At 47.7% G+C, this 71,525-nt stretch overlaps 1 protein-coding gene across 1 annotated transcript; it reads left to right on the forward strand.

The window, feature by feature from the left end:
* Positions 1–11,297: 11,297 nt before the first annotated feature.
* VGLL1 (vestigial like family member 1) lies at positions 11,298–25,443 on the forward strand. Its single transcript, XM_043569747.1, has 3 exons — positions 11,298–11,512; positions 16,206–16,428; positions 24,295–25,443. Exons 2-3 carry the CDS (start codon positions 16,227–16,229, stop codon positions 24,783–24,785), a joined length of 693 nt encoding a protein of 230 aa, XP_043425682.1. The 5' UTR covers positions 11,298–11,512; positions 16,206–16,226; the 3' UTR covers positions 24,786–25,443.
* Positions 25,444–71,525: the final 46,082 nt, after the last annotated feature.

A 71,525-nucleotide genomic window follows, 5' to 3' on the forward strand; every position in this document is an offset into this window, starting at 1 on the left:
AGCCCCCACATTAGGTATAGAGATTACTTGAAAAGAAAATCTTTTTTTTTAATGTTTTTTAACGTTTATTTATTTTTGAGACAGAGAGAGAGACAGCATGAACGGGGGAGGGTCAGAGAGAGGGAGACACAGAATCCGAAACAGGCTCCAGGCTCCGAGCTGTCAGCACAGAGCCCGACGTGGGGCTCGAACGCATGGACCGCAAAATCATGACCTGAGCTGAAGTCCGTTGCTTAACCGACTGAGCCACCCAGGTGCCCCGAAAAGAAAATCTTAATGGGGGTCACCTGGGTGGCTTAGTGGGTTGAGCCTCCAACTTCCACTCAGGTCATGACCTCACGGTTCGTGAGTTCGAGCCCCGCGTCGGGTTCTGCGCTGATGGCTTGGAGCCTGGAGCCTGCTTCAGATTCTGTGTCTCCCTCTCTCTCTGCCTTTCCCCCACTCATGCTCTGTCTCTCAAGAATAAATAAACATTAAAAAAATTTTTTTTTAAATCTTAATGGTAATTTCATGTTTGTGTGGATTCCCTGTATGTATCCCTATTAAATTTTATTTTTCTCCTGTGAAACAAATCTAAAAAAAAAAAGAAAAACTTTCTGAAGCAATAGTTCATCTGCTCATTCATTCAGTGAATCCAAACTATGGGTCAGACAGGTTTTTAGGTCTGGAAATACAGGGATTAACAAGAAGAAATTGAGGGAGAAAGAGACAATACTCATATATTTTTATTTTATTTTTTAATGTTTATTTTTGAGAAAGAGCACATTCATGTGTGAGCAGACGGAGGGGCAGAGAGAGAGAGGGACAGAAAGAGGGGGACAGAGGATCCAAAGCAGGCTCTGTGCTGACAGCAGAGAGCCTGATGCGGGGCTCAAACCCATGAACCATGAGATCGTGACTTGAGGTGAAGTCAGATGCTTAACTGACTGAGCCACCCCAATGTCTCTCATATATTTTTAAAAGATAAATTCAGATAGTGCTGGAAATAAATAAAATCAGGGTGATTTCCTAAAGACAATTAAAATTTTTTTTAATGTTTTTATTTTTGAGAGAGAGAGAGAGAGAGAGTGCGAGCAGGGGAGGGGCAGAGAGACAGGGAGACACGACATCTGAAGCAGGCTCCAGGCTCTGAGCCATCAGCACAGAGCCCGACGTGGGGCTCGAACTCACAAACCTTGAGATCATGACCTGAGCCGAAGTCGGATGCTTAACCGACTGAGCCACCCAGGCGCCCTGACAATATTTTTAAATTTAATTTTATTTACTTTTTTAGGTGTACTTATTTACTTATTTTGAGAGGGAGAGAGCACCAGTGCACACGAGTGAAGGAGGGGCGGGGTGGGGTGGGGTGGAGAGAGAATCTCAAGCAGGCTCCACGCTGTCAGCATGGAGCCCGACTCAGGGCTCAGTCCCACGACCCTGGGATCATGACCTGACCCGAAACCAAGAGTTGGATGCTCAACCGACTGAGCCACCCAGGTGCCCTGAAAGTTGACTTGTGAACAGAGTGCTGATGCAATCTGATTTCTTTTTCAAAGGGATATTTCTTTTTTTTTATTTTCAATTTTATTTTTTTATTTTTGAGAGAGAGAGAGTGAAAGTTGGGGAGGGGCAGAGAGAGAGGGAGAGACACAGAATCCGAAGCAGGCTCCAGGCTCTGAGCTGTCAGCACAGAGCCCGATGCGGGGCTCAAACCCACACACTGTGAGATCATGACCTGAGCCAAAGTCGGACGCTTAACCGACTGAGCCACCCAGGCGCCCCTCAAAGGGATATTTCTAACTGCTGCGTAGAGAATGAACTAGAAGGAAGAGCAGAAAGGAGGCTATCTTGGTCGTCCAAGCAAGCAAAGATGGTGGCTTGGACTAAGGTCGTAGCTGCAGGAGTGGTGACAAATGATCGGGTTCAGGACATATTTTGAAGGTGGGGGAACAACCGAAGGCTTCTGTCTCAGCCACCTGGTTTGAGATGTCTATCTGACATGTGCACGAGATGTCAAACGGGCAATTTGATATGTCTTTAAAGCTCAGGATTGGAGTCAGAGCTGGAGGTTTCGATTTGGTGACATCAGAATAGAGACGATATTTAAAGCCAGGAGACTGGATGAAGCGACTTCCAACATTCCCGCCACGTCTGACTCCGGTTCTGTTTGCTGTGTCTCTTCAAACTGGTTTTTGCCATTGAATGTCTCATCATTTTTTTCTTTTCTGTTGTCTTTTTAAACAATGTTTGTTTATTTTTGAAAGAGAGAGGGAGTGAGAGAGAGAAAGTATGCAAGAGTCAGGGAGGGGCAGAGAGGGGGGGGACAGAGGATCTGAGGCAGACTCCAAGCTTTTTCTTCTTTTAAAGATTTTATTTTTAAGTGATCTCCACACCCAATGTGGGGCTCAACCCCACAACCCCGAGATCAAGGGTCTGATGCTCCATCAACTGAGCCAGCCAGGATCCCCTGGTGTCCCCAAAACTTAACTACTTACTAATTGCCTCCTGTTGACTGGAAACCTTGCCGATAAAATAGTCAATTAATGCACATTTTGTATGGCATATATTTTATAAACTGTATTCTTACAATAAAGTAAAGCTAGAGAGAAGAAAATGTTATTAAGAAACTCACAAGGAAGAGAAAATGCATTACATTCCAGGAATGTACTGTATTTATTGCAAAGAATCTATGTATTAGTGGCCCCGTGCTGTTCAAACCCGTGTTCAAGAGTGAAGTTTCCTTCCTCCAGGTCAGTTAGGCTCTGATAAAAACCGGGCTAGCTCATTTCTCTTGAAGGCAGACCTTGTTAAGAAAAACAGAATGCTCTGGTGTGTTCCCAGTGGTTCGTTTCCCCCATTCGCCCTGCCAGAAACACGAGGGGGCATTTTTCTCGGATATTCAGTGTGAGAATCTGGCCAAGCTCCTAGAGCTAAAACCCACAAAGCTGTGGGGAGCCACCAGTGATCGGGTCCCCCTGAAGTCTTCGGTGTCTCAGACGTGTCCACGCTGAGCCTCCAGCAATGCGTCAATTACACGTCCGGTGTTGCGGCCCAGCCCTGCTTCTCTCTCTCTCTGTCTCAAAATATTCAAAAGACTCTGGGGCCAGTTCACCCGGACGGATGCAATCAGGTGGCCTTTGGCTGCGTAATTTGATGGATCGCTGCGAGTTGTCTGGCACAATATTGTGTCCGGCAGTTTCCACAACCTCATCTTACCGGGACCAAACACATTCCGCACTCGTGCTCGCTTTGGGAAATGGGCTAGCTTTTAAGTGCATTGCGCAGAACTGTCTGCTTAAAAGTCGCCTATTCAGTAGCAGCGGAAATCAGGCACACTGCAGAGGCGAGCGGCAGCCCTGATCGGTTCTGGAGCACGTGTGAACACGCCCTCGGGACTCCCAGAAATACTCGGGGGCGGGGGCGGGGCAGGAAGCGGACCCGAAAAGGACTTAGGAGTCCTGCGAATGTAGGTGATCAACGGAGCTCGGATCATTTGAGCACTAAATGTCAATGTGATCTCATTCGTACGCAGGGACCCAAGAGGCTCTGGTGACGTGCTCCTAGGGTGGTGCTTCTTAAACATTAGCAGGTCTGGGCCTCAGATTCAGTAGGTCTGGGGTAGAGTCTGAGATTCTGCCATTGCTAACAAGCTCCCAGGTGGCTACTGTCGCTGCTGGTCTCCATAGGAGTCTGGCCTCGGAGAAGTGGGGCACAGAGAGGCTGATTCCTTCTCAGTGGAGGAGGTCAGGAAAGGCTTCATAGGAAGGGTATGTGAGCTACAAAGATGCATGGATGTAAAGATGTGTTGGGCCTGCCAACAGGAGTCGTCGAAGGGCACTTGTTTTTCATGGTGGTGACAGCTCCAGCTAACTTGATCATGTGGCAATTGACATTGTTAACACAACTGTAACGAACACATCTGCTGTGCTGAGGACCATTCCAAGGAAATACCGACCTCAGGTAATGCAATCCTAATGGATGTGTTAATTTCAGTAAATAAATATGATGGGGAAAGATTTGAATGACCCTTGGCTATTTCTGTACTGCAAATTTAGATTATGGGAATCCTAATTCCTTTATAACACTTTAAAAAAAAAAGTTTAGTTATTTATTTTTTTTAGTAATCTTTACACCCAATGTGGGGCTCGAACTTAATGACCCTGAGATCAAAACCACATGTTCTTCCGACTGAGCCAGCCAGGCACCCCTAATTCACTTATAAAAGAGGAGAGGAAGGGACATGAGTGTTTCGTTTCCTGCCATAAAATATAATAAAGTTTTAATAAATACTTGAGATAAATATCCACCTTACCTCCTCCAGACATCCTTTGCTTATTTAATAGCTGCAGCCTCTACCCATGTGATGAAGAGAGAATTTTACTGTACTTCCTTATAGACTGACATGCTTTAGTTCTGTTTTTGTTCTGTTTTTCTTTTGTTGTTGTTGTTGTTGTTCTGTTTTTGAACTAAGCAAAACCCAAGAGCATTACCAGTCCCTCTGGAGGCTTGTGCAGATGAACAGTCTTCATGTTGAAGCCTCACAGTTGCCTTGTAATGATCTTGTTAAAAATCAGAAATCTGCTGGGGCGCCTGGGTGGCGCAGTCGGTTAAGCGTCCGACTTCAGCCAGGTCACGATCTCGCGGTCTGTGAGTTCGAGCCCCGCGTCGGGCTCTGGGCTGATGGCTCAGAGCCTGGAGCCTGTTTCCGATTCTGTGTCTCCCTCTCTCTCTGCCCCTCCCCCGTTCATGCTCTGTCTCTCTCTGTCCCAAAAATAAATAAACATTGAAAAAAAAAAATCAGAAATCTGCTTTTGGAGCACCTGGCTGACTCCGTCAGTAGAGCATGTGACTCTTGATCTCAAGATCGTCAGTTCAAGCCCCACGTTAGCTATGGTGGCTACTTAACAACAACAACAACAACAACAACAACAACAACAAAAATATATATATATGAAACAATAAAATAAAAAATCTGTTTTGTTAAATGCAGGTTTATTTTTACATATCTTTTAGTATTTCTTTAAGATAGACTTTATAGGGGCGCCTGGGTGGCTCAGTCAGTTAGGCATCCAACTTTGGCTCAGGTCATGATCTCGAGGTTCTTGAGTTTGAGCCCCACATGGGGCTCTGTGCTGACAGCTCAGAGCCTGGAGCCTGCTTCGGATTCTGGGTCTCCCTCTCTCTCTGCCCCTCCCCACTCACGCTCTGTCTCTCTCTGTCTCTCAAAAAATGAATAAATGTTAAAAAAATTTTTTTGAAAAGATAGACTTCATAAAGGGGCACCTGGGTGGCTCAGTTGGTTAAGCGTCCAACTTTGGCTCAGGTCATGATCTCGCAGTTCGTGAGTTCTAACCCCGCATCGGGCTTTATGCTGACAACTCAGAACCCACTTCGTTTCTCCCCCTTGCACGCGCACACACACGTGCACTCTCTCTCTGTTTCTCAAAAATAAACATTAAAAAAATAGATGTCATAAAGTAGGTTTCCTGCATCATAAATCATATGTATTTGACATTTTGATTGATGTTGCCAAACGAGCCGGTAGATATGGAGAAATTGAAGTGGAGGGAAAGGGGTAACCGCTTAAGATGAGCCCCTCATTTGACTCATTGCCAAATGAATAGGCAATTGTCTCAATACCATCAATTGATGAATCCTGCTGTTCCCTATTGATTTGAAATCTTAAAAAGAGGACATTTTCCCCCATGTGCTTTACAGATTGTTCCCAGTTTGCAAGTTATAGTCATTGCTATTTACCCGTCTTTTTTTTTTTTTAAGTTTATTTATTTATTTTGAGAGACAGAGAGAGAGAGAGGGAGGGAAAGAGAGAATCCCAAGCAGGCTCTGCGGTGTCAGCACAGAGCCCAACGCGGGGCTCGAATCCACGTGAGGTCATGACCCGAGCCGAGATCGAGAGTCAGACGCTTCACTGAGCCAGCCAAGCACCCCTGTTATTTACCTGTCTTATTTCAGCAATTACGTTATCATTTTGAGAAAACTCTTCTTCTCCGATCACCTTTTTTTTCATAGCAGACTGATTTTGTTCTATGGATGCAAGATTCTCTTGGACATGTCTCAAAATGCTGATTCGAAGTTTTGAAACGTTTTCCACATTAACTTTCCCCTCCAAAGTCAGTTCGTTTGCTTGTTCATGTTAGTGTTTCTCTGTCACGCTGTTGGTTTTGCTTCAACGTCTGGTGATGGGCCATTCATCTGAAGGACTAGATGACTACAGGTTGGCGCCGGGTTTGGGGTCCTCTGCAGTTGTGAAAGGCACTGTTCACCTGATGGGTTTTCTCTCTGAAAGCGACAGAGCTGCTCAAGTGAACATTTGAGGGGGGGGGGGGACGGGTGTGCCCGCAGCAGGGTTCCCATTTGTGAAGCGTGCATAGGAAAGAGGTTGCCATCAGTGTCGGACCGGACGTATCGAGTTTCAGGGGATGTTCTGCCAAGATGCCTTTTGTCTCTACATTCTCATGGCTGACCCCCCAATTACCTGGGCACTCCCTACTGTCTCCGACCACAAAAGTCCAAGCGGGGCTCCGTCTCTGGGCACAAGAAGTGCTTTATTTATAAAGCTGTTCTCACTGGCTGTAGCCAGGGGTGAACACTACAGGAAGACACTGTGCACAGAGTTGGAGAACAGCCCATCTGCCTTGGCAGACTTATAACTAACTTCTCTGCTTTCTGCTCCATGACTCACTCTAGCCTCTACTAATTCAGAGCTTTTCCTGGGGCTCTGTTTGAAAGATTCTCAATCGTTTCTCCCATATTCCTTCTCTCATCCCTGTGTTAGCAGGGTGTGGGTTCCACATTATAACTTCCAGAAGTTGCTTTATTGTTCCTGAAAGGTCACACAACCGTGGTTTAGCGCACCGGCTCTAGAGTCAGACGGCTTGGCTGGGACAAGCTCTTAACCTCTCTGTGGCTCTGTTTGCTAGTTGTTTTTCCAGTGTTAAAGTCTAGTTTATTGATATTGCCTTATTGGGCTAGCCCAAGAATCAGCAAACAGTTTTTCTTTTTCTTTTTAAATTGTTTTTGATGTTTATTTATTTTTGAGAGAGAGAGAGAGAGAGAGAGAGAGAGAGAGCAGGGGAGGGGCAGAGAGAGAGAGGGAGACACAGAATCCGAAGCCGACTCCAGGCTCCGAGCTGTCAGCACAGAGACCGATGCAGGGCTCGAACTCATGAACTGTGAGATCATGACCTGAGCCAAAGTTGGATGTTCAACTGATTGAGCCACCCAGGCACCCGCAAAAGAAACCCATCTTTTTTTTTTTTAATTTTTTTAATGTTTTTATTAAAAAAAATTTTTTTTCAACGTTTTTTATTTATTTTTGGGACAGAGAGAGACAGAGCATGAACGGGGGAGGGGCAGAGAGAGAGGGAGACACAGAATCGGAAACAGGCTCCGAGCCATCAGCCCAGAGCCCGACGCGGGGCTCGAACTCCCGGACCGCGAGATCGTGACCTGAGCTGAAGTCGGACGCTTAACCGACTGCGCCACCCAGGCGCCCCTTAATGTTTTTATTTTTGAGACAGAGAGAGGCAGAGCATGAGCAGGGGAGGGGCAGAGAGAGAAGGAGACACAGAATCCGAAGCCGGCTCCAGGCTCCGAGCTGTCAGCACAGAGCCCCAGGCGGGGCTCGAACTCACAAGCCATGAGATCATGACCTGAGCCGAAGTGAGACGCTCAACCGACTGCGCTCAACCGACTGAGCCACCCAGACGCCCCTTCTTTTTCTTTTTTATTGAAATGTAGTTGACATAAGAATGTATTCGTTTCAGGTGGACAACATAGTGATTCATTTATATACATTATGAAGTGATCGCTGGGATAAATCTAGCTGCCATCTGTCACCATCCGGTGTTGTTACAATATTATTAACTATATTCCCTATGCCGTACTTTACAGCCCCGCGACTTACTTATTTTGTAACTGGAAGTGTGTACCTTTTAAAGCCCTTGCCCTTTTCACCCATCCCCCCTCTGTTTACTCATCTTTCAATTTAGATAATAATTGTAACTTTTCTGGTTTTTTGTCCTTCTTTTTATATTTCTTCTGGCATTTTCTCAGGACTTTGGAAGGACGACGAGATTAAATATGTGAACTCTGTCCATCACCTTGAACTGGAAGGGAGCACTTGCATTTGAAAACAATAAAAATGGACGTTCTAGGTGGCTACTTTTCTACCATTTTGAATTTCACAATATCTTAGTTTACTTAGAATAGCACAGCCATAGGAAATCCTAGAGACCCTCTAAGAGAGTACTCAGTCTTTAAAAATGAGCAAAGACTGGGGCGCCTGGGTGGCTCAGTTGGTTGAGTGTCTCACGATCTCATCAGGCTCTGTGCTGTCGGCACAGAACCTGCTTTGGATCCTCCGTCCCCCTCTCTCTCTGCCCCTCCCCTGCTGGTTCTCTCTCTCTCTCTCTCTCTCTCTCTCTCTCTCAAAAATAAACAAACATTAAAAAATAAAATAAAATGACATCTTTTCACTTCCAAATTCCTGCCAAATACCGTCCTTGTTGCCAGTCTTTTCCTCTTGTCCCACCCCACTCGCATCTGCCTCTGGCCACATCCCTCCTTAAGATCACATATGATCTCCATGCCACAAAATCCAGCAGAAAATTCTCGGGCCCCAGACTCTTGCAGTTCTCAGCAGCATTGGCCCCAGGTGACCAGCTCTGTCATCTTGAAACATGTCCTTTGGGCTTTAGGACGCTAACACCCTCCTGTGTTTTATCCCGCTTCCTTGCCCGCTCCTTCTGGGGGTAATGTTTGCTGGCTCATGGCGACTACCCCGCCTCGGACCTCTCTCCTCACTGACCAGTGTCGTGTCTTCTCGGACGGCTCAAAGACTCCTCCAAATCAACACGTTCAAACAGCAATCTTTCTTTTCTCTCCCAAAGAAGACACTCTTGCAATGTTTCATAGCTCAGTGAGAGGCACACCAATCGATCAAGTGATGCACTAGCCAGACCCAGCAGTTATCTTTGGTCCCCTTCCCCCTCTGGATCCAATTCAGCACCAAATCTATTTTATTTGCTCAATACGTTCACTTCTCTCTACATCCACCTCCTTCCCCCCAGCCCCCAGATGCAGCTATCACCATACCTCCCCCAGACTACTTGAGCAGCGCTCTGACCGGTCGGTCCGTCCGTGTCGCCTTGATGCTGCAAGGCTTTCTCTACATCACAGCCAGACGGATGGCTTCAGCACACATCTGATTGGGTCACTTCCCCCCCCCCACCCCCCTCCACACAGACCTCCGCCAAATCCTTTAATAGCTTCTTTTTATTCCTAGGAAAAAATGCAAACTATCTCAACGCGGCCTGCAAAGCGCAGCTTGGCCCGGACCCCTGCTCAGCTTTCCACTTCATCTGGCACCTGGTGCTCCCCCTACTGGCTCCATTGCGAACGCTGCTGCCCTTTCCCCTTTCCCTGTATTTGCCAGGCCGCTCCCACCACAGGGCCTTTGCACTAGCTATGACCACCCCCCAACTCCCCTCAGCCCCGCTTTGGGTGGTTTGCCGTCTCTCAGCCTATCAGATCTCAGGTCCGGTGTTAGTTCCCCAGGGAAGACAGTGTTCCCTGATGAAGTCAGAGCTGCTTATCAGTGGCGCTTCTGTGCCCCGACATTGGCTTATTACCATTGCAGATGTGCGTTCATTTGGTGCATACTTGAATCATTTGTCTCTCCCCTGCCACTCATTCCTTCATCCGGCAGATATTCACCGAGCCCCTACTGTATACCGGGCATTATTTTAGAAGGGGAGGCAAACTGTAAACAAATAAATATGCAACATGACGTCCAGCAGCAAAAAGTGCTGTGAAGAACTGAGAAATGGGCTAACGGGACAGAGAATATGGGACGTTGCTGATGTGGGATAGGGCACTTCCAGAAGCCTTCTCAAAGTGACCGAGTGGGGGCGCCTGGGTGGCTCAGTTGGTCAAACCCCAGACTCTTGATTTTGGCTGGGGTCCTGATCTCACGGTGTGTGACAGTGCTGAGCCTGCTTAAGATTCTCTCTCCCTCTCTCTCCGCCCCTCCCATACTTGTGCTCTCTCTGTCTCTCTCAACGTAAAAAAAATAAAAATAAAAATAAAAAGTAACAAAGTGACTGAGCGGAGAGGTAACAAGACGCAAGTCCTGAGGGCGTGTGGGGGATGGGCTTCCCAGGGAGAGGATGTTGACCCCATTCAAGGAAAGGCCGGGAACCCTGCAGGGCTGGAGCTTAAGGGAGGGGAGGGTGGGGAGAGCGGCCGAGAACAGGGGGTGGGGGCAGTTCCTTCCCTTGGGCCCTTGTCACCGGGACGTGGGAAGAGGAGCCAGTAGAAGCTTCCAAACAAGGAGTGACTCGATTCTACGCATGTTCTAAAATGATCCCTGGTGCTGTCTTGAGGTGTTTGGACCAAGAAGGGCCACGGGTGGAAGGAAGGAGCCCCGTTAGGCTCTGGGGCGGTGCTGAGGATAAAGGGTGGGCGCTCAGACCTGGGCGAGCCTGGGGGAGGTGGTGGGAAAGCGATGCATTTTGAAGGTAGAACCTGCGGGAGTCGTTGATGTGTTTTTCTCCAAAGCCTCCGGTGGGTTTCCTTTTCACCTGGCGCAAAAGTCAAAACCTAAGCGTGGCCCGTGGGGCCCTCTGATCTGGCCCCGTCTCCCTCGCCTCCCTCCTCTCCAGCCCCGCTGGCCTCCTCGCCCTTCTGCGAACAGACCAAGCACGAGTCCCCCCTTCCGCCTTTGGTTTCCCTCGGATATCAGGGAAAGCGGAGATGCACACGGTGTGCCCCCTCAGGGTTCTGCTCCAATGTCACTTTGTCGGAGAATCCTGTCTCCGTGGTCCCGTACGTCCCCCTTCCCTGCTTCCTTTTCCCGGCTCACTGCTCTTTGCGGCACTGGCTGCCGTCTGACATACACACGCCGCACACGTGTCTGTGAACACCCCGGCACGTAGGCTGGGTGTGTATTCCTTCCGTGACGGCGGAGATGTGGTCTCCCTCTGGGGCCCACGGAAGCCCGTGACACGTCCGGAATTCTCGGGGTGTGGGCTCCCCTCTTCTTCCCTCGGGGAGAGAGAGGGAGAACGCTGGGTTGGGCCGAACACACTTTCCCTGTCCCTGAGAGTGAAGGTGACTGATGTTCTAGACGCCGGTGACTCTGTGTGTGGTTTCCGGCAAACAACTGGCCGCCTCCTTTAAGAGACAATATCACTAAGCGCTTTTTTTTAATGCAAAAAGAAAGAAATAAGAAAGAGCTCCCTCTGTTCCTCATTCCTGCAGGTGCCCAACCCGAAGGACTTGTCGGAGTGCATTTTCTGCATTCTTAATAGATAGCCAGCAGGAAATGCCTCTTATAGCCCGGGCTGGAGGGGTAGAAAGTAGCGAGGAGAGGGTACAAAATCCCCGGCCCCTGCTTCCGCAAGCCCTGAGCTGCTCCAAAGTGGGCCAGGCGACTCTGACCACCCCTACGCACCTTTTTGCCCAGCCCTGGGATCTTGCTGTCTCAGTTTGATGGTCAGGAGTTAAGGTAAGAGAAGCTGGTGACTTTGGGGGGGCGGGGGGGGGGTGGCAAGGAGTGATGGAAACTCAACCGTGAAGGAATCGGGGCGGGGAAGCGGTGAGCATCCCACGCTTTGCTCCCTGATAGACGATCTGGTCCCTTTGGGGCTTTCGTGCGAAGTGGCGACCTCTCTGACACGACACCCCACCCCCCCACCCGAGGTGCCTGGTACCATTCTGCAGACGGGTGGGAACCGCGTCCCTGCAGGCAGACTGCTGGCATTGGAGTCCGTGTTGGAGTATTTGTGCAGAAGTTTGGCCGTTATTTTGAGGTCGAGTTGGAGCGCTTGGCGCCTTGGTCGTTTCCGTGCTGGGGACATCGCAAGCGACCAGGGTACTTTTGTGATTATGCTATTCTAGCCGCACAGCTGGCAAAGCTTGACCTTAGGGTTTTGTCTGCAAGAGGCTTTTGCTACAAGCCGGGGACTGGGACCGGGCCGTCTCCCGGAAGGTCCCACCCTCTCTCCGCCTCGCTGCTCTTCCCTGGGTTCCAGCTTTGCAGTATCCCCTTCTCTTCAGCCAGACCCCAGTTCACTCCTGGAGTCATTTGGGGACGGAACTGCCCGTGTTCCTCCCGAGGTGCTGTGAGATGCAGCTTTGCAAAGGCTGTAGATGGTAACATTTCTCTGAATTTCATAGCCCTCCGAGGGGGCTACGAACCTTCCCACCGAGGTATGGGTGCCGGCCGGACGCTGGCCCTTGAGCTAGATGCAGAGACGTAACCCATGGTTTCCCTTGGGGACGTGCGTCCGTGTGTTTGGGGAGGACGAGATAGGGCAGAGGTAGCAGTTGTGGCTTGTTCAAGATCCCACTTGCGTAAGGTCTGATCCTTCCAAGGTGATGGGGATGAGGCGTTGCCTCTGGCTCTCTCTCTAACCTTTCCTGGCTGTGGCCAGCGGCCTGTGGTCTCTGTGCTCTTTACCTGAGGAGACGAGGGCCGTGCTCCAGGGCCCTGATGTCCCCAAGGGTCCAGCCGGCTGTGGCTTCAGGGAGGCTCCGCAAAGACAGATTTGCAAGCTGTGTCAAGCCTGAGCTGAGATCAGTGGCCACTGGCATTTCCAGGGGTAAAGCCGTGAGTCCTGCAAAGGTGCGAAGCAGCCCTCGCACAGGAGGCACAGATGTTCTGCCTGTATCCCCCAAAGGAAACCAGGTGGCTGCTTTAGGGCCTGGCTCCAGGTTCCCTAGATATCAGAAGCCAAGCCTTTACGTTTGGTAGACTGGGGCGGACGGAGGCTCATAGAAGGGGACTGTTAGTCCCACCAGGTAAGGGACGGTGGGGAAAGGACAGACACTGAAGCTAGAGAGAGTTCAAATCCCAGCTCTGCCTGCCACACGCCTAGCTGGGCCGCCCGGGTAGTTCATTTCCCCTTCTGGGCCCCCATATTGCTCATCTGCAAAATGGGGTAATAGTACCTGCGCCGAGGGCTGTAAAGACTGGAGAGAATATCCATATAGCTTCAGGCACCGAGGAGGCATTTCGTAATCCGTGGCTTTAGAAAAAGTGCTGCCTCCCAACATTTATCATGACCTTATCCTTCGTAACAGCTTTGCTTTCCTTTTTTCTTTGCTTTTGCTGTGTTTTCATACAACTGTGTCCATTTAAGGTGTTCCGTGTTAATTTGATAAACGTATACGTTGTCATAGGATGGCCCCTCTAGTGATCATGCGTAACCTCACATAGTTACTTTCTATTTGGCAGCTGGGATAGTTTAGTTCTAGTCTCTGCAAATCGGAGGATTATACTGCGATAGGGTTGTGTGTGGGTTCTCTGTACGGTCTTAGGTCTTTGGGGTTTATTTACTCCTTATAACTTTGTATCCTAAACAAGACTTGCCCGGTTCCCTCCCGCCCCCCCGCCGCTTGTAATCATCACTTTAATCTCTGTTTCTATGAGTTTGGCTTTTTAAAATTATGCACACTAGTGATATTATACAGTACACTTGACTTTTGAACTACAAGGGTTTGAACTGCGCGGGTCCACTTATGCAGTCTTTTTTTTTTTTTTTTTTTTTTTTTTTTTTTTTTTTTTACAGTGCAGCACTTTAAATGTATTTTCTCTTCCTTACGATTTTCTTTACGTTTCTTTTCTCTGACTTTACTGTAAGAATGCAGCTCATAATACATATACAAAATATGCGTTAAGTGACTGTTTACGTTACCAGTAAGACTTCCGGTCAACAGTGGGCTATTCGTAGTCAGCATCCCAAACTCATAATGTGCTCAAGGATAACGCCTTTGTTTTATTTCTGCAATGCTGAGTATCTGGATATAGCACGTGCTTTAAAAAAAAAGTTTTTTTTTTAATGTTTATTTATTTTTCAGACAGAGAGAGACAGAGCATGAGCGGGGGAGGGGCAGAGAGAGAGGGAGACACAGAACCCGAAGCAGGCTCCGGGCTCTGAGCTGTCGGCACAGAGCCCGCCGCGGGGCTCGAACTCATGGACCGTGAGATCGTGACCTGAGCTGAAAAGTCAGGACGCTTAACCGACTGAGCCACCCAGGCCCCCCGCATGTGCTTTTTTTTTTTTATCGAGGAATAATTTACCTTTAGTGAAATGCGCAGATCTTAAGCGTACCATCTGATGGATTTTGACAAACGTGTACACCCACATAGGACGTTCACCCTCAAGATGTAGGACCTTTCGAACACCCGTGAGAGTTCCTCATGCCCCTTCCCGACTTCCACCCTACAGCCAGCCACTATTCTGATTTCTTACCCCCACAGGTTATTTCTGCCAGTCTCGTGTAAGTGGAATCATACAATATGTGGTCTTTTGTGTCTGGGGTTTTTTGTGATTTTTTTCACCCAACATAGTATTTTTGTGATTCTCCATGCTGTTGTGTGGATGGGTAGTTCTTTCCTTTTTCATTGTTGAATGACATTCCGTTATACGATAGTGTCACAGCTAGTTTATTTATAATCCTGGTGATGGGCATTTGGCTCATTTCCACTTTTTGGCTATTATAAATAAAGCCGCTATGAATATCCTATACAAGTCTTTGTACAGACATATGTTTTCATTTCTCCTGGCTCTATGTATCTAGAAGTAAGATTGCTGGGTCATATATATAGCAAGCATATGTTCAACTTTATAAGAAACTGCCGAACACTGTTTCAGAGTGGTTGTTGGCGTGGTTTTTTTTTTTTTTTTTTTGGAATAAGGATACAAAGGATTCCTTTTTCAGGTCGGGCCTGGTGATGCTTACTTAGCGTGGCTGTCCACCAGGGCGAAACAGAACGGTGTGCTCAATTGAAAGCTGTGTTGTTATGAAGGCTTCATGACGGCAGAGCCCGGTTATGACTGGGGCCAGAATGAGTCGGAAAGGAGAACTTTTTGGAAGGGTCCCCTGCTCATCACAGTCGATTGACACTAGGAACCTAAAAGAATGGGCTGCAAAATTCATCGTCTCCAGCCTCTTAATTTTACCCAAGAGGAATCTGCATCCCAGAGAGGCTATGTGCCTGCCCCCAAATCACACAGCTGAGGAAAACCCCAGGTCTTCTGACTCCTAATTGGTATGATTGCCTTGCGTTGTGCTTTCTCTGCATGACATGGCATTCGGGCACTCGGCCATTGTTTAGTGACTAGAGAAGAACACAGAACATAGCTATTGAACTGTAATCATTTCCATCATATTCACAAGAATGAATAAAAGTGCTTTTAGCCAGAGCACCTTGGCAAGTGGGGTTGGGGGGGCCAAAGGTTAAGAAGCACAGGCTACTTCTCTAGTAAAGCAAGGCCACGCAGGAGGTCTTGAGTGCCCACTGTATGCCCAGTCCTGGCTTTGGTACGAGAGGACAGTCTCTGCTCCAAAGGAGCTCACGGTTAGGATACAATGATGGAAGCCAAGTTTAAGGCAATTCAGCAAAGGGCTATCGAGCTTCTACGGCATCCCGGGCATTGTTCTAGGTGTGGAGCATCTGGCGGCCAACGGGGTTGACATCCTGGCAATCTTTCAAAAGCTTTTCACCAGCGTTGCCATATATATTAGTGTAAAGCATGTTCGTTCTTGAGATGTGTATTTGGTTCAGAATTTATGTGTCCGGAGGCCTTAGGACCGGTGCTGTTTTTAGGTGCTCATGTCTAGCACGGGGTGGGGGGTGGGTGCAAGGATCAACAGCATCAGGGGGTGGGGAGAATTTGATGTGTCTCATTCCCTTGCACGAAAGCGGTCAAGGCGGAAAGCAATGCTTGTTACGAAAAGTGGAATCTTCGAATACCCACTGGATTGCTTAGTCAAGCTGTCCGGGGAGGGGGATCCACATGCAGTTCCGGGTCAGTGTTGGCTCCTTTGTTTTGCAGGAGGAAGGCACTAACCCAGGAGGCAAGTTACGGTTTGGGCCTCAGTGGCCTTTTTTTTTTTTTTTTTTTTTTTAACTCCCTGCTGTTCTTGTAGTGGAGTTGCCAGATCCTTCTCATCTGAGGCTCTTGAGGACCCCTTCGGGGCTTTGTAGACCCTGTCTTGGTCCCTGAACGTTGATCACACAGGGCTCCTCGCCTGGTGCTCAGACCAGCGCAGCGGGGTGGACTAGCTCCCGGGCGCCGCTCAGGGGCATCGTGAGAGCTTTTGGGGTGCTTGCCCCCAGGGGCCCCTCATCCAAACGATAGCCAAGCCGCTCGGAAAAATGGTGCCAGTAACGTTTTGTGTTCGATCTGCAGCTGTCATCTGCGTCCCTCACGATGGAAGAAACGGGGAAGACCGCTATCCAGCTGCAGAGACCCATAAAGACTGAGTGGAATTCTCAGTGCGTCCTTTTCACCTATTTCCAAGGGGACATCGGCAGCGTAGTGGACGAACACTTCTCCAGGGCTCTGAGCAGTGTCAAGAGGCCCCAGCGACTGAGCCCCTCGAGCCAGAGTGCAGATGTGATCCTGAGGAACGGTGAGCAGGCTGGGTGGGAGGAAGCTGGAAGTTTCTATCGAGGCTGTCACGGAAAGACCGGTTCTGCGATGCCTTTGTGCTCACACGCGTGTATTTGCTGCAGGCGAGTCACACTGTAAATGAGAAGCCGCACCCGTTTCTTAGAAGTTTCTTGTCAAAATCGGGACACCTGGGTGGCTCAGTCGGTTGAGCGTCCGACCTCGGCTCGGGTCGTGATCTCGCGGTTCGTGAGTTCGAGCCGACTGAGCCACAGCAGGCGCCCCTGCTGTCTGTTTCTTTTTGAGAGAGAGAGAGACAGACCCAGTGTGAGTGGGGGAGGGGAGGTGGGCAGAGAAAGGGGGAGCACGGAGCCCGATGTGGGGCTCGATTGAACCCATGAACTGCGAGATCGTGACCTGAGCCGAAGTCAGACGCTTAACCGACCGAGGCACCCAGGCGCCCCCCTCCAAACACCATTCTGAAATGTGCAGTGGACCAGGGCCTGGTTGATTTTAAAAACTCTCTATTGGGGGAGGGGGAGGAACTCTCTACTGTACTTGCCCAGCACCCACATCGAATGCCCGGCCCCCCCTTGGGCCTTGGTTGCTTGTTTTGTGCAAAGCTGCCAAGTGGGGCCTCTGCCTGCGGGGGAAGATGTCCCCTTTCATCACTCTGGCTTTGCTCTTTGGGCCTGGACGCTGACGTGGTGTATATCTGATGTGTTCACCTTTGCAGCATTTAGTGCTTCCCCCGCTCGAGCTCTCTCTCAAAATAAATAAACTTCTAAAAAAAAAAAAAAGATTCCCTCCCTCTGCCCCTTCCCCCACTCGAGCTCTCTAAAATAAAAAATAATTAGAAAAAAACCTCCTTCATTTGGATTCCTTAACATCACACTCTCTTGGTGTTCCTCCTTCCTCTCTGGTTACTACTCCTTTAAAAAAAAAAAAAAGAGGTTTATTTATTTTTGAGAGAGAGAGAGAGTGTGTACCAGTAGGGGAGGGGCAGAGAGAGAGGGAGAGACACAGAATCGGAAGCAGGCTCCAGGCTCCGAGCTGTCAGCACAGAGCCCGACGCGGGGCTCGAACCCACAAACGGCGAGATCATGACCTGAGCTAAAGTCACATGCTTATTTTACTGAGCCACCAGGTGCCCCCAAATTCTGTCAGTTTTACCTTCAAAATATATCCAAGTTCTGGGGCGCCTGGGTGGCTCAGTCAGTTGAGTGTCAGACTCTTGATTTCGGCTCACGTCACGATCTCACAGTTCCGTGGGATCGAGCCCCATGTTGGGTTCTGAACTGGGGGCGCAGAGCCTCCTTGGGATCCTCTCTCCCTCTCTCTCTCTCTCTCTCTCTGCCCGTCTCCCGCTCACGTGCACATATGTACGTGCTCTTTCTCCCAAAATAGATAAACATGAAAAACAGTATATATCCAAGTTCTGACCACTTCTCCCCACCTCTGCTGCTTCCACCATTGCTCCCCTTCAGTCTGTTCTCAAAGTAGCCATCAGAATGGTATCACTAAAACGACAATCTCTCTTCTCTTCAGAAGCTTCTAGTAGCTTCCTGTGTCTCGGAATCAAACCCAAAGTCTTGAATGGGGCCCCACTCTCTTTCTGATTTCATCTCCTCCCACCTCCTACTTCACTCAACCCAATCTAGCCTCCTCGCTATTTGTAGGATGTGCCAAGTACAATCCCGCCTCGGGCCCTTTGCACTTCCTTTCCCCTCTCCCTGAAATGCTCTTTCCCCAGATAACTGCCTGACTTCCCCTTTTCTTCATTCAGGTCTCCCCTGGAACGTCACCTCTTCGTCCAGGCCTTCTCTGCACAATCTCTTTTAAAAATAGAAGCCCCCCCCCAACCCGTCAACCTCTGTCATCTTACACTATCTTATTTTATTTTTTATATTTTATTTTTATTATATGTTTTCTATCTTGTCTCCTCCCATCCTCTAGACTCTGAATTCCGTGGCAGCAAGGACTCTGTGTTAATTGCTGCTTCCCAAGTAGCTGGCCCAATGCCTGACACAATATCTCTTGAATGAATGAAATTGTGATTTGGATCATAGGCTACTGATGTCCGCCATAGAAGGCGCCACTCAAGAGAGTGAACACCATGTGATGTGTGGCTTTAGAACCGGATAGCCTGGGGCCCAGGCCAGCTCCACCATTGATTAACGTGATCTCCGGTCACATCACTTCCTCTATCTGTGCCTCGGTTTCCTCATCTCTACAATTGAGTATTATTGAACCATAGAAGGAGTCAGTGACATAATGCATATCCACTGGCACATAGTGCCATGTAGGTGTTATTTTGTGTGGGTACGAGGGCCTGTGTCCAAAGCATTAAGACCACAGAGCAGCAGGCCCCACCCGGAAGCCTGCACGTTTTCTAGGGACTTCTGGGCCCTCTGTGGCGGCTGTACGGTTTCCTATGCCTTCTGACTTCATTCTATTCTGTGACACCCCTGTGCGTGAAGGGAACTTGGACGTGGCCCTGTTCCTTGTCCAAACCAACCTTCCCAGGTCAGCCAGAGAGGCAGCCATCTTCCCCACTACCTTCCCGGTTGCGTTTTCCCTGTGAGAATCTCCCAGAGCCCTCGCCTGTCAAGATGTCTTCCACACAGACCGTGGGGTGGGCTAGGCAAATGTTGGCCCAGCTGACTGAGCAAAGGAGGGCCCGTCCTCCTCAAGGCCTCTCCTTGCTGTGAGGAGTCAAGTGTTTCACCAGCTTTGCTGCCTCGGGGGAGGCCCCGTGGAAAAAGGGCGGCCCCCCAGTGGTTCTCACAAGAGGTGTTGTGTGAGAGACAGGCAGCTTCGGAAGTGGTGGCAAATCCATAAAGTGGCCTTTCATGACTGACCGTTAGCAGTGTCTCAGCCCCTGCGGGCCAGGCCCAGGCTGCCCGGCCCTGGCTGAACCATGGCCGACAGAACAGGCGCCCATTCACAGGCTCTCGCTACCAACCCGGCCGCTTTCTAAGGGTGCTCTGTCAAGCCAAGTATGCAAAGCCCAAACACGGAGACCCACGTGGCTAGGAAATGCCATCGAATTTCCTGGCTGCTTTTCCCAAATCAAACTTGTTTTAATTTACCTATGTATATTTTTATACTGGCCGTACTTCAGAAAAGAAAACGCAGGGTGAAGTTGTATTTGAATGATCTCCCTTTTAAAAGGACTCCTGGGCTTCAGAGTCGGTAACCGGAGAAGCTTCAGTAGTTAACCACTTCCGGGGCAGGAGACATGGTCCCGGGGCACGTCCCGCTCCGTATTCTTCCCGTCCCAGTCCCGGCCCCAGGCCAGGCGATGTTGCTCAGGGGCTGCTGAGAGGTGAGTGGATGTATACCTGAGCACCCAAAGGCCTTGGGAGCCAGACCCAAAAGATCCCACCTTCTTCTCTCTCCCCTCAACCATAATCCACTGGGAAGGAAACTGAGGCTCAGAGAGCCACGTGATCACTTAGTGTCTATTTGAAACCAGGCTGATCTGACACAGATCCTGAGCTCTTAGCCACTTGCAAATACTGCCCACGTTCTGTGTTTCATTTTCATTTTCACCAGGGAAAAGGTTCTGGATAACCCGCCAAAGACTAGGTACCCCAGGGAGGCGACCGTAAGGCGGAGAGTGGGACTGAGCAGGTCGCCTCAGAGGCCTGGAGCAGAATCGTGTCCTGTAAGCTGTCCCTGGTGTTGTTTCAACCTCGGCTAATACAAACAATATCCTCTTTGTTTCTGGGGAGAATGAATAAGAGACCAGCGCCGCTAGCCAAGAAGGCAGAGAAGGGAGCGTCCATGCGTACAGATCGGACAGGGCCAGAGGTTGGGCTTTTCGTGGTGCAAGACGTGTGTGCTGGGAGGGTGCTTCGTTTTAACTTCTTCAGAAAGCAGGAGTTGTATTAAAGGTGGAGACAGAGGGGCGCCTGGGGGCTCGGTCGGTTAAGCGTCCGACTTCGGCTCGGGTCACGATCTCGCGGTCCGTGAGTTTGAGCCCCGCGTCGGGCTCTGTGCTGACAGCTCGGAGCCCGGAGCCGGCTTCGGATTCTGTGTCTCCCTCTCTCTCTGCCCCTCCCCTGCTCCTGCTGTCTCTGTCTCTCAAAAATAAAGGCGGAGACAGAAAGGGGAAGAGGAAGAGAAGAAAGGATGGACAGAAGGAAATCTTGCAGTTATGGATCAATCTTTTACAACGGTGACTCGAATTCTTTGAGTCACGTGGTTTCCCCAGTTTTTACTTAAAAGAACTTTTTCTAATCACAAAAGGACTGCTATCTTTTCAAAATGAGCATCTATGCACCCTGCTACGTTTTATAGCATCTCATCATTTTGGACATAAATCGCCTATCTCTGTCTCCCATGCCGTTACATTTTAAGGGCTCAAGCGTATGCATTTTAGGGCGCCTGGGTGACTCAGTCATTAATCATCTGACTTTGGCTCAGGTCATGATCTCACAGTTGGTGAGTTCGAGCCCTGCTCCGGGTGAACACAAGCCCCGGGTGAGCCCCACTTCTCTCTCTCTCTCTCTCTCTCTCTCCCCGCCCCTTTCTCTCTTTCTGCCCCTCTCTCACTTGCGTCCTCTCTCTTTCTCTCAAAAACAAAGGAGTGTGCTTTGTAAAGATCTATGGAATCTTATAATTTTTGGACACTGGATTGTTGTCAATTTTCCACCGTATTCTAAATATCACTTTGCATATCTTTGTAGCTAAATTTTTGCACCCATCATTGATTTCATCCCCAAATCGCCCTAAGGGCAATGACTGGATCAAAGGGTGCATACAAATCCCACAGAGATATTATGCCCGCCTGCCACCCTTCCAACGCCAGCAGTTCGTGAAAACGCCCAGCTCCCTCTGTTCTTTGGCAGATTGTGGAGACATAGCTGCTTAGGGCACGAGTTTGGCAATCGGACCGCTTAGCGCCATCGTGGCATCTGGCTTGCTGTGCGGGTCACATGAGATCACGCACACAGAGTGCTAAGCAAGGTGCCTGGCCCATAATAAGTGCTCAATAAACAAAACTGTTCCAGGGCTGCCCGGGCGGCTCTGTCAGTCGAGCGTCCGACTGTTGATCTTAGCTCAGGTCATGACCCCGGGGTCGTGGGATCGAGCCCCGGGCCGGGCTCTGCGCTGAGCACGGAGCCTACTTACGACTGTCTCTCTCCCTCTGCCCCTCCCCTGCTTCTCTCACCCTACTAAGAAAAAATTGCTTTAAAACCGTTCTGGATTCACAGTTGCTCCTGCCCACCCCTGATGTAGTATTCCTTGGAAATGGATACACAACGAGCAATGGCTTCTGAAAATTCTCTCCACAGCCACTGTCTACGCCATCCTCCACATTGAACATGCACCTGCTTCTGCTTCCCTGGCACCAGGTGGCCAACGGCAGGGGGCGGGGGGGGACCCTCCGGCCTCAGGCCGTTACCGGTGTGCTTTCCCCTGGGTGGATCTACGTGGAGGGTTCCAAACCAGGAAAGAAGCGTGTGACTGTGAGCCCCCAATAACAGTTGGTAATAATCAACAACAGCCACAGCCAGGTGCTATGCAAGTCCTTGAGGGTGTGATGGTGAACAAAAGAGAAATGGTTTCCGTGTTGCTTTTTTTTTAGATGTTTATTTATTCTTGAGAGAGAGAGAGAGAGACAGAGAGAGAGAGAGAGACAGAGACAGAGCATGAGTGGGGGAGAGGCAGAGAGACAAGGAGACACACAGAATCCAAAGCAGGCTCCAGGCTCCAAGCTGTCAGCACAGAGTCCGACGCGGGGCTCGAACTCATGAACTGTGAGATCATGACCTGAGCTGGAGTTCAAGGCTTAACCAACTGAGCCACCCAAGTGCTCCTGTGTTCTTTTTTTTTTTTATGTTTATTTATTTATTTTGAGGGACAGAGACAATGAGTGGGGTGGGGTGGGGGCAGAGAGAGAGGGAGAGAGACTCTCAAGCAGGCTTGGGGCTCCATCCCGGGAACTGTGAGATCATGACCTACGCCAAAATCAAAAGTCAGATGTTTAACCGACCGAGCCCCCCGGGCGCCCTGATCTCTGTGTTCTCCAAGCTTCCTGGCTAGTGGGGAAGACCAAGTGTGAGTGAGTGAGTGAGTGAGTGGAGACATTGCAGATGAGGGTTACTGCTAAAAAGTGTTCCAGAACCAACATGTCCCTTGACTGGTCTCTGCTTGTGAATGTAGTTTGGGGTTACATAAAACTGCAGTCTTCCTTGGCACTTCCTCTCTCATCTCTAGAGGTAACTGGTGGGGGGACCTTGGGGAAGAAACTGTCACCAGGGTCACTTCTAGCAGCAGCAGCAGCAACCTTGAGTCAGTCAGGACTGTGGCTCAGGATGCCTTCCCGGTTCACAGGGTAGGGGGCTGTGGCTGCTGGAAAGAGTGGCTCATTAAAATTCAGGGTCTCAACTCCGTGGGACACAAGCACCCATGCCTGCTCTAGAAAGGCGGCTTTCCCCGGGCTCCCAAGGCCCACTGTGGGGCTGCTGTGAATGTGGGATTTGGGACACTGTGCCTCCCCACACGCTGCCATCCAAACTGAGCACAGTGACCAAGCGGACCTGCTCCTGGGTAGCTCCCTTGGTTGAGCGTCCAACTCTTTACTTTCAGCTCGGGTCATGATCTCAGTCGTGGGATCGAGCCCCTCATTGGGCTCCATGCTGGGCGTGGGGACTGCTTGAGATTCTCTCCCTTTCTCTCTCTCTCTCTCTCTCTCTCTCTCTCTCTCTCTCTCTCAAAATATTCCAAAGACCCTGGGGCCCTGCCTTGCACATTTCAAGCATTCAGTGCCTAGGTCAGATGCTACACATTGTTTCTAACTTGTACTCAGGACACGCGATACCTTATTCCACACCGAGCACACACAGCGATTATACTAAGTCAGCTTAATCTTTCTCTGTTTGTGCCACGCGGGATCCTGAATCGCTGCTGGTCTGCAGATATCAATTTTCAAAAGTGGCGTTCATCCCCAAGAACAAATCTTAATACGTTCCCTTGCCCTTGGTTTCGCTGAAAGGCCAACCATCGGGCCGTTGCTCACGGTGAGTGGTGCGAAACGTTGGGTAGAATGTCTGTGCCGCGTTAAGTTAGGGCTTATTTGGCTCTTATCTATATTACATGAAAAGCTAGGACGGGAGGAGGGGGGAGGCTCCAGTGTCACTGCACAGACCACTCAGCTGTTTTTGTCTTGTACACAATCCAGGCAAGTGGAACATTCAGGAGAGCTGGGAGAGGCACATGTGCAGGGGGGCGGGGAGGAGGAGAGAAGGGGACCAGACAGTCTCCCCAGCCCTCCGATCTTCCTTTGTCTCACGCCCACGCCCCCCTTCATTATCTTGGCTAGATGAGTGCCAGACCTCTCTCCCTCCTCCCCTCTTGCCTGAGTGGGTGTTGCGAATAGAGAGAACATCCATCCGTGTCATGAGCCGTCCTAGACTTTTTGAACACTCAGATTCAGCTGCTACCATAGGAACAGTTAGAACAGTGTCTATGAGACCGAAGGAGGCTCCGGCCTCGTTAGCTGGTCCGCAAGAACTTTGCAAGAAGACACCGACTCACCCCTTGACCTTGAGCATTTTGCTTCTGCGGGAAGAGGTGCAAACAACCATTTCTGTACCCATCACTTACGGCTCCAGCTCGGATCCCTGCTTGGCTAATCTGCTCCGCTCACTTGGTCCAGTCTTAACATCCCCATGCCCCAGATCCCTCTAGAAAAAGGGGTTTCAACACCTCGACTTCTTTGAGTGACTTACACAGGCAAATGTTAAACCCTTCATAAAGTTCTGTGGGGTCCTTCTGTTTGGTGTATTCAAACCACCAGCTGTAAAATAAAGCCAGCCGGCAACAACCAAACCGAACAATGAACGCCTAACATGTCTTACGAATCTTTCCTTCCCAGATGGTGACATGCCTCCGAATCGGTGGCGTTTCTCTTCTCAGTGGACGAAGCCAGAGCCCGGAGCATCTTTTGCATACGGCGCCACCGACTGCAGCTTCCACGGGCCCGGTCTCATGACTATGGATCACTACCCGGTGCCCCTGGCGGGGAGCCCCTCCGTTCCGTCTGGCGAGCCGTGGCCTTACCCCTCCCCGGCCAGCCCCAGCTCCTCGGAGCCTGGCTACTCTCACGCCTACTCCGGCGGGCACGTGCCGTCCGAGCCCCAGCCTGACGGGAAGTATGAGCCTTTCCTGAGCCTCCTCCAGCAGGACCGATACCTAGCCCCTCCTCAGGAAGCTGCGGTGTGGGAGGATTGCAGCTCTGCTCCGACAGCCGGAAGCACGGGATTGACCTTCAACTTGCCTGCCGGCTCAGCCCACTGTAAGGAAGCGCCTCCGGACGCTCGGGGGGATGGCTTCCGATTGGTCGCAGTTGAGAGGGAGTGGGCATGAGATGGGGGGCTAAGACTCATTGCTCCCACTCCAGACGTGGGGCTTCTGAGGGATGGGACGTTGTGCTCGAACGTTCCGTAGACCTAAGTCTAAGTGAACTTGCTAAGCTTCACTGAGGGTCACAGCTTAATGATTCAGGGTTACCCAGGGAGCCAGCCAGATGGGCTTGGCCCCGAATCTTGACCCCAGTCTGTTGACTCGGGACTTATCCTAGAAAAATGATTTCGGCGGCGCCCTAAAAAAATCACAGGGTCCTGCATTCACCTCGCTGTAAGCCGCCAAAGAATCCGGCTGTAAAACGGAGCTCTGTGGCATACCTACGGGCTCCAACTCCATCCTCCAAACAGGCTGGCGACTCGCAGTGACGCCCGGTTCCCGGGCAAAACCAAGGGCCATCTATACCAACCATCTGCTCCAAACATTAAAATTCAAAGCCACTGTAGAGCCCGGCGGTCCGTGGCTTGTGCTTTGCACGCTGGGCCCCAACCTGACCGGTTTCCCTTGGGTTCCCGCTCCCTGGCCACCACCCCTCCCCCTGAACTAAAACCCCCTTAAGGCTCCTTCGCTTCTTCGGTCACTCTTTCTCCCGACAAATATTTCATTAGTGCCTACGAGATGTAAAGTACCTACCCCAGAACCAAGACTCCCTTCTTTTTTTTTTTTTTAATTTTTTTTTTAATGTTTATTTATTTTTGAGACAGAGAGACAAAGCATGAATGGGGGAGGGGCAGACAGAGAGGGAGACACAGAATCGGAAGCAGGCTTCAGGCTCTGAGCCATCAGCCCAGAGCCTGACGCGGGGCTCGAACTCACGAACCTCGAGATCGTGACCTGAGCTGAAGTCGGATGCTCGACCGACTGAGCCACCCAGGCGCCCCAAGACTCCCTTCTTTGTAAAAGGCTGAGGGAGAATTGGCCCGAAGTATACTTTCAGCCACAAGACAACCCAACCTGCTACAAAATTTGCCTTTCAGGGTAAATACTGGTAACAACATATATTTGATAGTTTCATGGGGCCAAGTCTGCATCCTCTGGCCTTCTGTACTCTGGACGAATTTTCTTTTACAGCCCCCTAGTCCATACCTATCTGTAGTTCCAGTGTCCCACGCCCGAGAGGAATTGCTAGAAGCCGCCTTTACCCTGAACTACACATACAGGGCACAAAGGGCCTGTTCAGCGTAGCCAACCTAAGTCAGGCCCTGGGTTCCAGCCTAACGTCAAAAACACATTTCCCGTTAAAATAACCACTCTGTCGCTTCTAGAGTTTGAGTAGGAAGGTACCGGATTCAGAGGAAGAATTAGGCCGACTGCGTTTGTACCTATGCCTGTGCGTACACACAGCAGAGCCCTGTTTCAGCAGTTAGTGAGAGCGCGGCTCGCGCAAATCCTCGCCTCCCAAACATAACAACTAGCTATTGTCAGGTCTGACGATAACTGCAAACTCCACACTCTCCTCCGAACGTTGACGTCAGTGGTATTACTTGGCCTGATGGTCTAGGATCTGCTGGGGAAGTCAGGAATGCTCCCTGTAAGATGGGAGCAAGGCCCAAGGTCCCTTCAAAACAGAAGCTTCTCTGTTTGTTTTTTCGTAACTTCTGATAAAAGGGAAAATATGCCCCGTGTCTGTACACTGAGGGGCAGACCATCTGGGGTCCCTGGAGCTTTGTTGGCTAATCAATGCGCTCGTTGCAAGTGAAAGTATGTCTCTGGTTCGGCCTTTGTTTGAAACACACTATCAAACCCAAGTTTGTTCTTTGTATCTTGAGAACAAACTTGAGAGGGCTGGAGTGTGCAAACCAGGCTCTTCAGCTGAAAAGATCTTCATTTCTATTATTGAGTATTTTCAGAGCCGGGATTTGTTTCGTCTTTGTCTCAAGGAACCCATGCTCTGGTTGCCTCGTGAACTGTCTTGACCGTTTTCTTTTTTTTTTTCTTTTTGAGAGAGAAAGGGAGACACAGAATCTGAAGGAGGCTCCGGGCTCTGAGCTGTCTTGACCATTTTCTTATGCCGCTATCCTCCCAGCTCGGTTGAGTTCTTTTACCTGAGCTAGATTCAACCCAAGTGACTCAGCAAAATGAAGAAATTCATGAGGATTAGTTTGCTTTGTACCAGATGTTCAGTGTTCAGGCTAGAACATCGGGCCACCCCAGGACTCTGCAGACCAAGAAAATGCCACCTGGAGCCAAAGGCCAAGACTCTGGGCTCCACACTCAGTGTTTTTTAAGCGCCATTTAAGTTTATTTATTTATTTTGAGAGACACAGAGAAAGCACGAGCAGGGGAGGGGCAGAGGGGGGCGGGATCCCAAGGAGGCTCTCTGCCCTATCAGCTCAGAGCCCGATGCAGGGCTCCGAAGCAGGGCTCCGAACCCACGAGCCGCGAGATCGTGACCCGAGCCCAAGTCAGATGTTTAGCCGACGGAGCCACCCAGGCTGCCTTCCATGCTCAAGTTGAAAGTGGTGCCAGGGGCATCTGGCTGGCTCAGTCCGTAGAACATGTGACTCTTGATTGCAGGGTTGTAAGTTTGAGCCCCATGTTGGGTGTAGGGATGATGTGGAAATAAAAAATCTTAAAAAAAAAAAAAATGCTGTCAGTAGGAACATCCAAATGGGCACAGTCTGGGTGGAAAAGCATGAGGCTCTTTATGGCCTGGGTTCCCGTTACTTACTAGCTTCAGAAACTTGGTCACATTTCTTAACCCCTCCATTCTTCGGCTCATTTGCAAAGTGAGGATTAAAATAGCGTGAGCCCCATTGAGTTTCTGTGAGGATTAAAGGAAATAATATATGTAAATGCTTAGGATTTACATTCCAATGTAAATTAGCCACAGTGAAGGGGGCGGTGGGGGGAAAGCAAGCCACCAAACCCACAGCAGGCCATCAAAGAGTGACTTCTGGGAAGAGTGCCTCAGGCTGTGCTCCGGGCTGTGTGTGTGTGTGTGTGTGTGTGTGTGTGTGTGGAAAGGCTCCCACAGTCCCAGTTGTCAAGTTCTTTACAATCTAGCGAGGAGTGGGGTGAGGGCAGTAGTAAACCGTGCTAGAATGTTCGCTCCTTGAGGGCCAAGACTTTGAAATGTGTCCCCCCACATCCTAGCACCTGCAACAGAGCTGGTCCAGAGGTCAATAGGTATTTGTTGAATGAGTGACTGAATGCTAGAAACCACAGAACATTAATTAATGAACGTCAGGATTATAAAGTCTCCGAAGTACTTGTTAATAGTGTATATCTGTATTGAGGGCACCTGTTGGGGTGAGCACTGGGTGTTGTATGGAAACCAATTTGACAATAAATTTCATATTAAAAATAGTGTGTATATATATATATATATATATATTTAATGTCAAGCCTTAGAATTACTGAAAACTTGATGCTTTAAATTGCTCATAGGCCAAAACTAACAGCAGCATGTACAGTTGGGGACTACGAGCCAGATCTTAAACACATCATCCTGCTCCGGCCCCACAGTGACCTTGTGAATTGTGTATGTGCCTTACGCAACAAGTATTCGGTAAACAGGGATTGACTGAATGAGTAAACAGTCTTATTTTATGGATGAGGAGAGTGAGTCTCAAACAGGTGAAAGGGCTTGCCTTAAGATCACACAGCGGAAGGGGCACCGGGTGGCTCCGTCGGTTAAGCGTCCGACTTTGGCTCAGGGCATGATCTCGCAGTTCGTGAGTTCTAACCCCGCATCGGGCTCTGTGCTATTAGCTCTGGGCGGGGGGGGGGGGGGCAGCAAGGCATGGGGACTGGGAAGGAGGTAACTCCCAGGAACCCCAGCAAAGCCCCTGCTCTCAAGCACGCCGCCCGGCTCCCAGTCTTGGCTGATGCTGAGTAGCACAGGAGAGCTGGTGAAATGTGCAGATTCTACGCCCTCGCTTCCTGTTTTGTAAGATTTGGCACGGAACCCAGTCGCCTGTATACATTTGATTCTTTGTATATTTTATATTAACCTGGTTTCAAAGTGAACTGGATGAATCTTTCAGTAGGAATTTCAGTAGTTCTGAAAGATTTCCTGTGTGAAGGCCCACATAAATATTTATCAAAGGAAGGAAGGCGGGGTCTCTTCCTGGCCCTCCAATACGGGCCCAGTCCCCTTGGGCTGCCCAGTCCCCTTGGGCTGCCCGTCACACACCTGTGGGGGTGAGTCCCAAAGCACTTTGGTGCCAAAATTTTTAGGGAATTTGATGGGAGGAGGGGCGTTGTAGAAACACTGTGCGTTCCTTCAATGTCTACCGGATAACGATACATTGATCTCGTTCATTGATATTGCAATTTGTCAGACACGGTGCTATGATACACATGTATGATATAATAGTGAATGAAACTATCTCTGTCCCTGCCCCCATAGAGTTAATAATCTAGCGGGGAAGGCAGGACCTCACGTCCCGAAAAAGGGAAAAAACATTTGCAACTTATAAGTGCCATGGAGGAAATATGTAGGGTGTTGAAATAGGGGTAAAGTGGGGACCAACTTTGGACAAGGCAGTCAGAGGGGGGCTTCTCTGAAGCAGTGATATGTGAGCAGGGGCCTGAATAAAGGGGGGTGAGCCAGCTTTAGGAAGAGTTGGCATGGAAATGGAGGGGGTGGGGGAGGCCTGTGAGGAACGGAGAAAGATCGGTGTGGCCAGAGCGCAGGGGGCAACGGAGCGTGTGGCACGAGACCACGCTGGAGAGGTAGACAGGAGCCACGTGACATGGGGTCTTATGGGTCGTGTTGGGAGTTTGGATTTTATGTTGTGAGTGACTTGGTAGGCCATGGCAGGATTTTAAAGGTGATCCACTTTGTACTTAACTAAGGTCACCTCAGCCGTCATGGACAGGATACCCTGGAGGAAGGCAAGAAGGAAAACAGATCAGTAAGGAGACAGGAAGCGTGAAAAGATGGCGGCTTGCTTTAGGTGGTTGCAGTGGAGACGGATAGAAGCTGATGCATTTGGGGTGCCTGGGTGGCTCAGTCAGTTAAGCGTCTGACTCTTGATCTCAGCTCACGGTTTGACCTCAGGATCATGAGTTCAGGATCGCTCTCGCTCTCTCTTTTTTTTTTTCGTTTTCTAAAATTTATTTATTTATTTATTTTTTATAAATTTCAACGTTTATTTATTTTTGGGACAGAGAGAGACAGCATGAACGGGGGAGGGGCAGAGAGAGAGGGAGACACAGAATCGGAAACAGGCTCCAGGCTCCGAGCCATCAGCCCAGAGCCCGACGCGGGGCTCGAACTCAAGGACCGCGAGATCGTGACCTGGCTGAAGTCGGACGCTTAACCGACGGCGCCACCCAGGCGCCCCTAAAATTTATTTATTTAAATTCAAGGTAGTTAACATACCTTGTGTGATGTCGGTTTCAGGAGTAGAACTCAGCGATTCGTCACTTACAGATGACACCCAGGGCTCATCCCAACAAGTGCCCTCCTTAAGGCCCCTCAACCATTTACCCCATCCCCCCCCCCCAGCAGCCCTCAGTTTGTTCTCTGTATTCAAGAGTCTCTTATGGTTTGCTTCCCTCTCTGTGTTTATATCGTTTTTCCGTCCCTTCCCTCAGTTCATCTGTTTAGTTTCTGCAATTCCACATATGAGTGAAATCAGATGATACGTCTCTTTCTCTGACTGACTTATTTCACTTAGGATACTACGCTCTAGTTCCCAAGTGGATAGATGTCGGAAACAGTTGTGTATGTAAGCGAGGAGTTCAGAAGGGAGCCCCGAGGAAAACTTTGAGGTGGATCAGTGTGTAAATGACAGTATTTAGATGCTCGAGGCAGAGGGTGTAGATAGAAGGGTGGAGGACAGTGTCCAGGAGCGTGCCGATGTTCAGAGGTTGGGGCCAAGGGGAAGCAGCAGAGGAGGGGGGCGGTCAGTGTGGTGGGAGGAGAACCGAGAGAAACTAGTAGGAGCGAATGTGTCAAAACGGGGAGTGATCCGCTGGGTCAGAGGCTTCCGGGAGATCCAAGAAAAGCGGGAAATTTCTATCGGATGCGGCATCAAATTTTGGTGACCTTGTTAAGAGCGGTTTTCCCTGAGACACCTGGGTGGCTCAGTCAGTTGAGCGTCCAACTTCGGCTCAGGTCGTGATCTCATGATTCTTGAAAGTTTCACGGGGGAGCTCATTGAGCCCATAGAAGGGACACGTGGACACAAGGACACGTGCTAGGAGGAGGGACGTCGTAACATGGAAAGTGCACAGAAGGAGAAGAGGGGACACAGATGCGAACCGATCGGCTGGGTTGTTTGTTGGGGAGTCAGAAGAGTATGGATCAAACGATCTCTGTTTCCTCCGTCGACTCTGGGGCGAGAGCGCGAAGGCCGGTGTCGAAAAGTGGGAAGGTGTGAAAGTCGTCAGTCAGCCTCCTGAACGCCCAGCGGAAGTCCGAGGTCAGGAGTCGCAGGTTGAACCAGCCGGGTTGTGTGATTTTCCTGAGTGCCGTTTGGCTAGTGCGATGCACAGAGGGCGAATGGTAACGTTCATCTGGAGGGAGGCTTTGGCGGGCGAGCGAGAAGGATGGGGAGTGAGGAAAAGGGGCCGAGGTATCTGCAGATGGAGTGGCTGTAACAGCGGGGCCTGGTCTCTGACCTGCACAAAGCAGGAAATGGAGGCCGATGGAGGGGGACGGGGTAGAGGTGGAGGTTGACGGACCGGAGGATTAGGTTATGGAAACATGTGGTGATAAGAGTACTTCCGCCAACGACACGGGAGGTGGTGGGTGGAGAGTCGGTGTTTGAAGTTGAAATGGCAAGGGTGCTACCTGTGTAGGTGACGACGGAGTCTAGCGCATGACCACGGGAATGGCTGGCTGAGGCAGAAGGAAGTGAAAGGTCATTAGAGATGAGAAGAACGATAAGGTTCACGGAGGCGAAGCAGAATAAGAACTAGTAGCGACCTACAGGGTAGGCGCTATTTTTATCCTCACTCACAGGATGGGAAAATTGCAGTTTAGGGAGGTTCAATCATTTGCCCAAAGTCAAGGTGAGTGAGTGCCAGAGTCTGCTCGCTCTGACTCCAAAGTCCTGTGCTTCCCTACGAGGCTAATTCTACTCTGCGACATATGATGACCCTGCCTCTTTAACAAGATAGTAGTTAATATTTACGGAGCAGATAGATATGTGCCAGGCACTGTGAGAAGGAGCTTTATGTGGGTTTAACTCACTTAATCCTTTCCAGGATCTTAAGAGGTAGGTTTCGCCTGTAGCCCCAGTCAACAGATGAGACAGTGGGGCTCAGATAGGCTAGGTAACTCGCCCAAGGTCACGCAACTAGGCAGTGATGGAGGCAGGATTCAAACCTGGGCTCCTCTGACCCCAGAGCCAGCTTCTTCCTCATCGTGCTTATCTTGTTTTTCAGAAAGCCAGTCTCCAGAGAGAAGAAATGTGGTTGTTGGTTTTTTTTTTTATTGAATTTCAGTCGGAAGAAGAGTATTCCTTTTTCCAAACCTGCCCGTGATTTTCTACTGTGAATCCTGAGGGTCTAGAGACTGCACCGTCCTTTTTCCCTTTCCGTCACGACAGAGCATTGCGCCAGGAGCAAGTTTCTGTTCTCCCTAAAATTCTACACTTCCCTTCGTTGGCACCTATGTCCTGTGGCAGGAGTTCTCAAACTTCAGGGACTCCCCAGCATATGAAATGTTTAAAAGAGCAGTTCAGGGACGGGGACCATAGAGGCTCATCCCGCCCTCCCTGCCCCCAACTGCTCTCCTCCTTAGAAATCATAGCGCCCTCACCCTCTACCAGCAGGGTCTTTGGTATCTTATGGGGTCGCCCCTTTTGCCAACCGAATGGAGGAGATCCGAGGAACAGCCTGAAGCTTTCCAGCCTCCCCCAGACTGTGGGCCACTGCACTCCGGCCTCTGCCAAAAGCAAAATGAACGCGCTCTCCTGAATGCAGTACTTTCTTTCTAATGTTTTCTTTACTTTTGAGAGAGCGTGTGAGCGAGAGAAGGGGGCAGGATCCGAAGCGAGCCCTGCAGTGAGAGCCGTAGGCCCCATGCGAGTCTCGAACGCACAAACTGTGACATCGCGACCCGAGCCGAAGTCAGACAATCAACTGACTGAGCCCCATCCCAAGCGGAACCCGAAGTTCTGTGCCAAGAGCGTTTGTCAGTTGCAGTTTCCGGAGTTTCTTCCTGCCCTCACTCCGAGGATGAGGATTCTGGCATCTGACGCCCCACAGGTGTCCCCCTGGACCTTGGTGACACCTTACAGCCTGCCACGGGGCCCACCTGGCTTCCCCAAACAATGAAACCTTCCCTTCGGCTCTTCCACTGTTAGGGACATCTGGGAAGTATGATCCGTCTTTTCAGTACAGAGCCGCTGGGGCCACCCATGGGGAAACCCACGGCGTCTTAGACACACTGGGGGGGAAAGACAAGGCTTGGGCCAAGCCATGGCAGCAGGACCTCCCTGCAGATTGTTCCAGATAAAGTGACACATTTCTCCAAACTCATTCATCTCATCTCTCTAATCTACCAGACGCTGTCCATGTTCCCCGTCCACACAGCCCCCACTTGCTCCTGTGTAATAGCTCAGGGGGTGAATAATAAAACTACTTTTTCGGATCACGCTGTTCTCCGTTCCACGTTCTTTCACATCCGTGGTCTCAGGCCGACTTCCCGGCAACCCTGGGTACTGAGGCTTAGGGCTGCCAAATGACCTGCCCACGGTGTCCCCACCGCACTACATCGGGGTGGCTCTTCCATACTTTCCCTCCCATCTGCTATGTGAAGAAAGACCACAGCTCTCGCATGAGTGAATTACACTCATTCTCCTGTCTCAAGAACAGTTTTTTTTTTTCTCCAGTGTGTTACATGTGTTTCCTACATCTGGGGAGAGAAAGGAAACTTGGCCAGTACAATTCGTCCAAGTTATTTACCTTCAAAAGCCATGCTCTTTTTTAGGGGTGATGCATGATTATGCAAGTGTGCGTTCCTTGGCTCACGCCAGGAAGATTCATCAGTGTTCAAAGATAGTATGTACCCCTAGGATTGAACTCCTAATGTACTGTTTAAGGAAAAAGAAATGATTCCCAGAAGCCTGGCATCTTCTGTAGCCTGGTAAAATCGGATAACGTTTCCTGAACAAATTCCTCAGCCCGGAAGCTCTATCGTGAATAAAGCTGAAAGCAGTAATCGATTTTCCCACTTTAAGAAAGAGGGAAGATCAGGCCTCTTTCCTCAGAGACCCCAGCTCCTCGGACAGACCGGTAAATCCCCACCCAGGTCAACTCCTACATAATCCCAGACTTCGATTTCCGGTTTTCTCTACCCATTCTTTCTTTTCCCGCCTCACTTCCAAAAGGCGAACTTGAAAAGCACCTCTTCAACTTAGTTTTGGCATTTGACTCTTGGAATTAAAAATGCACACCAGATGGGGGGCCACCCTTCACACACAAAGGTGGGGTGGCTGGCCCCGTCAGAAGTTGATAATCTTCTGAGATGCGAGTTTGGGGGTGAGGGGTGTAGAATTAGCAGATTGATCAAGGTCCGAAACTGGAGGGGCGCCTGGGTGGCTCAGTCGGTGAGGCGTCCGACTTCAGCTCAGGGCGTGATCTCACAGTTGGTGGGTTCGAGCCCCCAGTGGGGCTCCGTGCTGACACTGAAATTAGTTATCCCTCCACAAACAAATGCTAACTGGAATATAACAGTTCTCTCTCTCCCATATAAACAATCTCTGCCCTTTCAATAATGGTCTCCCTCTTGATATAATTAATTGAAAATAATCTAGTAAGCCATTTTGTATTTCCAAATGCACAGTAATAATGCGATGGCCCATTTCAATTCCTTCACTGTGTAAGCGTTTAAAACCGTGCGTCCCTGTGAATTTTTGTGGGATGGTGGTTTTATCGCAATTTTTAAAATAAATTTAATTAAGATTAAATGAAGCCTCAGAGATCTTCTCAAAGTGAAGCCTGGTTATTTATTTTTGTCCTTTTAATTATTCTGTATGCTTTGAAGCAAGTCGAGTCTATTAATTTACAGCAGTTACGGCTACTTTTTTGGTAAAAACTGTGACCCTCCACCAATCTTTCCAAATGAGTAGACTTATTTATTTATTTATTTATTTGTATTTTTTTAATGTTTATTCATCTTTGAGAGAGAGAGACAGAACGTGAGTGCAGTAGGGGCAGAGAGGGAAGGAGACACAGAATCCGAAGCAGGCTCCAGACGCTAAGCTGTCAGCAGAGAGCCCAACATGGGGCTCGAACTCACAAACTGTGAGATCATGACCCGAGCCGAAGCCGGATGCTCAACCAACTGATCCACCGAGGCGCCTATTTATTTATTTGTTTGTTTGTTTATTCATGAGAGAGTAAGAGCAGAGACAGAGGAGGACAGAGAGAGGATCTGTAGTAACCTTTGTGCTGACAGCACAGAGCCTGATGTGGGGCTCGAACTCACGAAACACGTGAACCGAGCATGACCTGAGCCGAAGTCAGGCCTTCAACCGACTGAGCCACCCAGGCACCCAGAGCAGCCTTTTCTTGATGCTACTGGGAACATAGACTGAGGACCTCTGTGTTCCAGTCCCGGCCCCTAGCCGGCCAGGTCTCAGTTTCTCTTTGGAAAATGAGATGATCCTGAAGTCATTTCCGGCTCTGATGGCCTTCGTTGGAGGCTGCAGGTCTGCCCTTCGGCAGCAGGGAGTGCGGATCCCCGAGTGAGTGCCTCCCCGGGCCGGAGCCTTAGCCTTTGCTGTTTGTGGGCAGTCCCCAGCCAGTGACTGAGCGTTATAGGGGTATGAAGGCCTGGCCATTTCTGCCCACCGTGGGGCTCCTCTAAGGGGCAATATTTGTTCCAGGTTCCCGTTGAAGGGGCTGAGACTTTGTCAGATCCCCATCACGGTCTGCGTCTCTCCCTGTTCACCTCTGCTTCCTCCCCCCTTGTATCTTTCACAGGTTGGAGGCCCCCCCCCCAACCCCTAAGTTCACACCACTAGCCCTTTCTCAGTGCCTGCTTCCTCTTCCAGGGTCAAAGATCCTTGCGATTACGTTGGGCACCAGATAATCAGGATAATCCCCCTGGTTTAAGTTAAGCTGATTAGCAACCTTAATTCCATCTACACCCTTAGTTCCCCTTTGCGGTGTTACAGAACACATTCCCAGGTTCCGGGGGGATTAGCCCGCGGGCCTCCCTGGGGCTGTTATCCTGCAGGCCACATCGGGTCTGAAAACAACCTACCTATCAGATGTAAAGGTTTCCCCCTGAAGCCATCATATGTGAGGACCTCTGTTTAGCAAATCTGCATATCAGATACATTTATACGCACTGATATGGAAAGCTGTATCATTAATTGAGAAAGGCAGTTACAAAATAGCCACTTTGGTATTATCCTCTCGTGCTTTTTGGAAAGGGAGTAACGTGTTAGTGTGTGTTGGGGTCGGGGCGGGGGGGAGGTTGTTGCTTTGCACAATGCCACAAAATTCCAGGGGTACCAGTCACATTCTATCACGATATTCTTTTTTGTTTTAAAATTTTTTAACGTTTATTTTTGAGAGAGAGAGAGGGAAGCGGAGGGGCAGAGAGAGGGGGAGACACAGAATCTGAAACAAGCTCCAGGTTCTGCACAGATTCCGACGTGGAGCTCGAACTCACAAACTGTGAGATCGTGATCGTGATCTGAGCTGAAGTCAGACACTCAAACGACTGAGTCACCCGGGCGCCCCTATCACCAAATTCTATGTGACTAAGGCTCTCTCCAAAACCCAGGTGTATGTATGTATATGTATATGCGTGTGTGTGTGTGTGTGTATCCAGCATATGCGTATTTGTACATGCCTAGGAAATGCGGAGATACTGGGAGAATCTCAGGCAATCCAGCAACAGTGATTTCCTTTGAGGGGTGGGTTTGGGGAGCTGATGTGGGGTGTCGTGTGTATTTGGTGATGTGAAGGAAATTTTACTTTTCACGTTACACCCTTTGGGGCCGTTTGACCTTTTTACAAGCATGGATTATTTTCATGAGAAAATAGTTTTCCTATGTGTCTCATGCAGGAAATTTTTAGAAAATGAACAGGGGTTATCTCCGAATGGAGTGATAATTGTGAAACCGCAAAATAGGTTCTGTTCTTTCAAAGCTTGTCTGATAACAGAGACCAATCCTCTTTCTGAGTCCCGTTCCTTGTTCCTTTTGTGAGCCTGGAAGAAAGTAGTAACACCCCTTGGGGCAGACACAGCCTTCAGATGCATACATTATTTAAGGGATTCAAGATAAATCATTGCCTATCAGGAAACTATTAATAACCTTCTTCGAGAAATACTAATTTCTAATACTAAGAAATAGTCTCTTGATTACTTACAACTCTGTGGACAGAAAAATGAATTTTTAACAACATCTATCGTCTGTTCCGAAGTTACCGTCCCGTGCCCTGCCGCATGTTGAACCTCACAGCGACTTGTGCAATCGACAGACAAGGAAACTGAGGCTCAGGGAGGTGTAAGCATATTGCCAAAATGGGAGAGGGGAGGGAATGAGCGTTTATGTGCCGGTCACAGTAGGTGCTTATGAAGGTGTTGTTATCCCCATCTCGCAGATGGGGAAACTGAGGCTGTCCGAGTTTCGGTTATTTCCCTCAAGGCCACGGTCTTACTCCATTCGGGGTGCCATGGCGAATTACCACAGACCCGGCGGCTTATAAACAACAGACAGTGATTTCCCACAGTTCGGGAGGCTGCAAGTGCAGGTTCAAGGCACAGGCAGATTTGGTGGCTCATGAGAGCCCGCTTTCCTGGTTCGCAGGCGGCCGCCTCTTTGCCGGGTCCTCACAGGGGGAAGGGGCGGGGACGTTGTTCCCTGGAGTGCCTTCCACTGGAGCCCTTCCCATTCTTGAGGGCTCCACCCTTGGGACCTAATCACCTCCCAAAGGCCTCACCTCCAAATGCCATCACTAAATATTTTAACCCCTTATTTTCACAGAATCCTGCGTTTAAAGGTCTCCAAACTCATTCTCCCAGCCCTCGGGGAGCAAGGGTGGTTGGCCGACAGGACCTCAGCTCAGAGATTTGGTTAGCAAAAGATAAGGTGACACTATTTCAGAATTCTTCTTTTGTTACCCAAGTAGTAGGCTGGGAAAAGGAGAAGGCCATTTGTCTTTGTGGGAATGACTGTTCGTGACAATTACTTTTCGTTTACCTCATTATATATAATATATATAATGTGTATTATATATAATTACATATTATATATATTATATATATTATATATAATATATATTATATATACATATATACATACATACATATGTATATAATATATACATATTATATGTAATATATATTATAATATATAATATATATATATATATTCGCTTAACACCACTGAACTGCACACTTGGAAATGGTTCAGACAGCCAGTTTTATGTTATGTGCTTTGTACCACAGGAAAAAAAAATTGGTTGAAAAACCTCTGAGAGGGGCGCCTGGCTGGGTCCGTCGGTAGGGTGTCGGACTCTTGATCTCAGGGTCATGAGTTCCAGCCCCACGTGGGGCGTGGAGCCTCCCCCCGAAAATAAAAACAGGGGCGCCCGGGAGGCTCAGTCGGTGAAGCGTCCGACTTTGGCTCAGGTCATGATCTTACAGTTTGTGGGTTCGAGCCCCACGTCGGGCTCTGGCTGACAGCTCGGAGCCTGGAGCCCGCTTCGGATTCTGTGTCTCCTTCTCTCTCAGCCCCTCTCCCGCGTTCTCTCTCTCTCTGTGTCTGTCTTTACCTCTCTCTCAAGAATAAACATTAAAAAAAAAATTACAAAAGAATAATAAAAAAATAAAAATAAAAACCTCTTAGAGAGTTCTGGGAACTTTAAAACCATGTTCTCACACACATAACCTATGTATGAAACAACCCACCGATCTGAGCCCTCAGAGATTCTCTTAAAGAACCGTTAACTTAAAAAAACATGTACGCGTCGGCTGTATTTGGACGCACCACTAGATGGTACAAAAACCTAGATTTCTGGTAGTGATTTGCTCATGGTGTGAAGGCAACAGCACAGTATTTAATTTGAAGCCCTCGGAGTGCGTCCTTTATGAAGCTGGAAAGTGAAGTAACATCTGGAAAAAACAGCATCACATTCTCATTTTCTGTTAGTTTGCTTTCCGCCAGCTAATGACCAAAAAAAAAAAAAAAAAAAAAAAAAAAGCACTTTGGGAAAACAGTTGGGATCCGTTTTCAAAATTTTCCAACCCCTTGGCTGGGATTCTGTGTCTCAAAACCTAACTGCGTTGGTGATATGTCCACTCCAACTGGCTTAACCTCAGCAGCTTCTAAAATTAGTGAAATTATGAAAGAAGCATTTCCTTCCATTCCGAGGTCGGCAGACGTCGGTACCTTGAAAGTATATGGTCATTTGCACTGAGAAGAAATACTTTGGAGTTCCAAAAGGGGAAGTAGCAGGATTCCATTTCTATTCAGTTAAAAACAAAAAACAAAAAACAGCCAGGCGGAACAAATCTATGGTGTAAAATGTCAAGGTTCCAAAAGCAGAAAAGACAGACCTCCGTCGGCTCGTACCGCTGACACTGAGCTTGATTTCACCCTCAAAAGCCGAAGGTCAGTCTTCAAGACTCCACTGGCGAATGCCATAACCTACAGCCACGCCAGGAGGTTCTGGAAATTCGGGTGCACTTTCCTACGTGCGAACCAACGCATTTTGTGTTGCCAGCAGAACAACTAATCGGCGGATGTTTCAGTCAGGCAGAAATCCGGCCGAGGAAACCTTCAGACGTAGTTGTCATTACATTACATTACCTGGTGCTCGTCCGGTTGGTGATTCTGGATAAACTGGAAGGCATCCCTGCCACCCCTTCTGAAAGAAAAGAGCCAGCTTTGGGAAGGGCGATACTCATGTCTGAGTCATCTTTGTTTGATCATGCCTCGCACAGTGCCTCGTCCCGTAAGTTTTTGTCCAATAAACAAATGAATGAGAGTAGCACTGTGCCACTGACCAATCGCCATTACCGTCGGCTGGCGGACGAGGACAGCAAATGAACTTTACGGATCCTTCTTGGACCCCCGGTCCCCACCCCCGCCCCAGGATCCCACAGCTCCCTGGACTTCCCTTATCACGGCAAAGGCGACTCCGTGTTTATCCGAGATGGCTTGTTTCCTTGTCTGTGTTCCTCGCCGGACAGCGAGCTGCGGGTGACCTGACCATCACCACACCCCCCAGCGCCATGTCAAGGCTAAGGAATGATGGATTTAGCACTCCTTCGTCAGGTTTCCTTGCTCAGCCAGCTGTGTGACATTAGACAAGCAACTTGGCTTCTGGGAGCCAGCCTCGGTCAGAGTGCTTGGTGTGGGGACAGCTCGTCAAGGGGGCTCAGGGCATTGTCTTACCCCAGGGCTCGGAGAGATCTAAGGCTGGAGGAAAGAAGAGATTGTCCCTCTAGAACAAAGTTGACAGAGGAGGCTCGCTTCTAGCAAGTAGGAGTAAGGCCTTGTTTCTTTACCGGGGTTTGTTGTGAGCATCTCACCCCTGCCATTGACTACCCTCAAGGCGAATTCATAATTGTGGATGTGTGTGTGTGTGTGTGTGTGTGTTTAGAATTCCTAAAATGTTTGAGGAATAAACACTGTGATTTACTGAGTGCTCATTGTGTCCCAGGCTCCGGGCTAAGTGCTTTAGATGCATCATCTCATTCGATCATCACAATAACCCTTCCTGTGGGGAATCAGAGTCACTCTTTTGCAGGCAAGGAAAATAAAACTCGGAGTGCCGAAGTGAATGACCCAGCCCACGCAGGTGGTAAGTTGCAACGCTGGGATTCAAGCCTTGTTTTGTCTGACTCCAAAGCCCATACTCTGAACCCCTCCACTCAGCTGCTGTAGAGTAATTAAGGGGCATTAAGGTGGAACCCTGTAAAAGCCAGAGAATAAGGTAAATAAATAGAAAGCTTTTGCCTTCTCTTGAAAGGCCATTAGTTCCAGCAAGCTCTTGGTGTCAAATGGAAAAAATAATAAGCTGGGCCCATCAGTTAGCAGAAGCAGGCAGCCCACTTTACCAGGATGCTGGGCCCTTCCTCCTACTGCTAGCTAAAATAATTACCGTCTATTCAACCACTTTAATGACTCCCTACCTGGGCTTGTGCGGCTTTCATTTGGCTCTCTACTTCGCTCTGGAACATCAAATTATATGTAGATAGGCGGCCCTCCCTAAGGGACCTTTGAAAGCACGATTAAAAAAAAAAAGAAAAAAGAAAAGAAAAAGAAGCAGAAGTCTCCAGTTCTCCATCTTCTTCTTTTTATTATTAAATACAATTCATCGTCCAACTGGTTTCCATACAACACCCAGCGCTCATGCCAACAGGTGCCCTCCTCGATGCCCATCACCCACTTTCCCCTCTCCCCACTCCCCCCCCCCCCATCAACCCTCAGTTTGTTCTCAGTATTTAAGAGTCTCTTACGGCTTGCCTCCCTCCCTAATTCTCAAATCTTCCAAAGCCAGGAATTCTTTCCAAATTCTGTGGGACCTTTTGTCAAACGCATTCAAGGGGTAAGCTGTCCTCCCCTCCCCTCCCCCCCACCCCTCCGCCCCCGCGCCCCCCGGGAGAGTTTCGGACCTCATGGATGCTGCGCCTAAAGTTAACACTGGGAATGGCCTTGGTGACTTCCGGTTGCCCTAGTTTTCAGGCCGAAATTTGCAAACTGCTTAGGTTGGGGGAAAACATTTTAGTCAAACCGGGCGCGATTTCCACCCCTTTGGAGAGAAGCCAAATGCGGTGCAAGGTTAGAGATGGAAGGAGGCCCGGCCCGGATGCGGAGGGGGCTGGACTCGGGGGTCTCTGCTGCCCTCTGCTGGCCGCAGGCCGGTGCCGTAGGCGCCGAGGAAGTGACTTGGCGGTGCTGCCCCGAGGCTGGGCGGCGCCCGGAGCGCTGTGACTTCCACCAACTCTGCCATTTTGCGAGAGGTCCCGAGCGGGGTGCCACGGAGACAGAGAGGACAAGTTCTCGTCCTTGTCCTTGGAAAACTCGGTGTCGCGGGGAAGGCAGATTCCCAGGGAATTACAATGAAGTGCGTAGTGTCACAGGAGAGCGACGAACAGGATCTCTGTGTTCTTTTAACCGGCGGCACTGAGCTCCCACTCTGCGTCAACTGCCAAGTGACGTTCTGGGCACAGAGCTTCCTTGTTGTCGCGGTCCTCTTAGCGCCCATCTCATTTGGGCGGCACAACAAACTGGCGAAGGGATGCAGAGCCAAGGGGAGTATCCCCATTACATGGATTAGGAAACCGAGGCGCAGATGGGTTGCACGTGTCGCCAGATGGAACGGAGCCGGCTGGCAGGGCACAGAGCTCGCACTTAACTGTGACTTCCCACCCACTCCCTTTGCTGTGGCACACAGCTTCATGCTGCTTACCGAGAGCTCAGAGGAGTACCCCTGAAGGCCAAGGGCTCGGGCGTCCTCCCACTGCCTAGCTGTGTGGCCTCAGGCAAATTACTTCTCTTCGCCTCATTTCCCCCATCTTTTAAATGGGAAGAAAATAGCAGAGGTCACCTCTCGGGGGCAGAATTCGTTCCTCCAGGCTCCGTAGGCAGGGGGGGAGCCGCCAGGGGGAATGGGACGTGTAAAATATTCTTGTTAAAAACAATGTTGGGGCGCCCGGGTGGCTCAGTCAGTTAAGCATCCGAGTTCAGCTCAGGTCGTGATCTCGAAGTCCGTGAGTTCGAGCCCCGCGTCGGGCTCTGGGCTGACAGCTCGGAGCCTGGAGCCTGCTTCGGATTCTGCGTCTCCCTCTCTCTCTGCCCCTCCCCCGTTCATGCTCTGTCTCTCTCTGCCTCAAAAATAAATACACGTTAAACAAATTAAAAAGAAATAAAAATAGTGTCTTCAGCGAGTGGGTGATGTGTCAATACTGCTCTGGACTCACCAGTGAGGAATCGCATGACATTCACGTCAAGGACTGGACTTACACATTAGTTTGTGTAATGATATTAGTTTGTTTCAATTATATTTTAAGAGACAAAGATGCTTCAGATACATTTTATTTTTTTTCAACTTTTTTTTTTTTTGGGGGGGGGACAGAGAGAGACAGAGCATGAACGGGGGAGGGGCAGAGAGAGAGGGAGACACAGAATCGGAAACAGGCTCCAGGATCCGAGCCATCAGCCCAGAGCCCGACGCGGGGCTCGAACTCACGGACCGCGAGATCGTGACCTGGCTGAAGTCGGACGCTTAACCGACTGCGCCACCCAGGCGCCCCAACTTCAGATACATTTTAATACGAAGGGTTGGCTCCGGTTAACAGGATATGTGTCCAAGAAGGTCCGTGTGATACGCACACACATAGGCAGCTGGAGAATTTTATCTGGCTGGGAATAAATGCATTTTGGAGCAAAAGGGGGGAAAAAAGAATGAAAACCCCCTGAGAAATTCTCACGCGAGGTTTTTAAATCATAGACAATTTGTCATCGGACAAAATTCATCTGATCCATACCTGCAAAACGAGGTCGTTAGAAGCTGGTCCTGGGAGTGCGGGACGAGGACTTAATTCTCTGGATCCCATGACAACCCATCCTCCCAGTTTTCTCCTCTCCTCGAATCTCTCCGAAGCTCCTCTTTGGCGCCTTCATGAACCTCGGATTTCTCCTTGGCCAAGGCTCTCACACACTATACCCTCTTCCTACATGCATCCTTTTCCATAACATCAGTGACCACTGATGACTGAGTTGATTGCTCCTAAGTCGATTAGGCGTCTGACCCTGGATTTCGGCTCAGGTCATGATCTCACACTTTGTGAGATCAAGCCCCACGCCGGGCTCTGGGTTGTCAATGAGGAGCCTGCTTGGGATTCTCTCCCTCCCTCTCTCTCCGCCCCTCCCTCGCTTGGGCTCTCCCTCTCTCTCTCTCTCTTTCTCAACATAAGTAAATAGACTTAAAATAAAATTGAGATATAATTTGCATATCCACCCTTTTAAAGTGTTCAGTTCAGTACTTTTTAGTAAATTCACAGTTGAGCCACTGGCCCCACAATCGAGTTTCAGGACACTTCATCACCCCCCAAAAGTCCCTCTTACCCGTCAGCAGTCATTCCCCATTCCCAGCTCCTCCCACCCTTGAAAACAACTAATCTGCTTTCTGTCTCTTTGGATTGTGCCCCTTCTGGGTTTTTCATATGAATGGGATCATAAAATACGTGGTCTTTTGTGTCTCACCTCTCTCACGGAGCGTAATGTTTGCAAGCTTCAACCATGTTGTAGCATGAATCCGAATTTCATTCTGGTTTATGGCTGAACGGTATTCCATTGTATGGACATACCACATTTGATGTCTCCATTCGTCAGTTGATGGACACTTGTGTGGCCACGTATTTCCGGGTTTCTTGAGTGCGTATTTAGAAGTGGAATTTCCGAGTCGTACGACAATCTATCTTTAGGTTTTTAAGGAACCGCCGAAGCATTTTCCAAAGTGAATGAATATGCTGTGTTATACCCCACCAGTCACATATTTCCGGGAGGGTCGAATTTCTTTGGGACTCAGTCTTGATTCCTCCCTGTCCCTGAGCTCACACAGCCAATCAGTCACCGAAGTCTTGGCAATTTAACAAGCTAAACATCTCTCCCAACTGTATCTTCGTCTCCTGTCCTATCGCTATCGCTTTGGTCCATCCTACATCATCTCTGGCCTGGACCATTGCAATTGCCTCCAAACTGGTTCTTGCCTCTGCCTTCTGTCCTCCACTTGCTGTCACCATGGGCTCTAGTAAACAGGTGCCTGACACCATCGTGGTCCTGCTTGAAACCCTTTAATGCAGTGGCTCTCAACCCTAGCTGCACAGCAGAATCACCTGGAGAGATTTCTTTTTTTTTAATGTTAATTTATTTTTGAGAGAGAGAGAGAGAGAGCATGGGAGGGGCGGGGGAGGGGTGTGGAGACACAGAATCCGAAGCAGGCTCCAGGCTCTGAGCTGTCAGCACAGAGCCCAAAGCAGGGCTGGAACCCACGAACTGCGAGATCATGACCTGAGCGGAAATCAGACACTCAACGGACCGAGCCACCCAGGCGCCCCCACCTGGACAGATTTCTAATATCCTGATGCCCACGTTGCACCCAAGGCCAATTAAATGGGGATCTTGGGGGTTGGGAATCCAGGCATCAAGCCCTCCAAGTGATTCTAATACATAGCCAAATTGGAGAAACGCTGCTTTCGTGGCTCCCTGTTGCTCATAGGCTGGAGTTCCAGGTCGTTAACATCATCCTCAGATTCTTCACCATCTGACCCACCCCCCAGCACCTCTTCATCTGAATCTCTTACCCCTCCCGGCCTCACATGGAAAACCCCAGCCAATGTTGACATGGCCAATGTTATGATTCTGACTCAGTCTTAGAATGTCCCCGAACCTGGACTTCCTCTTATGCCCAGGACCACAGAGGTTACTCGGCTGGACACAATCCAGACCACCTCCACTGGGTTTCGTTTCCCTCAGGCCTTTAAGAGTTCCCTCCTGGCCCCCCGCCCCCCCCCCCCCCCCCCCCCGCCCCGCCAGTGGCTCTGCCGGTTAAGCGTCCGACTTCAGCTCAGCTCACGATCTCATGGTTTATGGGTTCGAGCCCTGCTGGTGGTGCAGAGCCTGCTTGGGATTCTCTCTCCTTCTCTCTCTGCCCCTGCTCCACTCGTGCACTGTCTCAAAATAAGTAAATAAACTTAAAAAAAAAGAGCCTATTCTCCATTATTCCACTCTTCTTTGCAGCTTGGCCTTTTAAAATCAGCCCTTCAGGCTTTAATTTTTGGCTCGTTGTTTCTGTGTCCAAACTGAAAGCCCACAGGGAGAGAAACCCTTGCCGCAGAGTGACTCACGGGGTGGGGGTGGGGGTGCCAAAGAACCTTACAACGCCCACTTTCCAATCAAGGGTGACTAAATTGTGAACTAGCACTGTCCCCACCCCCTCCTTTTTAGTTCCTCACTTGCCTGCTATCACCTATTGTATAATTAGTAGTCGATTAGCATGAAAAAGATCTCCCTTCCTGAAGGCGGCCTCACAATTGGGTTTTTCAACTTCTGACCCAAATTGCCGGACACTTTAGGGTTGTTGTTTGTGTGCCTGCTTGCTTTTTTTTTTTTTTTTTTCCTCCCACTTGCCAAATCCCTGAAACACATTTTGAACAAAGCAGCTTCAAGGCAGAGTTAGGCTGTTTCTGCGCGCGAACAGAAGAGCACCTAACTTTGTGTTTCCACCGGGGGTAGAGAAACGACCTTTTCCTTCTGTGGGAAACGGGATTCAGTTTTGCACATGAGACCGAGTTTGTATTCCAAGGTCAGGACTTGCCAAATCAGGGCTCTCTTGTTTTCGGGGAGGGTGGGGATTCCACACAGCGGGTCTTTAGGGTGCCCTTGATGCGTGGCACTGCCGCTTTCTCCTCGAGAAGGTTCCTCTCGCAAAGCACCCCACTTCCTTTGCAAAATTTACTAATTTCGCTCATCAGCAAAAAAAAAAAAAAAAAAAAAAAAAAAAAAGAAAATGTCTGTTTCACTTCTTTGTGATCATCTCCCCAGCTCAGCAACTTAATGGCCCTCTGTCACTTTGATTTATTCAAATGATGCGAAATGTCAACCTATTGAGATCTGGAGGGGACCGTGGGTAGTGTCACCAGTGCCCTGAAAAGCCAACGGATTTCAGCTCTCTGAGCGGATGTCAGAGAGGGTCAAAGCTGAGCCCGCGGGACCTCTTCCTCCCAGGCTTCTCAGTGGAGTGACTCCGGCCAGTGTGAATGGCGCCATCCTGGAGACAAGGAAAACGGTCACGGAGACCACGAAGCAGAACCTGTCCATCCCAACCAGTCTGATCTCACTGGATGGGCAAACACAGAGGCGATCTCAACGACGGTGCCAGCGGTTGAGGACTTTAGGTGAGGCCTCATGAATCGGTCTGCAGAGATGGCCTCTCACGGTGCCTGGCACCGAGGTAGGAAGCACCCATTGCATGTTGGCATTTGCTCTGATTAACGCAAGTTCACGTCCCCAGGGTGCCACTGATGGCCGACTTGGCCCCAAACACCCTGTGAGTGTTCCCGCGGTTGTCTCCTGCCGGCGGCTGGCCTGGCGCTCCGGTGTGGTCAAAAGCACCGCCGGAAACCTCAGGGAAAGGCCTACATTCTCCAGAGAGCGCTGGAATCCAGTGAGCTCTGCTGGCTCCCGAAATAACTGGATTCGTGTCTGAGGCCTGGAAAGGCGAGAATTCTCTTTTGCTCTACGGGAAATTTGGTGCGGATTTCGCAGTAAGACCAGACCTATACCGCCTTGCCCTGTTGTCAACAGGGAGCAGCACTTTAGCTCAGTGTGAAGGAAGTTGGTCATGCGGTGCTGTATATAACAGGGCTCTGACCTTGTTCTTAGCTGAGGTCACATCGGCTTCCTCCAGAGCCTTTGCCAAGTGGCCTTTGTGGTTGAAGAGCACACCGAGCTCTCTCTGAACTTCTTTGTAGGGAGGACAAAAGGATCGATTTTTGCCTGGCTGGCTGCAGTGAACGTTAGGGAGTGTCCTCTGTGCTCGGTCGCTGGACAGTCCCAGCCTAAGTCCTCACCAAATTCACACTCGAGTTGGGGACACAGATGGTTACGGGCCGTAGCCAACTCCTGCTGGGGCCTGAGATTTGATAACTGTTCAGGAAGATTGCAAACAGACTGTGAAACACATCATTATGACAAGTAAAATCATGCAGACTGACTGTTAAATAAAACATAATTAAAACAAAGGTCGTAGGGGCGCCTGGATGGCTCAGTTGGATAGACGTCCGACTTCGGCTCAGGTCATGATCTCGCGGTTGGTGAGTTCGAGCCCCGCGTGGGGCTCTGTGCCGACAGCTCGGAGCCTGCAGCCTGCTTCCGATTCTGTGTCTCCCTCTCTCCCCGCCCCTCCCCTGCCTGTGCTCTGTCTCTCTCTGTCTCTCAAAAATAAACGTAAAAAAAAATTAAACAAACAAAAACCAAAGGTAATAAGTCCTCAAAGCTTATCACTTCCTAACCATTTTTTTGCCTTTTATTATTCTCCCTGCTCTTGAGGCAATCCACTGCTACTGTATCTGTATGGTGGAAATAATATATATAATATAATAATATATAATAATATATAATGCAGTGCCGCTGGCATATCTTCCCAGCTTTAGTGCTGCGTGGCCTCACCCCGGTAGCCTGAGATTGGCCACGGTAGGTGTATTTATATCCTGGAAATTGGCAGTCATTATAAACTAGGATTTTTTTTTTCCCCAGGAAACAAGTTATTAAACATTTACCAGCACAGCACCAGAGAGAGACTAGCAAATAGGTGATGACAGTAAATCCAGTGGACCCATGGGATTTCAGTGTAGGATGGGGGAGTGTGACGAAGTTATCACAGAAGGCTTCACAGAGGAAGTACTGCTTAAGCAAGACCCTGAAGGATAATTAGGATGAAGGCCCAGAAGCAAGATAGAGCAGAAGTGATCGAATGGATAAGATGTGTTCCTAGCCCTCGGGGAGCTCTCAGTCCAGTGGGAGAGACAAAGGAAGAAACAGATGGGAGGAAATGCAGGGTCAAGTGCCCTGTTGGGACCTGCTGGGGCTGCTCTTGAAGCACAGAGGAGGGCGCCCTGTTATTGGGGGTAAAGGAAGGCTTCCTGGAGGAGGTGATATGATTTCTTTTTCAAAAAATAATTTCTTTAATTTTGCTGAACTTTTTCCTTTGTTTTTTTTTTTAATTTTGTTTTACTGTTGATTTATTTTTTAGAGAGAGAGACAGAGTGTGAGCAGAGGAGGGGCAGAGAGAGGGAGACACAGAATCCGAAGCAGGCTCCCCACTGTCCGCAGAGGCCAATGCGAGGCCTGAACTCATGAACCGTGAGATCGTGACCTGAGCCGAAACCGAGAGTCAGATGCTTAACTGACTGAGCCACGCAGGCGCCCTACTGAACTACTTTTTTTAAGTTTATTTATTTTCTTAGTAATCTGTACATCCAACATGGGTCCCCAACTCACGACCCTGAGATCAAAGCTCACATGCCAAGGCACCTGGCTGGCTCAGTTGGTGGAGCATGCGACTCTTGATCTCAGAGTTGCAATGTGAACCCCACGTTGGGTGTAGAGATCAAATAAAAATAAAATTTTAGAGGTACCTGCGTGGCTCTGTTGGTTGAGTTGACTCTTGACTTCAGCTCGGGTCATGATCCCAGTGTCCTGGGATCGAGCCCCACATCAGGCTCCATCCATGCTGAGCATGGAGCCTGCTTAAGATTCTCTCTCTCTCCTTCTGCTCTTCTCCCGTGCTTTCTCTCTCTCTCTCTCTCCAAACATAAAATAAAATAAGGGGCGTCTGGGTGACTCAGTTGATTTAGCATCCAACTCTTGATTGCAGCTCTGGTCATGATCTCATGGTTTGTGAGATAGAGCCCCGCGTCGGGCTGTGAGCTGACATCACGGAGCCTTCTTGGGGTTCCCTCTCCCAATCTCTCTCTGCTCCTCCCCCGCTCATGCTCTCTCTATTTCTCTCTGTAAATAAATAAATAGATAAGCTTAAAAATAAATAAAATCTCATTTTAATATAATTTACGGTCACATTGGTTTCCATACAACACCCGGTGCTCATCCCGACAAGTGCCCTCCTCAACACCCATCACCCACTTTCGCCTCTCCCCCACCCCCAACAACCCTCAGTTTGTTCTCTGTATTGGAGAGTCTCTTATGGTTTGCCTCCCTCCCTCTCTGTTTGTAACTCTCTCTTCCCCTTCCCCTCCCCCATGGTCCTCTGTTAAGTTTCTCAAGATCCACAAATGAGTGAAAACATATGGTATCTGTCTTTCTCTGCCTGACTTATTTCACTCAGCATAACACTCTCCAGTTCCATCCACGTTGCTGCAGATGTTGCCAGATTTCATTCTTCCTCATTGCCAAGTAGTATTCCACTGTATATATAAACCACATCTTCTTTATCCATTCATCAGTTGATGGACGTTTAGGTTCTTTCCATAATATGGCTATTGTTGAAAACCCCGCTTATAAACGTTGGGATACAAGTGGCCCCTATGCATCAGCACTCTGGTATCCCTTGGGCAAATTCCTAGCAGTGCTATTGCTGGGTCACAGGGTAAAAAAAAAATGTCACAAGCTCCTCCAAGTGAGCCAGTCACGTGCCTCCATGACGTGATATCTGAGATCAAAAGATAATTAGGAGTAGCCATCTCTCTTGGAAACGGAGGTAGAAAAGTAATGTCTTCTTACATATTAAAATTATTGTTCTCCCACCCGATATAGGGCTTTGCTTTATGTCAGGTCTGACCGAAGGCTTCCAGCTTCTGCCTGAATGTGGGCAGAGGGCGGAGCTGGGGGAATTGGGTGTGTCTGTGGAATTCTGACCTAAACGGGACCGATTCCCTCGTTTAGGGGAGTATATACTAAATCCCATATTCAAAGCTCTGGTGTTTGCTAAGCCCTTGGATTTCACGGACAAAGCATAAGCCACGCCATTCTCTTCTCAATAATATACATTCTTATAAACACCGCAACCTAACTTTAACAAGCAAAATCGGCCCAGGGATAAGGATGGAGAATATTCCGGCATATGTGCGAGGGTCAGGCACCTTGAATTGTGAACGGGTCCCAACTACAGAGACTCTAAGAAATGAGGTGGTGTCACTTTGGTAATAAATGTCACTTGGGGAAAATACCTACTGTCTCTTTGCATTTGGTGCCTTAAAAAAAAACTAAAGGTCAGATTAGCACCCGAAAAATGTCCGCCCTTCCGTGTTACAAACAGGATTAATCCCTCTGCAAATGAACTCTTGGAGGGAAACCTGGGCTCAGCTCTTGCCGAGGCTTTGAGTTGTCATTTACTCCTTTGTATTCTACTCCGGTTTCTTGTTTGCAGGGAACAGAAACCCATCAGGCTGGCTCGGATAAAGGACGGGTGGGGAAATTGAATTCATCCTGGCATCGGCTGTATGCCAGGTTCTGAGCGAGGAGTCCCTGATAAGCAGTGACTAGGATGGGACACGGCCCCCGTCCTCAGAGACGATATCGTCTAGCAGAAAAAGCAAGCACTAAACTCACAATCACACACCTTGTTATGGAACCGTTAAGTGTGAACTGCCCTCTGAAGGAAAGGACCGCAGAGACTGTGAGATCCCATAGGGCCCAACCTAGTGGGACTGGAGGAAGGGGTCAAAGAAAACTCCCCTAAGGAAGTGATATTTATCACTTCATAACGCATGTCAATGTTGAATCACGATATCGTACACCTGAAGCCAACATAATATCGCATGTCAACTACACTTCAATAAAAAAAAAAAGTGATATTTGGAAACACTTAGGAGTTTGCTTTCAATTGCGATGAAGGAGGCACGTCTGGTCCAAACTCAGCATGAAAATTGAAAAATTCAAACTCAGAAACGGTGTCGAAAAATAATCCTCCAAATCTATTTTGCACTTGCCGGATCCTTCAACAAGAATGCTCAGTTATGTTCCCGGATCTTCCATTTCCCCAGGGGGTTATTCCTTGGATACTCCTGACAGAACGCTGTTTAGCAGGGCATCTCAAATGTGTGCAGGAACAGCACTGTGCCCAGCCCGCAACCCAGAAAGGAATTGTCGTTGGTGAATGGATGGCCTTAGTCATGGGAAGGATAGGACCCAACGGTTGTGGGAGGGCTAGTTATCATTTTTTTTTCATTTTTATTTTGGGGTGATGTTTATTTATTTTTGAGAGAGAGACAGAAAGAGCGCAAGTGGGGGAGGGGCCGAGGGAGAAGGAGACGGAATCTGAAACAAGCCTCAGGCCCTGAGCTGTCAGCGCAGAGCTCGACGGCGCGGGGCTCGAACCTGCAAACCGGGAGACCATGACCTGAGCGGGAGTCAGACGCAGAACCGACCGAGCCACCCGGGGGCCCCGGGAGTGCTAATTATTTACACAGGACGTTATGGGATTTAAAACTCAATCCTCTGTCTTCACAAACAACGGTCTTGGTCCACTCAGGCTGCTCTGGAGACTGCGAAGTCCAAAATCAAGTTAGTAGCCGATGCGGTGTCTGGTGAGAGCCCCTTTCCCGGTGAGAGCGCGTGTTGCCGTGGCCTCACGCGGTGGGAGGGGTGAGGGGTCCCTTTCATAAAGGCACTAACCCCGTTCGTGAGGGCCCCACCCACCTCAGGACTTCGTGACCTCGCGAAGGCTCCATTTCCCACTATCATCCTATTTGGGGCTCAGGGTTCAACATGTACATTTGGGGAGTGGGGACCACACATGCAGTCCATTTGCAACAACCGTTTATTTTCCCAGGGCTGTAAAACTGATATCGCCATTGTCTTGGGTTTCATACTTCACGTGGCAGGGATCGTGTGCTTTTGAGAGTGCTACCATGTTTCTGGAGTTACTTGCCATCTCAGAAGTTGGAGGGAAGGCATTTATTTGCGTTGAGCCCCACCCACACCATCCACCTTGCCTCTAAGAGCGACTAAGAGCAACCTCCTGAGGGTGATTCGATACCTCAGCAGACGCCGAGCCGCTGAGCAGGATCCCAGTTTTCCCTTTCTTACAGCCATCTCTCTGTCACCACCCCCCCCCCCCCCCGGGACCACACCTGGGTAGAGGAGGAGGCCCCTTCTCTCCCCTCAGCTAGTTCTCTCCCAGAGACAACAGAGTGGTCTAACCTAAGAAAGCCAACTGACCTCCGCTTTGTGCAAAACTCAGCACTTTCCATTTTGCAGAAACTGTTGTTCAGTTGCATTTGCATAAAGAGGGCCTTTTCCTCTTTACATTTCACTTTGAATTCCGCCTTTGGCTGAACCCAAATAGCAGAGTGAAACTCAGCCAAAACCACAGTGTAGACCCCAAAGAAGAAAAGGTTTACTTGAAACCTGAAGGTTTTCTCAAAAGTTTTTGAGGGGGCGCAGTTAGAAAGGACCAGCCTTACTCAGATTTACAATAAGGAGTGAAATCTAAAACCATAGGTTCTCAGGCCTTGGCTACCACTAGGGGTGGGTGTTGAAAGAGTGATAACGGTGCTCCATTATTAATGGACTCCTGGCAGCACCACTGCGAATTGGGCTTTTACTATTCGCCCAGGAGATGTCATGCTAAGCATTTTTATTATCTCGTTGGCTCGTGCAAGCAACCGTCTGGGGTAGTTGTGATCAGGACCCCACTTTACAGGTGAGGAGACGAGGCTTAGAGAAGTCAGCACAAATGGCTCACATTCTCACAGCCCGTGAGTGTCAGAGCTGGGATGTGGACGCACATTTACCTTGGCAATGCCTGTGCTCTCGACCGGGGTCAGCTAGAGTGGGAAATATTGGATTCTTTTTTTTTTTTTTTTTTAACATTTATTTATTTTTGAGACAGAGAGAGACACAGCATGAACGGGGGAGGGGCAGAGAGAGAGGGAGACACAGAATCGGAAGCAGGCTCCAGGCTCCGAGCCATCGGCCCCGAGCCCGACGCGGGGCTCGAACTCGCGGACCGCGAGATCGTGACCTGAGCCGAAGTCGGACGCCTAACCGACTGAGCCACCCAGGCGCCCCTAGAGTGGGAAATATTTGAACTCGTGATAAGCTCATTTCCAAAGCAAAGGAGCAGAGGGGTCATCATGTCTGGATTCCTGTAAATTAATGCCAAGTATCATACCTCTTATATATACAAATTATATATACATATATACTCTCTAACGTTTAGGATGCCGGCACTCTTGTTAACTCTTGTTCCGACCAGACATGAAGTCCACCCTTAGGCAAGTGCTTCTTACTGTGTTCATAAAAATGTGTTTTCTTGCCCATCTTGGTAGCAAGGAAGGACGAGGGGGAGGCAGCCTGATAGAGGACCCCATGATTTAGCTAGGTTGAAAAAATAATTTTGGTTTTCCTTGGGTTGACCACAACGGGCAAAGCCGCTCACTTTGGCAATATTACTTGGGGCTGTTATACATGGGGACAAGTCTGGGTCAGGAAGGTAGGTAACAATAGCACTAGTAAAGATCATATGTTACCCACCTTCTCAGTTGATGGACTTCATACACGGAGTCTCTCATTTGGTCTCCAAATGTTTTTTGTAACATCTTATCTTGAAATAATTATAAATTCCCGGAAGGTTGCAAAGAAATGCCCAAGAAAATCTTGAGCAGCCTTCTCCTAGCTTCCCTTAATGTTGGTGTCTGATACAACTCTAGAAAAATATCAGAGTCAAGAAATTGGCATTTGTAAAGTCCACAGAGCTTATTCCAATTCTGCTGGTTGTACACACGCATTCGAGTGTGTGTGTGTGTGTAGCTCTATGCAATTTTATCACACGTCAAGATTTATACAACCACCACGACAAGACACTCAACTATACTAGCCTCACAAAGCTCTCCTGTTTTACCCCGTAGCCACAGCCTTTCCCCTCCCTCGTCCCTGGCAAGCACTAGTCTGTTCTCCCTCATTACAATTTTGCCATGCTGGGAATGTTATGTAAATGGACTCACACAGTAGCTACTCTTTTGAATTTTTTCAAGTTTATCTATTTCGAGAGAGACAGAGACAGTGCAAGCAGGGAAGGAACAGAGAGAGAGGGATGGAGAGAGAATCCCAAGCAGGCTCTGCACACTTAGTGCAGAGCCTGATGCAGGGATCAAGATCACGAAACCATGAGATCATGACCTGAGCCAAAACCGAGAGTCGGATGTTTAACCAACTGAGCCACCCAGGTGCTCCTAGGTACTCTTTTGACATTGGCTTTTTCTCCCTCAGCATAATTCCCTAGAGACTCACCCAAGTTGTCGCATTTACAACTTGGTGCATTACCTTTGTATTGCTGAGTACTCTTCCATAGGGCGGATGTATCACAGTCTGCATAACCAGTCACCTACTGAAGGACGTTTGGGTGGTTTTCAGTTTGGGCTATTATGAATAAAGACGTTACCAACATTTGTGTACAAGTCTTACATAAGGATTTAGAACCATAAAGTTGTCTGTAGTATTTCTTTATTATCCTTTGCAGCATCTGCTGTGATATCCTTATCATTCCTGATATTGGTGATTTGTGTGTTTTATTGTTTTTCTTTTTCTTTACTTTGAGAGAGAGCATGAGTGGAGGAGGGGCAGAGAGAGAGAGAGGGAGAGAGAGAATTGCAAGCAGGCTCTGTGCTGTCTGCATGGAGCCCAATGTGGGGCTCAAACTCACGAATCTTGAGATCATATAACGGAGCTGAAACCAAGAGCTGGAGGCTTAACCAACTGAGCCACCCTGGTGTCCCACTGATGTTGATGATTGGTATCCCTTCTCTTTTTACCTTTTCAAACTTGCTAGTGGTTTATCAATTTTATTGAGTTTTTTTTTTTTTGAAGAATCAGCTCTTTGTTTCATTAATTTTCTCTACTGATTCCCTATTTTCAATGTCATAGATTTCTGTTCCTGTCACCATTATTTCCTTCCTTCTGCTCTCTTTGGGTTTATCTTGCTCTTCTTTTTCTAGGTCCTTGAGAAGATTAGATTATTGATTTGAGAGTTTTGTCCTTTTCTTTAAAATTTTTTTAATGTGTATTTATTTTCGAGAGAGAGAGACAGAGACAGAGACAGAGAGAAACAGACCATGAGTGGGGGAGGGAGAGACAGAGAGGGAGACACAGAATCCAAAGCAGACTCCAGGCTCTGACCTGTCAGCACAGAGCCCAACATGGGGCTAGAACTCACAGATCGCGAGATTATGACCGAAGCCCAAGTTGGGCGCTTAACTGACTGAGCGACCCAGGAGCCCCTGAGACTTTTGTCCTTTTTAAATTATAAACATTTAATGCTATGAATTTCCCTTTCAGCACTGCTTTAGATGCACCTCATACATGTTGATATGTTTATTCAGTTCTGTGTACTTTTAAATTTCTTTTGAGACCGCCTCTTTGACTCATGGATTGTTAAGTATGTTGCTTAGTTTCCAAGTGTTTGGAGATTTCCTTTTTATCTTTCTGTTATTTGCTTTCTAGTTTGACTTTGGTCAAAGAACAAACTCTACATGATTTACATTCTTTTAAATTTGTTAAGGTTTTTTTAATGATGCCAGATATAGTTATCTTGGTGTATGGCCCACGAGTGCTTGAAAAAGAATGTGTATTCTGTTGTAGATAGTTGTGATGTTTTATATATGTCATTTAGATCTTGTTGATTGTGTTAAAATCTTTGATACCTGGGGCACCTTGGTGGGTCAGTCAGTTGAGCGTCTGACTCTTGATTTCGGTTCATGTCATGATCTCATGGTCATGAGATTGAGCCCTGTGTCTAGTGCCATGCTCAGCATGGAGCCTGCTTAAGATTCTCTCTCTCTCTCTCTCTCTCTCTCTCTCTCTCTCTCTCTCTCCCCCCCCCCGCCCTGCTTGCTCTCTCAATAAATAAATAAATAAATAAATAAATAAATAAAACCTTCAATATCCTTGCTGATTATCTCACAGTTCTATCAGTTGTTAAGAGTGGGGTATTGATGTCTCCAACTTTTATTGTGGATTTGTCTCTTTCTTCTTCATATCTATGGGTTTTACTCACATATTTTGCAGCTGTGTTGTTTGGTGGTCTTCTCAATGGGTTGACCCTTTTATCATTATATAATATCCCTCTTTGTCTCTAGCAATTTACTTTGTCTGAAGTTTACTTTATCTGATGTTATCGCTGTTCTGCTTTTTTTTTTTTTAAAGTAGGCTCCACGCCCAGTGTGGGGTTTGAACTCATGACCCTGAGGTCAAGAGTTGTACACTCTACCGAGTGCGACAGCCGGACACCCCTAATTTATTTTTTAATTTTTGTTTATTTGTTTGTTTTTAAATAATCTCTACACCCCACAAGGTGCTCTGACTCACAACCCCAAAATCAAGAGTTGTATGCTCTACCGACTGAGCCACCCAGGCACCCCCACCCAATCTCTTTTAATTGGTGAATTTAGACAATTTACATTTAAAGTAATTATTAAATTGTTAGGGTTTAAGTCCGTCGTTTTAATATTTGTTTTATGTTTTTCCCTATTTCTTGCTCCCCTTTTTCTTTTCTTCTTTCTTTCATGTGAGTTGCTTAGCATTTTTAGAGTTTCATATTATTTATTTACAAGGCTTTTGAGTAATTTGCTTTGTATAGTTTTCTTAGTAGTTGCTCTGAGCATTACCACACACATATACACATTATCACAGGTTACTAAGGTTGATATTTTACTACTTTGAGTGAAGTATGGAAACCTTAATTCCATTTGGATCCTCTTACCCTCCCTGATTTTCAAATATCATTGTCTTAAATACTTTCTCTACATGCATCGAGCTCCATATCAGATGGTGTTGTATCCTTTTTCAGCAATAAAATATTATTAAAGAAACTCATGAAGTGAAGGATAGTCTATAATGTTTACTTCTATTTTTACCCATTCCATGTTCTGCTTTCCTTTCTGAAGTTTCCAGCCCTTCTTCTGTTATCATTTTTTTTCTCTTTAGAGAACTTTCTTCAGCTATACTATCAGGGTAAGTGTACAAGTGTCAAGGTCTCTTAGTTCTCCATTATCTGAGACTGTCTTGATTTCCCCTTCATTCCTCAAGGATAGTTTCAATGGATAGAGGATTTGTGGCTCCCAGGTCTTTTCTTTCAGCACTTGAAAGCTGTTATGACACTTCCTTTTGGCCTCCATGATGTCATCTGAGAAACCCACCATAATTCAAATAGGATGTTCCCTATAGAATGTTCCCTATAGAATTACCTACAATTTTGTGGTTCTCTTTGGCTGCTTTCAAGACTTTTTCTTTGTCTTCACTTTTCAGAAGTTTTCCTGATGCCGTGTCCTGGTGTGAATTTGGGGGGGGTAACGGGGGGGGCGGGGGGGGGGGGCGGGGTTGGTATCCTAACTAAAGTTTTCTCTACTTCCTGAATCTGTAGGTTTATGTCTTTTGTCAGTTTGGAGGAGTTTTCATCTATTATTACTTCGAATGGTTTTTCAGTCCCACTCTCTCTGTCTTCTCTTTCTGGGACTCATACAATATGAATGTTTTTTATGTGTTTCAAGATAATTTGTACATTCAAGAGAATTTTTAATAGATTGTTGAAGCATTTTTATGACATCTGCCTTAAAATTCTTATCAGATAATTCCAACGTACAATCCATCTCAGTATTGGTATCGGTTGACTGTAGAGTTTTTTTTTTTTTTCACTCAGATTTTAGTTTTCTTGGATTTGGTATGACAGGTGATTTTTTTATTGCATCCTGTACATTTTGACTATTATGCTAGGACTCTCTTAATTTTATTTAAGTCTTCTATTTTATCGTGTATTACCCTGCTTAGTTTACGTGTAGGTTCTGGCTTACATATGTGGGCTCCAGTGCCAATAAAAAGTAAGTTTCCTAAACCTTTGGAAGCCATCATCCTGTAGGCATCTGTTCTGGGTTTAGGCCATCTCTCAAGATTTTAGAAACTCCTGAAGTGGGGCACCTGGGTGGCTCAGTTGGTTAAGCGGCCGACTTCGGCTCAGGTCATGATCTCGCGGTCTGTGGGTTCGAGCCCCGCGTCGGGCTCTGTGCTGACAGCTCAGAGCCTGGAGCCTGTTTCAGATTCTGTGTCTCCCTCTCTCTGACCCTCCCCCATTCATGGTCTGTCTCTCTCTGTCTCAAAAATAAATAAACGTTAAAAAAATTAAAAAAAAATAGAAACTCCTGAAGAAAACTGATTAGTCTTCCAAGCTTCTATGAAGTCCAAGGGGTTTCTATTCAACTAGAATTTTCTAAGACCATAGAGATATAGCTCAAAACCCACTTTTCTGATGCTATAGCTGCCAATATTTCAGTAAATAATGTTAACAAAAGAGGATTTTCTCACATTAATTGTGATATTTTTGCCCATTCTACTTAAAGTTGGTCTATGCTGAAAAGTATACCTTCCTACATGTCATGTGTATACTTTTTCCCTACTAAGAGATTTTCTTGCAGAATTTGCTCCGAAACAGTTATCCCTCTGTCGACTTCATGAAATGATGGTAGTTCATCTTGAATATTTATTGTAAACAAATACATCTTAACCTCAAAAATTTTCAAGGATCATCTTTCTGATGGAGTAAGAGGAGCAATACTATATAACTTTTCCATACTCTCATTTTTAAAAATTACTTTGTTCTCCATCATAAGCAAAATGGTGGGTGCAATTTTACACAGGACAGTCAAGGAAGGCCACCTCTAAAGAAGGTAACATTTTGAACTGAGACGATACGATGAGAAGAGAGCTATGTAAACACCTGGGAGAATAGCCTCTAAGGCAAAGAAAACAGAAGTGCCAAGGCTCTGAGATGGGAACAAGATAAGGGTGTTTGAGGAACAACAAAGAAATCAGTGTGTCTGCAGCCGCATGAACAAGGAGACAAGTAATAAGAGATGAGATCCAAGAGAATACAAGGAGATGGTACTAGAGTCCCTACAGGCCATAATTGGGACTTTGGGTTTCATTATAAGGGAGTCCACGCAGCTAGGTAGCAAGGCATTGGAGAACTTCAAAGAGATTTTGAAAGACATGATCTGATTTACATTTTAGAATGACCATTCTGGATGTGATGTACAGAATGAATTGGAATGTAGCCAAGAACTGAGTCAGGGAGAGCAATGAGGATGCTATTACAGTGGCCCAAACGAGGATGACTAGTTTCTCTGGACCACACTTGAACTAGGGGGGTGGGTAATGGTGGAGATGATGAAGAGTGGTCAAATTTTGATATACTTTTTATTAGATACAGTCTATTGGAATTTTTGAGGGTTTGAATGTAAGGGATGAAGAGAAACTGAAGAATCAAGAATGACTCTTGGGTTTTTGCTTGAATGACTATTGGACTATTGTGCCATTAACTGAGATAGGGAAGGATGTGAGAGGATCATGTTTGTGAGGATGGGGGGGGGGGAAGATAGCGAATCAGGTGTCTTTTGGCCATGTTAAATTTGAGATGTCTGTTATACATCTAAAAGAACTGGTTAAGCAGGAGGTAGTGTATATGAATGTGGAGCTCAGAGAGGAGGTCTGGACTGAAGATAAAAACTCTGGAGTCATCAACATACGTAGATAATATATAAAGCCATGGGACTGGATGAAATCATTTAGAAATCATAGGTAGATGAAAGAGTTCAAGGTCAAACTCTAGAACACTCCAACACTCATAGATGGGATTAAAGGGAAAGCCCGGCAACAAAATTGAAGGAAACAAGCATTTTAGGTTGGAAAATATGGTGTCACTGAAATCAGGAGAAGCAGTTATTTCAAAAAAGAAGGAGTGTTCAATCATGTTGAATGCTTAAGAGTTTGAATAATACGAGAATAGCAAAGTGACTGTTGAATTAAGTAACGTAGAAGTCGTTAATGACTTTGACAAATGTATTTTCAGAGAAGTGGCGGAAATGAAAGCCCAGGTAGACAATATTGAAGAATAGATGGGTCAGTTGATGAATGGATAAGCAAAATGTGGAATATCTGTAAAATGGAGAGTTATTCAGCCATGAAATACTAATCCATGCTACAACATGGATGAATCTCGAAACATGATGCTAAATGAAAGTAACCAGGCACAAGAGACCCCATATTATATGATTCCATTTATGTGAAGTGTCCCGAATAGGCAATTCTACAGAGACAGAAAGCAGATGAGAGGTTACTTAGGGCTTGGTAAGATGAGAGGGGTTTAGAGTGTGATAGGAAAGGGTATAGAATTCTTCCTGAAGCTGAAATGTTCCAACTCCAAGACTATACTAAAAACCATTGTACTGTACATTTAAAATGGGTAAGTTGTACGATATGTGAATTATACCTTTAATAAAGCTGTTTTTTTTTTTTTTTTTTTTAAAGACTGAGGGGCGCCTGGGTGGCTCAGTTGGTGAGTGTCTGATTTTGGCTCAGGTCATGATCTCATGGTTTGTGAGTTCAAGCCCCACAATGGGTTCACTGATGTCAGCACAGAGCCCACTTTGGATCCTCTCTCTCTCTCTCTCTCTCGGCCCCTCCCATGCTCACACACTCTCTCGAAAATAATAAAATATTAAAAAAAAAAGAGTGAATGGAAAATGAAAGAGAGTATAGACAATTGTTTGCAAACATTCTTTGCAAAAGTTTTGCTTTGAGGGGGAACCACAAGTGGGACCTATAGGATCAAAAGAGAATTGTTTAAAGACAGGAACTATTAGAGTAGGTTTGTATGTTCAAGGCCTTGATGCAGTAGAAAGGGAGAGACTGGTGATGCATTGAAGAGGGAATCTCCATAGATATTTCCAACTACCTGCAAGATAGCTCCACCTGGAGGTCCTACTGGCTGTAACTCAAAATTTTATCCCACATGCATTCAGTTCTCTCCACCTCCACGCTACCACCTTGGCCCAAGCCATCAGCATCGCTCCCTAGACTCTTGTAAAAAACCTCGTAATCTGGTCTCTCTGCGGCCACTCTCGGTGTTCTCAAATCCATTCCTTAGCCTGAAGCCAGAGTGATCGTCCTAAACGGTTCATCTGATCTTCATGCCCCTCCTGAAAGCCATTCAGTGATTCCCCATTGCTCTTACAATGTAGTCTGCACTCCTTAACTTGGCCTATAAGACTCTCCAAGATCTGGTCCTAAGTTTATATCCTCATCCCTGACCCTTACACAGTAGATTGCAGTCATAGTGACTTTCTTTCTGTTCCTGGAATTCATCGTCATGCTCTTTCTCACCTCTGCACCTTTGCACATGGATATTCTCTCTTCTCCCAATTCACTTCTCACCTCATCCCCCTAGTGACATGCCTCACTTCCGCTCATTCCTTAGGACATTTTTTCTAGGTGGCCTTCTCTGCCCACCTATATTAAATTAGGCCCCTCCCTATGTATTGCCATAAACCCCTGGGCTCTTGCTCTCACAATGTATGGCGTACATTTTTGTATCTGTCCGATTATCTCTCTCCCTCACTAAAGTATAAGCTCCATGAGGCAGAATCTAGATTTTCTTTGTTCATTACTTGTATTACTTTGCTAAGGCTACTGTTACTAGGTACCACACGCTGGGTGACTGAAACAGCCGAAGGTCATTGTCTCACAGTTCTGGCGACTAGAAGTCTCAGATCAAGGTGTGGGCAGTGTTGATCCTTCTGAGGGCTGGGAGGAAGAATCTGCTCCAGGTCTCTCCCCAGCTTCTGGAAGCTTGCGGGCAATCTTTGGCATTCCTTGGCTTGTCCATGCATCGTACAGATCTCTGCCTCCATGCTCACATGGTGTTCTCCTTGTGAGCGTATCTCTGTGTCCCAATTCCCCTTTTTACAAGAGCACTTGTCATGTTAGATTAGGACCCATCCTAATGACTTAATCTTAACAGTCATCTCTTTGAAGACCCTACTTCCAATTAAGGCCACATTCTGAAATAGTAGGGATAGCAGGAGTATCGCTCAGTGTATCCTCCGTAAGGGGGACACGGTTCAACGCACAACACAGCTCTATCTCTAACACCCTGCACAGTCCTTGGCTCTGGGTCTCCAACTCCCCCTATGAATACTGAATGAACAAATGAATGAATCCGTGGATGGATTTTAAAGCATCTGCACAATGGTAAGAAATATGGTGTGTGTGTGTGTGTGCGCGCGCACGCGTGCATGTGCACATGTGCATCTGCGTCCCTACGTTTCTCTGGAGAGTGGGCTCCTAGCCTTCCATCAGATTCTCAGTAGTTTGTGGCCCTACAAGTGCTAAGACTCACTAGTTTATAGCGTAAACGCTGCTCCTTTGCTACGATACAGCAGCCCTTCATCCTATAACGCTACCTAGCTCTGCAGCCTGAGCTTTTAAACCTCCAACACGCGGTCTCCGGTCGCGCTAAACGATCTGTGCTTCCCTTCAGGAGCCATTCTCTTGCTGAGCCTTTGTATATGCATAGTTCATCTGGCAGATTCTTAATCATCTTTTTAAAAATCAGTTCTAAGGTTAGCTCCTCTAGGACAACTTGTTTGACCTCTCTGGAGAGAGGTAAGCATTTCTACTTTGGGGCTCCCTTGTTCACACCTTCACTACAGAACACACCATAGACAGATATGTCTGTGCCTTCCATTGGACGCTGATGTCCTGGAGAATGAGGACCGTGTCTTACCTCTGAATCCCCCTATGCTAGATGACTGGCATTCACAGACCAGGCCCTCAAGGGTGAGCTAAAAAAAAAAAGAATGGCTGACCTGAGGAAGACAGGTTCCAACTTAAAGGATGAGTTGCTCACTCCAACAATAAAATGGGTTGCCTAGTGAACTAAATAGTGTTTAGTCTCTAGATGCTGCACGGCCACTCATTATGAGTGATATTCTAGAAAGAGGATATGCACAGGTGGGAGGCTGGCCTGCATCTGGCCACAGAGTCCTCTTCCAAATCTGAAGAGTTTCTGATTCTATGAAAGCTTGACTTTCATCTTTAGTTTCCTTCTTGGCTGGAATGGGGCTGCTGAACTGGATGGCATGCACCTTTGAACTGACTTACTAGGCTAGGGTTAGAAAAGGTACTTTCCAGAAGTTCACCATCCCAGGCAGACCCACAGTGCCGGGCTTTGCCTTCTCAGCACCTCTGACTTCCCATCTGAAAACTGACTAATACTTGCTAATTGTATGTTCTGAAATCCTTTGATGAAAATGCCATACTATGTAAGTATCAAGTCGTGTTATGAATAATAAAAAATGGATGAAGTTTCTATTGCTTACTCCCTGAGTGGCACTATAAAAAAAAAATGGATGTCTCTTTCAAAATTACAGGTCATTATCTGCATTGGAGAAAAGAGGCTGGTAAAGCATATTCAATCCTTCAGCCCTTTGAATTCAATGTAGCAATGTATTTTCTTTTCTAAGAGTCTCCTGTCTTAGTCCATTCCATGTGCTCTAACAAATTACCATAGACTGGGTGACTTATAACCAATAGAAACTTATTTCCCACAGTTCCAGGGACTGGGAAGTCCAAAATTAAGGCCCTGGAAGATTTGGAATCTGGTGAGAGCCCACTTCCTGGTTCGTAAATGGCCGTCTTCTTGCTGTGTCCTCCCATGGCTAAAGGGTGGGAGATCTCTCTGGGGTCTCTGATGAGAGCACTGATCCCATTCATGAGGGCTACATGCTTATGACCTAAACCCCTCCCAAAGGCCCCACCTTCCAATACCATCACATCAAGCGTGGGATTTCAAGATAAGAATTTTGAGGGGGACACAAACATTCAGTCCATAGCATCTCCTGATTATAAAAATGCCATAGAACCTTTTGGTGTCATGGTGGGTCGTGCTCAGCAGACCTCCACCAAAGGCCATGGAGCCTCACTGCTGTGGTTGTCCAGTGTTCTGTCTACTCAGAGCAGCACTCCCCCTTCTGGGAAATGCTCCCTTCTCCACTCCAACCACCCATTTGAAGGACCACAGCTATGTTCTTAGAGAACTCTGTTACCTGGGCACGGGATCTAAGGGGGGGCCAAGCCTTCCTGGGATCTCTTAATACTCGGCATTAGAAAGAGTAAGTAGAAATTCCTCTGTGGCAGGAACTCTGGGAGGTGTGAGCACAGAACTGACCAGCCGCCATGCATCCAGCCGTGCGGAAGAAATGTCTGAGAGAACGAAGCTGCCGGAGAGGCAGAGATGGGAGTCGGAAGAAGAAAGGGAGAGGAGAAGGGAAACAGAGAATCCTGTCAGTTTTGCGAGTCCTTTGTTCCAGTTGTCCCTGCCCTTCCCATGGCTCGGTGACATGAGCCAGTAAGTCTCTCTTTTTCCCAGAAGCAAAATGGCAGCTGGGGTTGAGTCACCGATCACCATAAGAATCCTGAGTCATATCCACATGGATAGGCTAGCGGCTCTGGAAATGAGTGAGGAACCTCACAGTCGCCAAGGACTTTCAGCCCAAGATGAGGTACTTTTTTTTTCTTCTTCAAACCACTTTATTGAGATATGATTCACATATGAAGAGCTGTCCATTAAATATCAACATATAAAACTTGATGAGTTTGGAGATAAGTACACCCCCGTGAAACGATCATCATAATCTTGCTTTTTAAAAGCTTATTTATTTAAGTAATCCCTACACCCACTGTGGGGCTCCAGTTCGTGACTCCAAGATCAAGAGTCACATGCTTCTCCAACTGAGCCAGCCGGGCGCCCCCCCCCCCCAATCTTTGCCATAAACATATCCATCACCTTCAAAGTTTCCTCCTACCTTCTTTATGATTATTGTCATTATCATTATATTTTGTGGTAAGGACACTTAAACATAAGATCACCCTCTTAGCAAAAATTCCAGTCTACAATATGGTATTGTTAGCTACAGGAGCTGTGCTGAACCATAGATCTCTAGGACTTATTCATCTTGCAACTGAAACTTAGTGCCTTTGACTAATATCTCCCTGTTTCACCACCCCCCCCCTCCGCCCCCCGGCAACCAACATGCTACTCTCTGCTTCTATGAGTTTGACTATTTTACATTCGTCACTCAAGTGGGATCATTTGTCCTTCTGTGTGTCTGGCTTATTTCACTTTACGTAATGTCCTCCAGGTTCATGAGACGCTGTATTTACTATCACAGAGACTTTTCTCAAGAACATCCACTCCTCCTCCTATGGCAATAACCTGGGGGATAAGAGGAAAGAGAAGGAGCTGACTGGCACACGAAAGGGGCTTTGCAGATCACGTGGTCAAACCTTCCTCATACAGTTGGGGAAATGGGGCTCCGGAGAGGGGAAGACAGATGATGCTCCCAACGTCATTCCTTCAAGTTAACGACTACGTAACATGCCAAGAATTTCAAGCTCTGTATCTGCTCGAAAGTTACGGCCACGACGCTCGCAATGTTGGTTAATGTCCAATTCTCAACTTGGGCATGAAAGCCTAATGAAGGGATCAGGTCCTTGGTCTTTTTATTTTTCCTCGTATAAAACTACTTGCTATATTTGGCCTTTTAAAAACATGATGGAACCAGCTCTCGTTTTGGTGATCGTGTCCTCAAGACTTTCACAAACTGATGGCACTGTCATTGCCGTGAAATGATCCCGCAGCCACAGAGAAAACATAATAGCTATTTTGGAAATGATGATGAGATTCACATCATTGTCAGGCCCTTAAATATTCCTTCGGAGGGAAATGTGCACAAGTAAGATATTGCTGGCTATAGATCACTTGGTTGATTGACCAATCAATCGTTTGGTGTCTAGGAGGTACCTAGCACTGCTCTAGTTGGGGAACAAAACAAGTAAGGCCCTTGAGACACTTAAAATATATTGCTCCAGATGCATTTTCCATCTGAAATGCTCAGCAGCTTTCCCATGGCGGTTTGCTCTCCTGACACTAGGAAGCCACATGAAGGCTGGAAAGAGCCTGGCCTCCGGAATCAGGCAGTAGTGGAATTAAATGAGCTTTACTACTTGTGCAAACCTGGAGACGTTACAGCCGACCGCTGCCCCTCACTCTATTCATCTGTAAAGTTATAATAAACCATACATGGAAGGGGCACCTTGGTGGCTCAGTCGGTTAAACGTCCGACTTCGGCTCAGGTCATGATCTCGCGGTTCGAGCCCAGTGTCGGGCTCTGTGCTGACGGCTCGGAGCCCGGAGCCTGCTTCGGATTCTGTATCTCCCTCTCTCTCTGCCCTCCCCTGCTCACACTCTGTCTCTGTCTCTCAAAAATGAATAGATGTAAAAAAAATTTTTAATCAGCCATACATGTATTAATAACACTATTAATTAATAAATAACACCAGCATTTTAAGTGAGAGTTAAAATTCACACTGTCAGTTAGTACTCCACATCAGCATCATTAATTAATGTGAATATTACTAATCGATATTGTTAATAATTAATACTAACAATAAGTAGCACTAATTGATATTGATATTTGTTATAACAAAGAAATATTATTATTATTATTATTATTATAGCCATTATATCTACCAGGTAGGGTTTGGGGGACAATTTAAGGTGATACCAGCTGGGACGAATTTAGCACAGTGCGTTCGCTCATCGGTGAGGTTGTCCACATCTGTGCTGTAGAGACACTGTGACCGCTTTTTAAATCACTGTTATTTAGATGACATTTTCTTTCACAGGAACAACTGACCCCACTCTTCATTTTCCTCTGCTTTTGTCATAAGGGCTGAAAATAACATCGACATACAGAGACTTAAGGATTACTTAAAAAATTTTTTTTTAAATTTTTTTTTCAACGTTTATTTATTTTTGGGACAGAGAGAGACAGAGCATGAATGGGGGAGGGGCAGAGAGAGAGGGAGACACAGCATCGGAAGCAGGCTCCAGGCTCCGAGCCATCAGCCCAGAGCCCGACGTGGGGCTCGAACTCACGGACCGCGAGATCGTGACCTGGCTGAAGTCGGACGCTTAACCGACTGCGCCACCCAGGTGCTCCTAGAGACTTAAGGATTACTTTTAAAAAGCACTTAAAGATTTCAAGATGACACATCAGAGTTCCAGAAGTCTATTATTTTTCAGAGCGAGAGATAACAGATCTTCAGCAGAAACTTTTCTAGATACTAATGTAATTAAGTCATCTCCTGTTCGGGGTGCTTGCAGAGAAGAGGCACACTGTAAGTGTACAAAAATGTTTACAATGAAGTAAAATTAATCTTTTAGGTACTCTGCCATTGCGTGTAACGAATATCATGCAAATCCGGCCGCTAAAATAGTTCTACAGGAAAGATAAGACAGTCAACAGGTTGTGCCGTTTCAAATGCATTTTGTAAAAACAAAAAAAAACCAAGTTAAACGTTTTTACTGCATTAAAACTCTTAGAGTTGATTTTCTAAAGGAAACGCATTTTTTAAAACAAAGCAAAAAGATTGCACTGGACAAAACAGAAGAGACTCTGAAATATGGAGAACAAACAGAGGGTCGCTGGAGGGGTGGTGGGAGGGGGGATGGGCTAAATGGGGAAGGGCCACGAAGGAATCTACTCCTGAAATCATTGTGGCACTATAGGCTAACTCATTTGGAGGTAAATGTAAAAAGTCAATTAATTAATTAAGTCAAAAAACGAAGATTGCACGGGCTGCAGCGTCAGGCAGGAAGCCGAAGAGAGAAAACATTCATGGACTATCGGCCACATCACATGATCTCACTTAATCCTACAACAGCCCCATGAGGTGGACGCTTATGTTATTTACCCCCATTTTAGAGAGGAGAAGACAGGCCCCGCAACACGAAGTGCCTTGTTCTAGAGCACACAACGAATCAGTGACCCGAACCTGGGTCTGTTTACTTCCCAACCCCATGTTTGTTCCAGATCGGACCCTTTGCGTTGCCCCCTGTGACCCGTGTCATTTTGGTTTATCTGCGTCTTGTTGCTTAAGCTGCTTTTGGCTTCATGCAGTAGCGTAACTAACGTCAGTTTAAAGAACAAATTTCATTTTCCCACATAATAAGAACTTTGGAGATAGATAGCTGGAGAAAAGGGACGGCAGCTCAAGCCCCCAGTTCGCTCTCTCTTTCCACCCCGCCACCTTCAGTGGGCAAGTGGGTAAGCAAAGTCTCCCGCTCAGCAGCGTTCTCACCAGCTCCTGGCATCACGTCATCACCCGACAACTTCCAGAAGCAGGAAGTGGGTGCAGGGAGGAGACTTTCTCTCAACATAAGCCTCTCTCTTCGATCAGAGAGGAAAACCCTCCCCCGAAGCTCCCCCCACCATTGGACTTCTCCTTTGTCGCATTCACCAAACTAGGCCACGTTGTCACCTGTAAATGTCGCAAAAGAAAGGGGGTTGCCGCGCTTGGCTCCGTAATGACGGTGGTTAGGGACACGTTCCCTGAGATCAAGAGCTCTTGGCTCAACCAATGGGCAAGTTATCCCGAGCCACTTCTCAGTGGGATGGAGAAGAAGGCTCTAGCTACAGTTAAACAACAAAATAAGACAAAAACCTGAGACATGTAAATACACCAAATCAACATATGCACTGTGCACTCAAGGCCTTGGACGCCGCCCTTTCTCCATCCCTCAGACTATGCTGGTCTTTTGTGAGGTCTTCTCCCCATCGAAACTGACCTTGACATTCTTTTTCTTTCTTTCTTTTTAAATGTTTTTTTTTAAATGTATTTTTGAGAGAGAGGAAGAGAGCACGAGCAGGGAAGGGGCAGAGAGAAAGGCAGAGACAGAATTCCAAGCAGGCTCCACGCTGTCAGCACAGAGCCTGATTTCACAAACCGTGAGGTCATGACCTGAGCCCAAATCCGGAGTTGGACGCTTCACTGACTGAGCCACCCAGGTGCCCCTTGACATTCTTTTTAAACCAGTTTGTACAGATGGTTGTCCTAGGGGTGGGAGGGGATGGATAGGGCCTTGTCCTTCCTTGGCCTCCCTCCTCCCTCCACCCTATCATCCTAACATCTGATCACCATCAATGTGGGTTTAGGAACTTGTCCTGTCCCAAGAGAGAAAGAAAAAGAAAGAAAGAAAGAAAAGAAAGAAAGAAAGAAAGAAAGAGAAAAAGAAAAAATACAGTGGAATAGTCCATTGGGTCGCATACTAGATCCAGAACAGATCAGTTTTCTGTTCGATTTCTTAGTGAAATCTATTTCTCAATCGGAAAACTTTCCACCACATTTTATATTGTGCTTTAAAAAAGTCAACAGTTGTTGTCATATTTTCTTTAAAAGCACCTGTCAGGTTTAATCTTGTAACGGCTTCGTGGCTTAAAGCACCTCCCCAAAATGGTTTAGAGATTTAAACATTTCAACATTTTTTTTAAAAAAAAAATTTAAAACAGCAGGATATTCTAATCACATCCCTGCTCCTTCCCTACAACTTGATGTCCCTCTTGTACAGCTTATGTCTGATGATATATCACGATATTCTCAGGTCCCCCTGGCTAAGGAACCTCAAAGTCTTTTCTTTTTTAACTCTTCCCCCTTCTCCTTTTGATAATATCCACGAAGCGATTAATCAACAAAGCCTCATAGTGCTACAAGTGCATCTCTGAAATCCAACATCACACCCCCTATGGTTACTTCCTTATTTTTTAATTTTTAAATTTATTTATTTATTTATTTAGAGACAGAAAGAGAGGGAGACACAGAATCCGAAGCCGGCACCAGGCTCCGAGCCGTCAGCATGGAGCCGGACGCTGGACTCGAACCCACGAACCGTGAGATCATGACCTGAGCTGAAGTTGGACACTTAACTAACTGAGCCACCCAGGTGCCACCCCATTGCTACTTCTTAAGTTTAGCCCCCGTCATTTTTTTTTTTTTTTGCTTGAGTGCAAGTTTTCCTCATGTCTTTTTCAAAATGTAATCGAGTGGAAGAAAAACACAACAGCCATTGAGTAGCCCTCCTCCTGCAGAAAGCCTGTAGTTTTGCTTTTTATTTTTGGCGGAGGCACATGGTGAATTGTGTGAGGGGTGGCTCCAATCCCAGCAGGGTGAACACAGAGTGGAAGGTGACACTGAAGGTCCCGTGGCACACATGTGTTTGTTCACCCAGATTCATGCACCACAGGAATGCGGGGCTTCCTGACATTATTCTACGTGTTTGTCCTGTGTCTGTGGGATGATCACAAACATCAAGGGAGTGTGGCCCTCCCCTCGGAATCCTTGACAGCAGAATCCCCGTGAAACCCTGAACAACTCTAAGCTCAATAGAAATTCAAAAATCGAGTTGCCTAAATGGGAGGCACCCTATGACCCAGCAATAGCACTGCTAGGAGTTGACCCAAGGGATCTTGGAGTGCTGATGCATAGGGGCACTTGTACCCCAATGTTGATAGCGGCGCTTTCAACAATAGCCATATTATGGAAAGAGCCCAAATGTGCATCCACTGATGATTGGATAAAGAAGATGTGGGTTATATACACAATGGAATACTACTTGGCTATGAGAAAGAATGAAATCCTGCCATTTGCAGCAACGTGGATGGAACTGGAGAGTGTGATGCTGAGTGAAATAAGTCAGTCAGAGAAAGACAGATACCATATGTTTTCACTCTTATGTGGATCCTGAGAAACTGAACAGAAGACCATGGGGGAAGGGAAAGGGAAAGATAGTTTCAAACAGAGAGGGAGGAAGGCAAACCATAAGAGACTCTTAAATACAGAGAACAAACTGAAGGTTGATGGGGAGGGGGGAAACGGGGGATGGGCACTGAGGAGGGGACTTGTTTATTTTTTATTAAAAATTTTTTTTAACATTTATTTATTTTTGAGAGACAGAGCGAGACAGAGCACGAGCAGAGGAAGGGCAGAGAGAGAGGGAGACACAGAATCCGAAGCAGGCTTCAGGCTCTGAGCTGTCAGCACAGAGCCTGACGCGGGGCTCAAACCCACGGACCACGAGATCATGACCTGAGCCGAAGTCGGACTCTTAACAGACTGAGCCACCCAGGGGCCCCAAGGAAGGGACTTGTTGGGATGAGCACTGGGTGTCATATGTAAGCGATCAATCACAGGAATCTACCCCTCAAACCAAGAGCACAATGTATACACTGTATGTTAGCTAACTTGACAATAAGTTGTATATATATATATATATATATATATAAGTCCCAATGCAAAGCACGCTGCCTGGGTCTTTGCCCTCATTTGTAAATTGAATAAAGATGTACTCACTTAAAAAAAAAACCCAGCAGAACATCAGATGAGTGCAGAAATGAGATCAGGATAAGGTTGAAGTGGCTTGTTCATCAGGCATTGGTATTCCCCCCCCAACACCTCCCCCAACCATATGCATTAGTTTCCTAGGGTTTTCACAATAAATTACCAGGAAATGGGTGGCTCGAAACAACAGAAATGGATTCTCTTACAGTTCCAGAGGCCAGAAGTCTGCTATCACAGTTAGCAGGGAGCCTTCTTTTGTTGTTGTTGTTGTTGTTAAGTTTTT

Source organism: Prionailurus bengalensis, chromosome X (assembly GCF_016509475.1).
Source record: "Prionailurus bengalensis isolate Pbe53 chromosome X, Fcat_Pben_1.1_paternal_pri, whole genome shotgun sequence".
Taxonomy (NCBI): domain Eukaryota; kingdom Metazoa; phylum Chordata; class Mammalia; order Carnivora; family Felidae; genus Prionailurus; species Prionailurus bengalensis.

Excerpts from the sequence above, each read along its gene's own strand:
- VGLL1 (XM_043569747.1), top strand. The coding sequence starts at position 16,227 with ATGGAAGAAACGGGGAAGACCGCTATCCAGCTGCAGAGACCCATAAAG. Across the intron at positions 16,429-24,294 it reads AGATGTGATCCTGAGGAACG|ATGGTGACATGCCTCCGAAT; the intron begins GTGAGCAGGCTG and ends TTTCCTTCCCAG.